At 42.9% G+C, this 63,688-nt stretch overlaps 1 protein-coding gene, 1 long non-coding RNA gene, 1 other non-coding gene and 2 pseudogenes across 3 annotated transcripts; 2 read left to right on the forward strand and 3 right to left on the reverse strand.

The window, feature by feature from the left end:
* Positions 1–3,036: 3,036 nt before the first annotated feature.
* Positions 3,037–5,047, forward strand: LOC121805254. Its single transcript, XR_006051403.1, has 2 exons — positions 3,037–4,727; positions 4,812–5,047. It is a non-coding gene; the product is annotated as an uncharacterized LOC121805254 (long non-coding RNA).
* Positions 5,048–13,329: 8,282 nt separating this feature from the next.
* LOC121804043 lies at positions 13,330–14,396 on the reverse strand. Its single transcript, XM_042203596.1, has 2 exons — positions 14,130–14,396; positions 13,330–13,926 (listed from the first exon to the last, which is right to left on the reverse strand). The coding sequence occupies exons 1-2, from the start codon at positions 14,394–14,396 to the stop codon at positions 13,330–13,332; spliced, it is 864 nt and encodes a 287-aa protein (XP_042059530.1).
* A 4,503-nt stretch (positions 14,397–18,899) lies between these two features.
* LOC121805250 lies at positions 18,900–21,405 on the forward strand (annotated as a pseudogene).
* A 2,457-nt stretch (positions 21,406–23,862) lies between these two features.
* Positions 23,863–25,580, reverse strand: LOC121805242 (annotated as a pseudogene).
* An 8,635-nt stretch (positions 25,581–34,215) lies between these two features.
* On the reverse strand, positions 34,216–34,433 carry LOC121806066. Its single transcript, XR_006051603.1, has one exon. It is a non-coding gene; the product is annotated as a small nucleolar RNA U3 (small nucleolar RNA).
* Positions 34,434–63,688: the final 29,255 nt, after the last annotated feature.

Here is a 63,688-nt window from a genome sequence, read left to right on the forward strand (position 1 = left end):
CAATATATGTTGTGTGTATATATATATGTTGGTGCAATGCATGTATTTTGTGTATAGCTATGTGTATATTTTTGCATGTATTTTTGTGTAGTGCGTATGTATTTTGTAGTTGTAGTTGTCTGTCTATATTTTTTGTAATGTGTAGTGCGTGCATTTTAAGATAAAGTGTATTTAGTTTATAGTGATTATGTTGTGCGTATTTTGTGTATAGTTTGATTAGTATGTTTGGTTTGGGAATAGTTGCTACGAAAATGTGTTTTACTTGTGTTTAGTTTGTTTGTTTTGTGTATAGTGTGTGAAGTGTTTGTGTTTTACGTATATTATGGATATATTGTATATATTGTGTGTATTTTGTGTTGGGTGTATACACGCGGTTCTTGTATTTTGTGTATAGCATGTGTCTAGCGCGTATATTTTATTTTTAGTGTGTGTTATTTATATTTTTCTTGTGCATGTACAATTTGTACATAGTGTGTATTTTGTGTAATACTTTGTTTATTATAATGTGTGTATTTTGCATTTAGTGTGTAGTATGTGAAGTGTCTATTTTGTGTATACTTTTTGTATTTTGTTTATACTTTATTTCATGTTTAGTGTGTTTATATGTTTGTTTTGTGTGAAGTGTTTGTATTTTGTTTATGTGGGTGTTTTTATGTAAATTGTGTGTATTTTGTGTTGTGTGTGTTGCAGTGCTTATATCTTGTGTGTAGTGTGTTTAGTTTGTTTGTCTTATGTATAGTGCGTGAAATGTTTATATTTTGTGTATATTGTTGTTATTTTATTTATGTTGTGTGTACTCTGTACAGAGGATGTGTTGCAGTGTTTGTATTTTGTGTATAGTGTGTGTCAAGTGCGTATATTTTATGTATAGTGTGTGGTTCTTGTGCGTATTGTGTGTATACTTTGTCTATAATGCTTGTATTTTTGTATCGGGTAAATATCAATTTTGGTCCTAAACATAAGATCAAAATACGAATTTGGTCCAAAACATTCACTTTTTGAAAAATAAGTCCATAACAAATGAAAATTGTCAACAAATCATTACTAAAATTGAAATATTTACGAATATGTATAAGTGAAACACCAAACTTGTAAGACAAAGATTTAAATCTTAGGAAAATACATTAAAAAGGGAAGAAAATAAGACCAACCTTACCGGGCGGGCTGAAGTCGGCATCCGGCAGTGGTGGTGGCGTCAGAACAAGGAGGGAGTGGGTTGGGAGGCTGCTCTGGCGGAATGGCGGCGGCGGCAGACCCGGAGGAGAGAAAGTTAGATCTGAAGATGAAGAGGTGGCGGGGCGCCGCGCTGGAGGCGGCGGACGGCAGAGGCAGGAATTTAGGGGTGAGGAGTCTCATTTCCAATTAGGGTTAGATATAAATGAGGTGGAAGATGAGTTTGATATGTAGGGTTAATATTTATTTGTTGTTGGCCTGCCGTGAATAAATGAAGAGTGGTCCAAAATTCAAAAAATATAGTTATTTATTTATGTGGGTTGAAGATGAAATATGGTCATGGCCAAGATTAGTTCTTTTGGGACGAAGGATTAATAATTACTTTTAGCCTAAATTTGAGTATATGTACAATTAATAAGTTTTAATTACTCCTTATTGTGTAATTAATTAAGCTTAAAATAATTTAATTTAAGCTTTGAATTAATTTTTGAAATCTTACATAAGCCAAATAAATATTTGTGAACTTAAGATTAATAGGAGAAACACATGGTTTTAGGCGCATCCATAAATTACTCCATCTTCTCGAAGCTAAGAATTGTTCGACTTTTATTTTCTTTTCCAAAAAGGGAAAAACTGGCAAGGAGAATAGCATCGAGAAACAAGGAATTTATCTCAAAACCTTGGACAACGTAAATTGTCACGACCACAACTCCCTAGTGTTAGTGAGCGTAGTTATTTCGCAACTAAATTAAACTCATCAATCATAAACTAATCATAAAAGGAATACCTGACTAAAAAAAATAGTCTTGAAGGCGAAAGGGTACAACCAAGTCAAAATTAAAGTATTTAGGCTAATTTCATTGTTTCACTAGGACAATACTTAAACAGGCAACGGAAGGTTCCAAGACAATCATTATTCATAAGTTCCTCCCAACACTTTCAGCACCTCGATCACCTTCAACCTACGCGTTAGAAAAATAAACATGCAGGGCTGAGTATTTGGTATACCCAGTGGACTTAGTGCCAAAAATAGTTCTTATTTAATTGTCAGCCATAGTTGAGTGAACACGAGATTTTTATTTGAACTAAGGCCCGAGTCACTAAATTCTTTTTTTCATTTCTTGAATTTGATTGCACAATCACATAAACATAATATGAACCAGGAATGTGACCACATTCCACGACGGTCACTGGACCGGCCAACTCGAAAGCTAGCACACGGTCCCCATATGTGTACACTAGTCCGAGTAGGGTTTGCGGCCCTACTGGGACCCGAATTCGATTTAACATGTTTGACATAGCCAAGCAGATAGGTAATTATAAAACAAAACGTGGCATGACAATATATTGAAAATATATTCACGTTTTCACATAAAATCATGTTCGAAAAGAAAGCCCATCTCAAAAGCTATATCTCTCTAGCCGAACAAACTCCTTGATTTGATTTTAGACGACGCACGAAGACACGTCCCTTTAGTAATATGAGAATAATACTTGATTAAACTTTAAGAAGCCAAATACTTTATCATGAGTGCATTCTAAATGCATGATCATTTTATTCATTCCCTTTCTTTAACTCATAAGAGGTCCTTGAGCATTAATTAAATCATGCGATTTAATTTATATGGAGGTCTATAAATTTTGTTTAACGGAGGAGTGTTACTTCCTATGTAAATCATTCAAGCATTAAAATAAAATCCGGGTGTTATATTTTATTATCATGAAATATAACTATCGTTCAACTCCTCATATGCATTATTATTATTATTATTACATCTATTCCCCCCCCCCCCCCTCTTTTTTTAGGCAGCCCACTCCCCAAATAATTTTTTTTCCTCAAACATAATTGGTGAGGCCCAAATTCCTTCCTTATTCTTCAAAATTTTTTGGTCAAACTGCCTTCCCACTTTAATCAAAATAATAGGCTCCCCCCTTTTCCTTCCCATTTTCAAAATCCCCAATTTAGATAGGAACCCTAGCTCTCTCCCTCCTACCTCGGCGACTCCCGCCGCTGTCCGGCCGCCACGCACCGCCGTCTCCGGCGCCATCTTCCTCCCTATCTTTCTTCGTCTCTCCCTCTTTCACTTCTCCCTTTCTTTTCTAATTTGGACAATTAGTAAATCCCCAAATTAAGGAAATCAAACCCTAGGTAGGCGGCTTTCCCGCTTTCGAGCGTCGTCGCCCCCTTCTTCTCCGGCGAAACCGCCGTCCCCCTTCTTCATCAGAATTCGACCTCCTCCCCTGGATCGCGAGAATCGAGAGGCAGCGCCTCCAAGTCCCTTTTCGGTACGCCGCTGGCCTCGCCGTCGCGCCTTCGCCGTCGTCGTCTCCCAGCACCGCACGGCGGAGGTCCCGACGCGGTGAAGCAGCTGCCGCCGTCCCGTCATCTGCCGCAACTCCCGGGTCCCGTCGGAGTTCGCTCGTCGTCGGATTTCGTCTCGGTGGCCGGCCTTAAGCTAAGTCTTCGAACCCTTATTATCTAGCTCATCTGATTAGGTGAATTTTGGTGTTGGAGGGCTTATATGTGACTGATGCTGGGTTTTTTGTGATTTTCATTAAGTGAGGATTGAGTAGAGGCTATGTGAAAGTCGTTAAACAGTTATCTGGAGATTTTTCTGGTTGTTCATTGTGGTGGGTTTAACCCTTCCAAACTCTACTTGTTATTGCCATTAGTCTAAGCGGCAATTTCTAACATATCTTGGCATTACTTGATGATCGTGGCTGCTGCTGCTGCTACTATCTCGTGTATCACATGATGTTTGATTAATTAAAGACATCTGTCCCAATATAATAAACACAATTTATAGTGTGTTTTTCCTATTAGAGAATGAAGCATATTTCAAGGACGGTGGATATTGATTCTCTAAAGCTGACTCTCATGCCTTTTTTTTACTATAAAACCACCAAATAATTCACCCTATCCATCAATGCATGAAAAACATTTTATACATATATTGTGGAGAAAGAGATGGATCACAAGTAGTACTCATAGATAGTCTACTGTCATGGGGTTCTAATTGATAATGTTGTTAAGTTCCAAAACTGAGTTCTTGAGCATTTATGGTTCTACGCCTCTATGTTATCTATGATGCTCCCTAAATGATGCAAAAGGGTGATGGCGTTACCTATTGTGGCCGTGGAGAAACGGGCTGCCCTAGTTGTTGCTCTCAAAAAATGCTCCACTTTCTAACTCTATATGCTGCCGAAATTTGAAGTGTGTGGTAGGGGAGAACTTGATGCATATGAAAGGGGGTTTTATAGACAAGAACGTGTACTTGTGAAGCATTAACTTGAGCTGCTGTATGCCTTGTTTTCTTTCTGCAGCAGATCCTCTTTTCTGGATTATTGCAGCCACTTTAACTGCATTCCTTGGTGGTGATTTTTGCAGGTGCACAACAAGGGTGTAGGGCTGTTAACTGTGCTTTGCAGGGCTGCTGCAGCTGAAAAGGCTGATCTTGCCTCTTGGCAGCCTTCGGTTAGGGCTGGGGAGAGTGCAGGAGCTTGCTGCCACTTATCCTTCCTATTTTGGCAATCCCTTGGTCTTCATCAAGAACGTAGTTTTGTCTCTTTTCCACACTTAACAGTCCCATTAATTCTCTTGTCTTTTAGCCATTAAGGAGGTTTGTTTTGGTTTGTAGGTGTTTGAGAAATTGCTGCCATTGCTGTTGCACCGCCGTTTGCTGGTGATCTGGGCCCGCTGGTTCTCGATCGTCGGAAGGGGATGACTTGAACTTGTGAAGAATAGATTCGAGGCATTTGCATTAGGCATTCATGTATTACTTGTGTTTTTTTTGTAAGTTAAGTCATAGCTTGAAATGTAACTATTGTAACTCATTCGACTAAGGAAATAAACGAGCACATGTTCATTCTTCAATCGTACTTCACTCTCTTCTTTATTTCTAGATCACTATTAGTCATTAATCAAGCAACCAGACATAAGGGTTCTATTTTTCTCGTACTTAGAGAAATTAGGAAAAGACATTCGCTTCGTAGTTTGATAATTATTTTAAAAGTTAAGATAATTAAATTGTGGCCATTACAGTACATAGTGAATTTTCTATCCTAAATACTAGTGTGGATAAAAATTAAATTTATTTTCAAGTGATATTTGAGAAAACTTGAACTTATGTTCGTTGTTTATATTCAAATGATGTTGTCTTGTTATAAATGTTTTGTGTATAACGCCTATATGTTTTGGCTAAGGCCAAGAGAGTTGTGAATCAAATTTGGGTCCAAGTGAGAAGGGTGGTGTCCCTATTCGAACTAGTGTACACGGGAGACCTATGGCCAAAGAGCGGGTCTAGTGACTGTGGAAGGTGGCCACCTTCCCGCACAAGAATATTATGGTGACCGTGAGAGAACACTATCTATATACGACACAAGATGATCAAATATACAAAAAAGAAATTGGACTGCAGTCAAATAAGGGTTTACAATAACCTTGGGCATTTTGTTTAAAAATAAAACCCTGAGTGTTAGTGTGATGCTTGACAATATTTTCAAATGTATATTTGTATTTTTTGGCAATGTGTTCACAAAGTACTTTTGTACTTCTTTTTTTTTTTTTTTAAAAGCTCCTATATTAAGAAGGAGGAAATTACAAATAAACTCATATAGAAGGGAGGAAATTACAATTGGTGTAAAGAGGGCTCGAACTCGACACCTCTTACAATAATGTCTAAACTCATTGCCGCTAGGACAAAGGCTCTGGACAAAGTACTTTTGTACTTCATCTATGCATATATTTCTAAATGTGCAGGTTGAGCCGCGACGGGGTGAATTGAGTGTTGTTAGTCCATCAAGAATAACTCTCGGAGGTTCATGTCATCATACTCGGAACTGAGTTCCTTTGCTTCTGATGTGCCTTTAGGAAGGCGACACTTATTTCATTTAAAGGCTCTGATAAATTTTATTTCGTTTAAGACTCTAATAATTTATATAAGTATAAACAACCACTCAAGTTTGCATGATCGAGTGTATATTGATTTAAGTACTGTTTCCTTTAATATATCTCGAGTATCTTATGGTTACTTGGCTTTCATTATTCTTTTCCCCTTACTTCTTTTCCCCTCTTCTTATACCTCCTCCCTAGTCACGGTATCCTGCGGCTTAGTTATCCCAAATCAGCCATAGTTGTGACACTGTGCTATCGAGTTTGAATAACATTATATTGTAACTACGGCTTTTACTAAACCTGTATTAACACTCGCGCTATGCAAGGGACATAAGAGTTTCAAAAAACGAATACAACTTTTAACGAATCTATAGAAAATAAAAACTTAAAGCAATGTGAATATTTACGAAAACAAAAATGTATTTATATTGTCCTATTCTAAATTAAGAATTTATTACTACCTAATGAATGAAACATTTCAGAACTATGCTAATAATTTATACAATTTTAATTTATGATCTAAGTTGAGTAAAAGAAATAATATAAATGATCAAAGAGTATGAGTTAATTTTTTCAAAAAGTGACTATGTTGGACCAAATTCGTATTTTAGTCATACGTTTATTACCAAAATTGACCTTTACTCTAAGATATACAAATAAAGAAAATATGTGTGAGTAAGTTCAAAGAGTAAAATTCAGATAATTGGAATAAATAAAGAGCTCAACAAATGTGATCAACAAAATATAAATATTCAAATATAGGAACCAAAACTTAAAAAATCAGCAACAACCCAGTACTATCAATATCATCTTTACAAACTAAAATCTTCATACCTCCACGACTCGTAACTCTAGATATAGCAACATACAATTGTCCTTGACCGAAGACTGATTTTCATAAAATAAATCCAACATGTGATAGCGATTGATCTTGACTTTTATTAATCATCATTGCATATAACATAGCCAAGGGGAAATTGTCGTGGTTGAAATTTGAATGGCAACTTTGGATCAAAGACATTCGAGGAATCAACACTTTATGACTAATATTATGACCACCCAAAAATTCTGCTTTCAAAATACAATAACCTAATCTTGTATTTATCAATCGAGTGTAATTGCTCAATCCATTACACTCACTCAAATTATACGAAATATTTTGCTCAACGACGTCTCCAACTATAACTATGGGATTCTCAATTCATCCATCCAAAATAGTTACACAATAAAATTAAATACTATTAGAATAGAAAAAAATCACAAATAATTACAAATAAAATAGGGACAAATTAAAATAGGGATAAATTAAAAAAATACAATGTCACGCCCGCCCACCCCCGGGGTGTTACAAACGAGGCGATCGTGACCAAGGGACAAACATTAAAAATAGCATTTAAGGATAACAGTTCATAAGAAAGGCTCAATTAGCTTAAAAGAATAATATATATCAGAGTGTATGATACACAGAGTGCAAACTCGACTTTAGCTCCAAACAAATGGGAAAAGCTCGAATAAAATCAAAGTGTCTTTTAAACAATCAACAACTCGAGATAAAATTATCTCAACAATACTTGGCGAAAGAAACCATATTCAACAGAAGCATATCGAGAGTAGAATAATGTCATGTATGAAGACACAACATATTCTGAAACTTTCATAGACATCTTCTTCACTTTTATGCTCAACATCGCCCGCCGTCATCACTGCTCAACCTGCACATTTTTAAAACAAATGCAGGGCTGAGTACTTGGTGTACTCAGTGGACACGTGCCGAAAATATATTTATAAAAACAGATTTTGTCAAGCCACTCTTTGAGTGAATTCGGAGTTTTAGGAAAAGTCCGAGAACACTAAACATTTTTCTTTTCCTTTTTCAAAAGCGATCTTTCGATCTATTTTCCTGGAACATATGTCGTATCTGACAAACCCGATTTCACTATCTCTTGTTCATTCATCAATCCGTTCGTCATTCATCATTCCTTTCATCATTCATCATATTTTAACATTCAAGTGCCGGGGAAGTTGTTACCTCCCACGGTCTCCCATCAATCCATTCCATTCATCGTTGCAGTCAGATAGGCATAGTTCCAAAACAAAATATGGCTTGACATAACCTTTTCAACTTTATTTTCCTCAAAACGTTTTTGAAACATAAATCATTTTTCTGCATAAGTCGAGCATCATCTCACATCACATCAACGAGTCGAGCAAATCACAATTCACTCGATAAATCAACACATAGCACAACGTAACATGCGCAACAACACTTTCACTTTGATTACATATAACATGATGCTCAAACCGATATATGAAAGTTCTTGGAAACACTTTAGTTCGAAAGCCCACGTAAAAACTTCTCGTAAAAACTGTACGGTAACTAGAAAGCCCACGAAAAACTTAGTTAGAAAGCCCTACCTCGTTCGTTTAAAGCCTTCACGCCGTGCTCCTCTCTTTCTCCTCTCGGTCGAAGGTAAGGCTGCACTTCCCTCGATCAAAATGCAGCGCCGCCACCGCTGCGCGTCCGCCGTCGTCGCGGATCCGCCTCAGCCACCGTCGCCGAGGATCTCCCCCAGCCGCCGACGCCGTTCCCGACAGGTGGGTGGTCGGAAATTCGTTCCTCCATCCCCTCTCTCCTCTCTCTCGGATTTCTCTCGATTGTGAAGTAAAGAAATGAAAAGGAGGGAGGTTGTATATATAGAAAATTTTTTCATAAAAGACAAAATTTCACGTCTTTTCGTTTTGATGCGACGAGTAATTAATGCGGCCGTCGTTGGAAAACATGCCTGATGTGACGTGGTTCTTATCCACTTTTCGTCTTGATGTGACGCGGTTCTTATCCAACTTTTCGTCTTGATTTGTTGTCGAAAGTGTATTTGATACGTGGTCTATTCTTTCGTGTAGGTATCATTTTGGGCTCGTAACAATTGGGTTTCAAATTGGGCTACGAAAGAAAAATTGTTTGGCCCCAAAAGTGAAATACTTCTCTCGATAAAAGAAACAAGGTCGAAAATTTTTTAAGTGCACAAACGACGGTCCTTTCAAGAACACAATAAAAAGGTAGAAAAAGTCGGGGTGTTACATACAAAGAAATTATATTAGACAAAATTACATTACAAAAAATATAATTTTTCAGATATAACAATAATGGGCCGAAAATAAATTAAAAATCATGCCCAAATGCATACAAATATTACTACAGACCTGACAGTGTTTTTGCTCAATTAAAATGGTTCAGTAGAATATAAATGTAAGCCAAAAACTAATAAATATAAAATTTACCAAACAAATTAATTTTCTAAAACTGTTATGATAATGGCCCAAGAAAATATAAAAGTAAGCCCAATACCTAACAAATTTGAGTTGGCTTCATAAAATGAGTTGAATTAATATGACTAACTATGATTAAACTATTTAACTTATATCTGGTAATTAAATCATTAGGAATAATTATCACCTGATGTAGACAATATAAATTGATTTTTACTCTCATTTCATCCGCCGCCACCAACACGAAACCTTAACTCTTCCTTCACCGATGAAATTAGGTCAACATTTCACACCATTGTAAGCTAGCCACTGACCTGAAACATTTGGGTTAAACTTTGGTATGAACAGCTCTTCAAATTTGCATACCTTTTACTTTTTCATTGTTAAAATGTAGAATATGAAAATCAAAATGTCTGCAATTAGAAAGTTTATATTGGAATGCCAATCCAGCATTGTCTTCACTTAAGTAGCAGTTAACCTAAAAAGTGTAACAAAACCCAAAAGGACCTTTCATATACCCTAATTTCAAAATTATGATCCAAACATATGGGCTTAATTGATCTTAAAATTGTTTGAAAACACATCTATGGTTAATTGTTGAGATATTGCCTACTGAATTAAAATCTGCTAATTTTGCTTTGAAATAAAACTAACAATGTTTTCTCACTGATATTATACCACAGATATACAAAAAACGGTTTATTCATAAACGCGAACACATCTAACCATGACGACAGAGTTAGACATCTCGGGGTGAAGATTATCAACCAAGGTGATAAAACGTGCCATCAATTCAGTTACTTCTGAATAATAAACCATCTCTATGCTAATTTGTATTTCAATTTAACATTCAATAATTAAGAACTGTTTTTTGCCGAGATTCAGGAACAAAAATTGCAAATCAAGTAGCAAGAAAGGAACTCAGATTCTTTTAAATTCAAAACAAAATGTCAAAAAAGGTCAGATCCGTAACTAAAAAACTTGTCATTAAAAAATATAAGTGGCAGATTTTTCCATCACTAAAGTTACTAATCCACCAAATGACGAAAACATAGACGATTGCTTCGCTTTAGATAGTGACAGGCGTTTTTTCAGTCATTTTTCCGTCACTAGTTGTTGAGCTAGCAGCCGCCTTTTTTTTTGTTCAAACACCTTCACGGTGGAGGGTTCGTGGGTCCCTCATCCCTATATAGCAAAATAGTTCTCGGTTACAATTGCCATAACTCAAAGCCTAAGATTACAAGTATCTATTACAACCAAAGCCAAGAACTATCAAAATAACTAAATCACCACGGGAGTAAGTAGGGGTCGTGTCACAATTGGCTCGACACCCGCCTACTCTACGGTGGCCTTCTAATCCTCATCCTCGGCGCGGACTCGGAAGTTGGGGATCCCCATTTGTTCCATCCGGATGATATCTTGAACGACTCTCGGCGTGTCTTGGACCTCCATAATTCGGCCATGGCTCAAGTCCACACCTATCTTCTCAAGTAGGTCAGCCGCCTTATTGCCTTCTCGGTGGATGAATGTTGTTCGAAGAGTGAGTAGGCGCTTATGTAAGGCCATGTGCGCCATGGCTTGGCGAATGTGAGCAGGTCCCCAATTTGTCCCTTTGAGTAAATTGAGTGCTTGTTGTGCTTCAACAGGGAGCGCAAAGGCTACGAGCAACTTGTCCGAATGGTCTCAAATAAGACCGCCTCCCCCGTCTTTTCCCGTCGCTTCAGAGAAAGACCCGTCCGTGTTGAGTTTTATCCAGGGCTGGTCCGGTGGCTCCCATTTAACCATCATTGCTAGACGCGGTGGCCGTTGGGGTTCGGCCAGGCTTGGGATACTGACTCCAAGCCTAACCCCTCTCCAGTGCTTCGGCTTGAGCCTACCATTGGCCATGCTGTTTCGGACGAACGTAAGGGTCTGCCAGATCACATTGCTCGACTTGAATTGGACTTCATGATGGCGGCTTCTATTTCTTTCTGCCCAAAGGAACCAAAAGATGAGGTAAGGCATGGCTCGGCTGAGGTGCTTCCTTCCCGACTGCTGCGATCTTCGCGCCCACACTTCAATTCTTGTTGGTATCGTGTCATTCAGCCCGAGAGTGGGGGTCGAGCCTTCAAACCACCCATCGAATTCCTTCCACACTCGTATCGCACCGGCGCCTTGTATGAAGAGGTGTTGGAGGGACTTGGTACTTGGCCGATGTGGGCAACATTGGCATTTGGAGGCAAGTTCGATCTTGCGCCATTGGAGCTTTGAGTCAACAGGGATGCGGTTAGAAAGGAGCCTCCAATTGAAAATGGCGATGGTGGTTGTTAGACCATCCTTCCAAATGTCCTCAAGCCCTTGGATGATGGGCCGAGGCATCCGAATCGTCTCCCAAGTCGAGGCTAGCGAGAAGTCTCCTCGCCGGGATAACGTCCATTGCGGGATGTCCGGCACCCCGGATAGGATCGGGGTGTTACAAATTTGATCAATGATCTGTTGAGGGAGGCTAGCCTGGTCATGAAGTAATTGTAGTTTAGGGACATCCCATGCGCCATCCGTGATGAATTCCGAGACGGTCGTCACGGGCTGCCCTGCTCATCGAAACAGAGCCCCGCGAGAGGATCTTTGCCGAGCCATATATCATCCCAAAAGTAGATCGTTCCATGCCCAACTAGCCACCGAATGTGCGGGTGAGCATGAACCCAAGCTTTGGCCAGCCTCTTCCACGTCGGGCTATTCCTGCCCGTGGTTCTCGAAGAAAGAGGCGAGGAGGCGGCGCAATACTTTTTCATCATGTAACGTGCCCATAAGGAACTTTGTTCTCGGAAGCTCCACCAGAGTTTACTGTTGAAGGCTAGTAGGACATCGGTGAACTTACGAATCCCGAGCCCTCCCTCATTGATGGGAAGACACATTTGGTCCCAACTGATCCAATGAGTCTGTTTTCTTTCAGTCGTCGAGCCCCAAAAGAAACATGCCAGTTGCTGGTCAAGAAGCTTAAGGGTACCAGCTGTTGGCTCTATGGCTTGGAATAGGTGGATAGGAACCCCCTCAAGGGTGCTCTTAATGAGAGTTAACCTCCCTCCAAAGGATAAGTGGCGATGCGCCCATCCGGATATCCTCCTAGCAATCATCTCACGAATGAACATGGACATTTCCGTGCGCTTGACTCCACAGTATATGGTGACCCCCAAGTAGAGGAAGGGGAAAGACCCACGAGCAAAACCACATTCACTTTGGATTGCATGCGCCCATTGCTCGTGTGCTTCGGCAATATAGAAGTTACTTTTAGCGAGGTTGATCTGTTTCCTGGAGACCCCCTCATACCCGTCAAGACACGCTCTAAGCCGGCGCAAAGGGTTTGAGGTTGCTTGGGTGAAAATAATAATATCATCGGCATAGGCTAAATGGCTGATTTCCATGCACCTCTTGGAGGCTTTAAAGGTCGTCTCCTTCTTGCCAAGAATAAGCTTGCCGAGGGCCCTAGAAAGATAATCTGCAGCAATCACGAAAAGTGCCGGGGAGATGGGGTCTCCTTGTCTGAGCCCTCGAGTAGATTTGAAGAACCCGACTGGGGCACCATTAATAAGGACTGAGAACCAGCATGATCCAATACATCGTTTAATAATGCCTATCCAAGTATCCGAAAAACCCATGCGCCGGAGTACCTTGATCAAAAAGCTCCATTGCACCCTATCATAAGCCTTGGCCATATCGATCTTAATAGCCACATTCGGTGCTGGGGAACACCTTGCTAACTCGTGGAACATCTCTTGGGCGAGAAGGACGTTTTCGTGTAGAAGCCAACCCTTCACGAACCCGCTCTGGTTAGGGGAGATTACCTGAGGCAAATAAGGAGCAAGACTCGCGGTTAGTACTTTTGTAATGATATTGTTAAAGACAATACATAAGCTTATGGGGCGATAGTCGGCCCATGTCTCGGGCGAGGCCTTCTTCGGGATAAGGACAATGTTGGTAGCCATGACACTTCGAGAATGGTATGCCCCAAGAAAAAACTACTTTATAGCTTCCACAACATCCGTTCCAATGATCCCCCAACAAGTTTGATAGAAGACGACCGAAAAGCCGTCCGGGCCTAGTGCACTGTCCCCGAAGATGTCAAACACCGCTTTCTTCACCTCCTTAGGGTCCGGTGGGTTGTGTAGCTCCTCTAGGTCCGTTGAGGGGGGAAGTTGTTGGATTAGATCAAGGTCCGGTTCCTCAAGTGTCGGGGTGTCCAGGGCAAGGAGGCTCCGAAAGAACTCAATCGCTGAGTGCCGTATCTCTGTTTCATTCGCAATCTCCCGGCCATCCACATTAATGGAGTGTATTCGTAGTCTAACTCTCTTCTGCTTCACCCAGCTTTGGTAGAAACTGGTGTTCTTATCACCATCCGCAAGCCATATTAGTGCGGCCTTTTGCCTCCAGAAGTCCTCCTCCATCCGAAGTGGGAGAATATACTCGGCAATGCTCTTGTTGATCTCAGTCCTATTCCGAGGCGTGTCAGCCTCAAAGTCGGCTTGAGCTTGCGCGATCCCTTCCTTCTTCGCTTTGAGGTTGGCATGTATATTGCCAAAGACTTCCTTGTTCCAAGCCTTAAGGGCTTTTTGCTCCTAGCAAGCTTAGTTTGGAGATTCAGGAGCCCACTCGCCCCCGTCGGTTGACCCCAAATATCTTGAACTAAGTTCAAGAAGCCATCATGCCGGACCCACATGTTTTGGAATCGGAAGGCACTACCCCCCGAAAGAGGCCTCGACATCTTGCACCTAGCGAGTATCGGACCATGGTCCGAGGAGACCCTTGGGAGATTAGTCACCCTTGTTGCCTCAAACGCGTTGGTCCATGCCTCACTAACAAACATCCTGTCCAGCCTTTCAAACAAACCATTCTTGGCCCATGTGAACTCCGCACCATCAAACCCTGGGTCAAGAAGCCTACAATCTTCAATGGCTTCGGCAAAATCAATCATCTCAGCTTGCCTATTGGTCTCACTCCCAACCTTGTCTTCATGGGCAAGGATCGTGTTAAAATCCCCTCCAATCAGCCACGGTGTTCCTTCCGTCCGAGTTGAAATCTCCCTCATTTTATCCCACAAAGGGTGTCACTCCAATCTATTACACTTAGCATAGACCGCCGAGATGGAAATATGGTTCGCCATGCGGTGCGAGGTGAGCCTTCCATGTAGGACTTGATCCAAATCTTCCTCAATGTCAAAAGTGGCTCCATCCTCGGCAAAAATCCAGATTTTGCCGGATGTGTTTGATCCTTTGAAAGTTAGGCCCAACACCTTAGAGTACCGGTCCGGGTTGGGATTAGTTAGTGGCTCCATTATTGCAAGAAACATGACATTATAACACTTGATTAGTCTTTTTAGGACGTTTTGGGTCGGCGCATTAGCGACTCCCCTAGCGTTCCAAAACATGAAATTGTAAGACATGATTAGCAAGGTAGGGTCGTACCCGGAAGGTTTGAAGGCCCTCCTTTAAATATGACAATCTGTTGGTCTTCCTCCCTTGTGTGGTCCCCGACGTCAATTTGCAAGGGGGTGTCCTTAGGATGTACACCAAGGGTTTGGATATCCATTTCCACCGCGTCCATCTCGCCACATCCATCAACGTCAAATTTCCCATTGGCGTCCAAATGAGTAGCGTCCCCCTTATCATGGTTCAAGGGCACTGAAAAGATAGAGCTTTTGCATTTGGGGCTCGTAATCGGGGAGCCATCTTCCTCCCCGAAATCGATCCTCTTCCTTAGTTGTTTGTCTTCGGGGAGTGGAAATGGGACGAATCTCTTCTGACCGTTCCCTTTGGTAGACGGGGCCGGGGTACTCCTTCGCGCCTTGAGTTTTGCTTTGGCACCCTTCAATGCCAATTTCTTGGAAGGTTGCTTCGGGGAAGTTGGTTCCTTCGAGCTAAATGTCATTTGATGGTCCGAGAGGGTTCGCTCTCCCTCGGGGGATGGTGTGTCACTCGGCGGGTCGTCCGGCATGGCCGGGAGTGCAGCAAGGTTGCTCGAGAAGAAGGCTTGGGTGAGATCGGGACGGTTGTTGTGGGGGTGGCTAGGAGGGAGCCGGGTGGTGAGGGAGAACACGCTTTGAATGAAAGGAAAGGTAGGGTTGTCACGGCCGGAGGGATTGAGACGCCGGGGAGACCGTGGGGAGAGTGTGGCCGGCGGAGGATGGTGTTGTCGACGAGGGTGGGAGTGGTGCGAGGTGACGGTCGGTCACGGCCGACGGGTGACGGGGTGGCGGAGGTTGAGTAGGCGTGGGACAATAGGTGTATGATTTTTAGAGAGAAGGAGGAGCTTCTCACACTAAGAATCAGCCTCACATGACAGTTCTATATATGAGATTACTTTGCCAACAAATAAACCTTTTGAATCGAAATTACCGATGAGCGTCACTATTTAGCGCTTTTTTGTTTGGTAGTGATAGAATCAGATAGTGTCATGAGATATTAGAGAGTACTAATAGATATCTATGTAATCTTGTATTGGATTCTAGTGGATTGGTTTTTCTAAATTATGAGTCCTATTAAGCCGATCATATATAGGAAACAAACATAGAAAACACTCCGCCTCTGCCTCGTTTACTATGTTATAAAATTTCTTATCAGAATATATTTCAACAGATAAACTTACTTATTACCATCTATTATCCAGGCACAAGATTTGAAAAATCAAGTACTCCATATTATAGTTGACTCATTTTCCATTTCGGGAAGTTTTCTCATAGTTGAGTCATTTCCATATATAATAATTTTTTTTATTTCTTACTTTACTCTTTCTTACTTTATTCCCTCTGTTTTTTCCCCCTCTTATTTTTTTATCTATTTATTTAACACACTCAATATCCCTTTTTTAAACTGCGTGCCAAAAAGTTTTGAGATAATAGAGGGATGGTGTGAATCAAATTGTAGTCCTATAATGCATTATCTTAACATACTTTTGAGTCCAACAAACCTTCCTTTCACGTAACCAACCTGATATGAGACCGTCTCACCAGTCAGTAGAGTATATGTCACCTTTTGAGTTTGTGTCTAGGTAGAACCTCAACCCAAGCGTGGTAGCTAACCAACCTTTACAGATTATCACCACAATCACATTTCGCACTCGTCCATCTCTGTAGGATTCGACCCTTGCTCCACTAGACTAGCCAGTAGAAGTGTGTTGAGGAAATTGTTGATACGGTCACTGTGCCATCGACATGACTAAGTTGGGAATCACCTCCTGATCAGTGAATACACGAGCCTGCACAAACCTGCTCTTTCAATATTATACACAAAATACACACACACTTACACAACCTATAAAAAAAATACAAGCACTGTACACGCAAAACACAGATAATGCGCTCAATGTTGTGAAAATCAGGCTCAGGCCGCGATTAGAGTGTGGGGCGTTCAGGGCACGCCTGTAGTCGCCCCAGCCCTGGCCGAACGATATTGATGGGGTGGGCTGGGGCGGCTGAAGTGCACGCGGGGCGACGGTGGGGCGTCGGCTGTTTTTAGGTGTCTTAAAGAAAACAATTAATGGCAGTGGTGCAGCTTTTTAGGTCTATTAAATAAATAAAATAAGTCTATCTCTTTGTTTCTCTCTCCTAAAGAAAGCATTTAGTAAAGACATCTCTCTCTTCTTATAGGTGCCTACTCGCCTACTGATACTATTATATAGTATTATGCTTCTAGTAAATTTCGTATAGGTATAGTCTTATAGTCTTATGCTTCTAGGCTAATGCAAGTAGACCAATGCAAGTACACCCCTCCATGTGACGCCTAGGCTAGAGGATGGGTTGGCATGTGACTCACAAAAGAAGGAAAAGACAAAGGTTACTTTGCTTGGGCAAGAGAATGATGGTCCATTTGAGGTAAATGCCATTTTGAATTCAAATTCAGCACCATGTGCTATCCACACCCAATTCGGCATTGATGGAGACAAGAGGGACCATGGCACCGACGGCCGGCCGCCGGAGTACCCGCCGGAAAACCTGGTCCCGCCGGCGAATGCATGGAAGGAGGCTAAAAACTTGTTCGCTCATGGGGGCACGGGGTGCATGGTGGAAGACTTTGAAGGTACACCTTATCTCTCCTTTACCGATGTTGAAACGGAATATCTCTCAGAGAAACTAGGACTAGCCATTGTTGGGAAGTTTTCCCACTCACTTCCTTCTTCTTTCCAAATTCAAAAAAGCTTAGGGGGTATGTGACTAGTTGGTTCTTTCACTTGGAAATACTTGAATGCCAAGCACATCCTACTTCAATTCCAAGATATGGCTGATTATGCTAAGGTCTTAAGTGGCCCTAATGGGAGTCCGGTTTGGTTTGTTGACATTCACCCAATGAGGGTGTTCAAATGGGCACCGGACTTTGATACGTTCTTTGAGTCGCCCATCGTTGCCGTATGGTGCAATATCATGGGACTACCGGCCCATCTTTTTGAGGAATCGACCCTCATGGCGATCGGCAAGCTACTAGGCAAGCCGTTACAAGCGGACCATGCCAAAATCAATCAAACCCGGCTCTCTTTTGCTAGGATATGTGTTGAGATTGATATCTCCAACCCCCCGACGGAGGAGATCATGCTAAACATCCTAGGCAAAAATTCAAGACACAAAGTAGCATGGGACCGTATCCCATTGTTTTGCGAGAATTGTAAGCATGTTGGGCATGTCATTGATGAGTGTCATGCGTTGGGAAGGAAGGGTCGTGTTGGAGGAAAGGATTACCGAACACCAACCAAGGCGTTCTACCCTAGCCACGATCACAAGATCATCCGTCGAGAATGGCGTCCAAAGGTGGCGATTAGGGTTGGCACCTCACTGAACATTGATCACACGAAAAAGGAAAAAGATAGTGGCAACCAAGAGAAGAACAAGGAGGGTACAATAAACATCGATCCGTTGGCTCCTCGAGCGCCCCTTGGGAGTCAACCAAGCATGGATGAGGATAGATTCCAATTGGTGTCGAGGAAGAGGAAAGGCAAGGCACATAAGGGAGACATGCACTCCAAAGCTCAACACATCGACAATTTGCATTTGAAAGACAATGTTGCCACGGTGTCATTCGATCGGGATGACTCTAGTGCGAACGAGCCGAGCACTTGCTCAATGAATGTCTCATGTGGGCTCCCCAACTGGAAGAAGGAAGGCTTCATTGAGGAACTTGATCCGGGAGGGATCGTCCATCGCGGGGGTATCCCTATTGTGGGCCTCAATTAAGTGACGAACCTTGGATTTTGTGATGTGAAGGTTGCACCATGTTAATTGTAATAGAATAGTGAAGAGTACATTGATGACCACTCTAGTTGGTAGGGAGGCCCTCGTTGTACTCTAATTGGTTTTAGCGAGCCGTCACTTTTGGGCGGCTCGGTGTTCCTGGTTGTTCGTTGCAATTGTCCTTAGTAATGCACAGGTGTGGGTCCGCCTGAACCCTCCACCCTAGTGGTGCTTTTGATTAAAAAAAAATAGTCTTATGCTTCTAGGAAATTTCGTACAGGTATTTCTCTCTTACTTTAGGCCTAAAGACACATACTGTTACACTTATACACTTAAAGCATATTTGGTAGAGAGAGGCTTATCCACATTGGTGGAATGGCTCTTCTATTCACTTCTCCCCTCTCCTCCGTGTGTCTCACTTCACCCTCAACTTCCAGAATTTCTGCTAACCCTTGCATCAGGTTGACCCACAATGCCATTGCTATGCATCAAAGATCCTTTGTGGGAGGCTGGAATCAAGCACCCTTTTTTCTCAACAACAGGGGTGCATTGATGGTTAAGGCCGCCTCTGATGTCGATGGAACAGAATCCACTGCCTCAGAGTCTCCTGTCTCTGCTTCAGGTGGGAAAGAGAAGCACTCCCGTTGAGAACCTCCCTTTGCAGTCAAAGGTTCAAGAAGTGGAGCATCAGAGGGAAAAAAGAAAACCGATATGTTTATGTTCCTCAGAGATAAAATCTCTGCCCGCATCCACACCTGGTCACACAAACACTTATCATTCGGTGGAAGACTTCTGCTAATCAAAAGCACTCTCGGATCTATCCCTCTACATGTATTCCAAGTCCTCGAACCCACAAAAGAGGCCTTGAAACAAATGGAGGGTCTACTCGCGAGGTTCTTCTGGGGGACATCTCACGAGAAAAGAGCGACACACTGGATTAGTTGGGAGCACATTTGCCTCCCCACAGAAGAAGGAGGCCTTGGCATTCGGAAGTTCGGGGAGATGGTTGAGGCCTTCGGAATGAAACTTTGGATACGATTTAGAGAGAAAGATTTGCTCTGGGCTGCATTTATGTTACAGAAATATTGCCGCAATGCAGCCCCCTCAAAAGTCCCTCATTTGACGAACCAAAGTATTGCATGGAAGCAAATGGTGAGGGCTGGAAACAAAATTCACAACCATGTCAGATGGTCGGTAGGAGAGGGTGAAATTAATTTCTGGGAGGACATCTGGTGGGGGGACATACCGATTAGCGAGATGTGCAACCCGGGGGTTAGGAAAATCAAGGAATTCTGGAGGAATGGGGAATGGAATCATCCTCTGGTACGGAGTATTCTTGAACCGCTAGGGGTGCCGATGGGAGTTGCAGCGGACATCGTCAAGGTTCCAATTGTCTCAAGTGGCAAGGATACACTACGGTGGACCCAATCTCCCCACGCAAAATTTCTCCACAAGCTCAGCATGGGAAATATGCAGAGGCCGGAGGCCCTCCCTACAAGTCCTCAAGTTAATTTGGAATGAATGCATTCTCCCGTCAATCTCCATCTTCAACCGGAGGCTCCTGGCTAACCGAATTCCGGTTGACGCGAAACTCCAATGGAGGAAAATCAGTATTGCTTCCAAATGCAGGTGTTGTTATGCACTGGAGGTAGAGACAAGAGAAATTCTTTTCTTACACGGAGAGGTGGCGAGGCAAGTATGGGGTATATGTGCTGGTTGGTTCCCAAGCCTGCCATCATGGAACAGAGCAACCAACGATCTGGAGAAGAGAATCAAATTCTGGAATAGATGGCTGAATAGATCAGACAAACCACATGCAAGCTCGGTGATCCCCTGTTTGGCCCTTTAGTTTATATGGTCGGAACGAAACAACAAGATCCACCGTGGGACTCTCTTCACAGCAGAAACGGTGATCAACCGAATACAACAATATCTGCAGCAGCTCATCACGGCCGGAAAACTCGGAAAAGCTCAATGGAATGGTTGCGCTCTTAGCGACAAACTTATACTACTGCTTGGAAGGAGAAACCAAGAAAGTAAATCAAACTGATCAGGTGGATTCCTCCTGACACGGGTTGGCTCAAACTAAACGTTGATGGAGTTTGGAGCAATGGGGAAGCAGGGGCAGGAGGCACACTCAGAGATGACGGTGGGAACCTTATCTGCGGATTCAAAGCAAAAGTTGTGGCAAGCTCTCGGATGGATGCAACTCTACAAGCGGTGTCCATTGGGTTAAACATGGCAATGGAAAGAGGGCAACAAATTTGGCTTGAAATTGGGGAACAAGGAATCGCTCAAATGTTAACTGCGAGGCGGTATGGTGCAGCCATGATGCGGCATCAACTCACAGAAATAAAAAACAAGCTAAAGGCTAGGAATACTAAAATCTCATACATTGCAATTGAAGGTAACAAAGTGGCAACTCACTTGGCACAACAGGGGTGCAACACGGCACAACTCGAGATCTTTGACCAACAATCAGCAACGCACCTAGTCATGGCTATGGTTCGGATGGAACACCTGGGGGTCCCGAACCTCCAGTTTCGTGGATAATTCATTTTTTGAGTATTGTAATTAGTTAGGGGTGTTGAGTGATGGACAAGAGTAGGACGTTATCCTTCTTGATGTGGAGGGACACCTTGATACTCTGTCTCTGTGATCCTGCAAGTCCGGTTTGGACTGTGCTTTTGGGTAATTATTTTGGCTGATGATATCGAGGGATGAGGGACCCACGAAATGGTGTTAAAAAAAGTGGAGCAGCAGAGGATCAAGATGAAGCTGGCCAAGAAAATCAGGCTGAGGAGGAAGCGCCTTGTGAGGAAGCTTGAGGAAGAAGGGACGATGGTCGCCTTCAAATATGAAGAAGAACAAGAATGTTTGAACGTCATTTCCCTTACTTTTTGTTATCAAAATTCACATTATGATTATTTCATCAACTGCCAGTTTAGTTTTGGATGGACTATGATATTTTGAATCCAAGTTTTTCCCTCTCCTTTTGCAGGGAAAATGTACCTAAAAAAAGCATATTTGGTAGGGTTGATAACTCATCTATACATGAAATTCTATGACAAAAATGACATTCTTGTTCATAGATTTCCATCTATAGATGAGTTATCAACCCTAGTGATATACTTGGATTTTGAATGGTTTTAGAAGGTAGTTTTATATGAATCCAATCACATTTAGTGTATTATTAGGCATGTTAATATCTACTTTTCTATTATGTTGGTATTTTGACCATTTTATGAAGAATGTGTAGAAAAAGGTACAAAATATGTGGATGTGCAACATCCTTGGCCGAAGAATCTTTTTATGGGGATTTTGAATCCCAATTTGTTTATAATGCATATCATTCTCTTCGTCTTTGAGAGAGCTTCGCGTGTGTATCTTGTACGTCTCAATCGGAGTTCTGTAGAAAACATTATGCCCATTTTACGAAGACTGCGTGCTGTCCAGAAACATGGAGCGGCCCTAAGTTTGAGAGCAGGGATTCAAGAGAGAGAAAGTTGAAGGAGCTTCCATCATGAAAAACAACTTTGAGAGCAAGGATTCAAGATTGAACTTCCCCAATCCATTCCTAGGTTGAAGAAGGAGCTTCCAATCAAGATTCCCCAACTCAAGGGTGTAGTTAGTTTCGTTTTCATGATGTTTCATTCCTTTTGTTATATTACTTTCGTGACGAACATGAATAGCTAAACACTTCGTAGAGTTCTACGAGGGAGATACAATGATTCGTAGAGTTCTTCCTATGCTTTGGCTCATGTAGTTATTTTGATTCCTTTTGTGCTTATACAGTTATTTGACTGATCACCTTATAAATGCATGTGGATTCTACTACAATAATGAGAGATGAGTAGTTTAATTTGAAAGAAAATAAATTGAAATCTTTGCCAATATAATCAGGAGATTTGAGCCTTTGAATGAAGCTAAGTATCTTATGAGCTATTAGGAGTTGTTGCCTTAGTTCTAGGAAGGACACTTTGGTTCTAGGTAGCAATCTACAAATTGTATGCTTCGAGAGAAGATATAGTTTTACCTTAATGATAGCTTAATAACCCTTGAGACCCTTTGTCGGCATAATTTGGACTTTAGTTGAGCATAGGATAGTTGTTATCAAACTCGTAGGATTCTACCTCTCCAACTCTTGATTTACATCCTTCATTTGTTCTTAATAACCCCCCTCCCCCCACCAACACATACCAAGATATGGAAGCCGAGTTTAAAAAATGTATCACCAGGACCAACAAACTTATGAAGGACACCAATTAGTTTAAATGTAGAATTAATTATATACTCTAATCCCTATGCATCCAAATACGAATAGCAGGTTAGTAAGGCGCATCTGTGCAGGGCACATGGAAATCTCATTCGATGTGACACCACAGGCCGCATACTAAGGCATTAGAATCATTAGCTTTCATGCTTAAGCATCACTTTGAAGTGGGGCCATGTAAAAGTAAAATTAACCAAAATCAAGAACATTAACTAAGGAAAAAATGTAAAATAAACAATAGGAATGGGTCACTCGCCCTGTAAACTCCTTCAAAAACATTAGCCAGTAGCACGGATCTATGCAAAAATAAATGCAGATGAAAAAGGAATTAACCTCTCCAACATAAAACCAAGGCCCATAGATTGACAAAAAGTGCAAAGACACTTCATGGCTGAGTATGAGTGTTTGTGACAACTACTCTTAGAGTGATAACTATCAAGTAACAACTAGCATATGTAAGAAATAACCAAAAACTTATTAATTTAATTTCAACGAACATCAGAGAAAAATATGAGCATTTGCATCTCAGAACTACATGTAAAAGTTAATACTGTGAGAAATGACTACTTAGCCAATCAAATAAATTCAAATAAATTTTCAAGGTAATGATTGTATCATACTATAAAAGTTTCTGACCTGAAAGGCAAAGCACAACACTCTCTTTAGGAAACTTCGATGCTATCGCAGCAATGTGGGTGACACTATCAATAACTTCTTGCAGGGCTTGTTCAACACACCCATGCTTGGGCTAAGTTCAGTAGTCCAAGTAGTCGATAACAACAAAGAAGTTGTGTAAACATTTGAAGTTTCTGGATGCAACACCTGAACATTTTTCTCATTTCAGACGTGAATAACACAAAGTAAATGGATCAACTTCTCAACAGATGGATCCAATTCTGTTTGTGATTTAACCTGCTCTTTAAAAGACACAATGGCTGAAACAAAAAAATTATTAATTAAAATTTGAAGTACAGATTTTTTTCTAAGTTTGTGATTACTGTATTGTAAAAGATAGCAATTTCTAAGATATTGAACTTTTGAAATTACCATTAATAAAAACTAAAATCAAAATGGTAGATCAATTTTGCTATATCCAGCGCCCTTCCTAGCAGTCTCTACTTCTTATCTTTGATCTGCTACCATTCCAGCAGCAACATAAGCACCAGCAAGGCTGAGTGAATCGGCCACGTGATTTTCACAGATCCCTTCGAGCTCTTCCTTCACGCGCTTGGCCAGCTTGACATTTCCGTACATTCTACACGCTCCAAGCAATGCGCGCCAAGCAGTGGCGTCCCTCTCGACCAGCAATCCTTTGATCAGCTCGTACGCTTCCTCCAGCAAGCCAGCACGGCCCAAGAGATCAATCATGCATCCATAGTGCTCGATTTCGGTTTTAACCGATAAACATTCACCATCTTCCCGAAACAGCTCAACCCTTCTCTCATCAAGCCTCCATGGCTACAAGCATTCATAACCGTCAGAAACGTCACCTCATTCGGCTCAACACCCTCCTCCTCCATCCTACGAAAAAGTTTGACTGCGTGATTTGCTTGCCCGTGCACTCCACAACCCGAGATCATAGCTGTCCAGCTCTTGACATCCTTAATCTCCAACTGGTTGAAAACATCGACCACCTTATCGAGAAGCCCACTTTTTGCATACATGTCTACTATTGCTGTGCCAAGAACCGCATCCATCGGCAACTGCTCCTCCTCAACATAACCACGCACATATTCACTTATCCCAAGAGCCCCCGAGGCAGAGCAAGCAGAGAGAAACCCCGCCACCATAGAAGAATTAGGCCGTACGCCGTGATCCTTCATCAATCTCAACAACTCCATTGCTTCTTCAAGAAGACTAGTTCTTGCATATCCATCAATTAAACAGTTCCACAACACAACATCTCTTTTAATATCATTTTCATCAAAAATTTGACGCGCAGCTTGCACGCGGCCGTGCTTCCCACACATGGAAATCAAAGCAGCAACCACGTTTAAATTCGACAAGAAACCAAGCTTGAAGCAAAACACATGTATAGTTTCTCCCAATGATTCATTCAACAAATGCCCCACAACTGAAACAACACTGAAAATAGTAGTGACACTCACACCAACACCAAACCTATCTCTGCACAATAGTTTAAATAACTCCAAAACCAAAGAATATTCCTTCACGCAAAGATACCCCCCCATTAAAGTATTCCAAGAAACCAGGTCTTTTCTTAGACGCAATTCATCAAACACTTGGCGCACATCTTCAATCATGCCACAAACACAATAAAAGTGCAGAAGAGCATTCATCACATTCAAAACCGAACCGAATCTAGATTTCAAGACGTCGGTATGAACTCCAATCCCAGCCTGAATCTCCAATAAATTGGTGCAAGATTTTAGAACTGAAATGAATGTAAATTGATCGAAATCGAAGCTGCGATTCTCAGCCCTCACGCGATTAAACAAAAGGAGGGAATTTTCGGGATCGGGGCTGATAGAATGGCCGCGGAGCATGGTGTTGAACATGTAAAGATTGGGGCTTTTTTATCTGTTTGAAGATGGAGTTTGCGTAATTAATATCCTGCGTAGAGACGTGAGCGAGAAGCTTGCTCAGTGGGAATGGGATTCGGTCGAGACCAGTCTTCACCATCAAACAATGAATTCGAGCGGTTTGAGGGATGTGATGGCATGATTGGAGAAGGACGATGAGATTTTGGTGGAGAAGTGGTGATGGATGGAGCAGTTGTTTAATCGGCGCCGACATTGCGACGTAATATCTCTTCTGATCATACAGCTCAGATTTTTACCAATCAGGGAAGAGAGTCAATTCATCGAGCATGTGGCGACATAAAACCTTTCTTCCCATAAAACATGGAGGTGAAGGATCGCCCGCAGGGGCGTAGCGCAGTTGGCAACGGAGGGGCAGATCTTGCTGCAATGAGCCTGGGTTCGAATCCCACTGCTGTCGTATAGTTGCTTCCATCTCTCAGGCACAAGTGTGAGGCCTTGGAGATGGGCTTCTGGCAGCAAGTGGGTTAAGGCCTTCCCCTTAACGGCATACTGCGTACCCTGATTGAACCCCTCACATGATGTCAGACCGGAGTGTGGGGCCGCCAAGGCGACGAAATCGCCTTTTTTGCTGCAATGGAGGTGAAGGATCTTCAAAAAATTAAGTGTACATGAAAAGCAAATTTTGAATGAAATATATTAAGAGACAAAACTACGGCTATGAAATTTTGGCAATCCATTTGAAGTACCCGATTTTATCATTAGCAAGATAACAATTTTGAATGGGTGGCCATATTTTTTAATGCATTTCATACAAAAGCATCTCAATAAGTTTAATATTCTATCATGGAAGAACCAAAGACAATATTAATACTATAGTAGTATTATCTAGCATTTTTAGAAAAGACCAATAAGCAAAGCAGTATATGAAGAGAATATCAATTAAAAAGAAAAAGACATATGAGGACTAATCTACACCTCATATACTATTTTGCTTCAAATATACATGATAAATTTTTCCAAGTTCAACAATGGCAAAAGAATTGATAAAGGTACTACATCTTAAGAGGAAAAGGAAAATTCAAAACAAGCAGATTATTGAATCCATAAACTTGTAAATATAGGAGAAAGAATTACTAACACAGAACAATACCATGCTAACGTTGCTAAATCTATAAAATATTTAGGTAGAGAAGGAAACCACACATAGAAAACTGACAATTTCTTCAACGAGAGCATATTAACTAACTAGAAAAATGATCCTAAAAAAACAGAAGAACGATAAAATTATAATGAAATGATCAAAAGACACCAAACTGACTTGCAAAACAGATGCACATGTGAAGAGTTATTTTTCTAAGCATACATTAGCATCATAGCCGGATAAAATTGTTTCCATTTGTAACAAATTTCTATGATGCAACCATTTTTTTATCAAACACCTTCACGGTGGAGGGTTCGTGGGTCCCTCATCCCTATATTGCAAAACCAAAGAAGTTACATTCGAGGGATTACAAGTAGGTCGATCCATCTATGTCTAGGGAAACCAACAACATTTACAAAAACCGCTAGAACAAGTACGCTATAAGAGTAAGAGGGGGACATGCCAGGGATAGCCCGACACCATCGTACTCTCTAGCATCCGGTGAGCTCTTGATTGCTCCTTCCTTTCTCGACGATTTTACTACTCATTGTCTTCATTCCGGACTCGAATGTTGGGGATCCCCATCTCGTCCATTCGAAGAATGGCCTTGAGCGTCCTCGGGGCATTGTGGGTGGTCAAACGATTGGGGGAATCCTGTTCAATGCCCATCTTGGCGAGCAGGTCGGCCGCCTTGTTGCCCTCTCGGTGAATGAAGGTGGCTCGGGTGGTATGCTCTCGCTTGAAGGCGCGGAGGCGGGCCATAGCTCGGCAAACATGTGCCGGGCCCCAAGTGTTGCCGTTAATGATAGCTTGTTCCGAGTCCAATTCAATCCAGATAGGTTGATTAAACTCCTTAGCTACCACCAACCCATGGTACAAGCCCAAGAGCTCGGCCTCCAGTGCAGAATGGGCGACGAGGGGGGTTGCAAAGGCCAGCAGCAACTTCCCAGAATCATCCCGAATAACACCCCCCTCCTCCATTGTCCGTTGCTGCCCTATACGCACCATCCGTATTTAGCTTGATCCACGGCCGATCCGGGGGTTGCCATTTGATCGGCATGACAAACGGTCTCGGGCCCCCTGTCTCAGGTTGGTTCAGGATGCTCATTCTAAGCTTCACTTCTCTTCACTGTTTTGGCTTGATATGTCCGTTGGCCATATTGTTGTGAAGGAACATTTGGACTTCCCAGACCACGTTGAATGGTTTAAACTGAACTTGTTCATGCCAGCTCCTATTTCTCTCTGCCCAGAGGAACCACAGAATGAGATAAGGAATGAGGAAGCAGAGGTGTTTCCTATCTTGTTGTTGGATCCGTAGTGACCACGCTGTAATCCTGTATGGGATGGTGTCGTTTAGCCGGAGGGGTGGGGCGACCCCTCAAACCACCCGTCGAACTCTCTCCAAACACTCGTTGCTCCCCAGCCTCGGATGAAAAGGTGTTGGAGAGACTCAGAACTAGGTCTCCGTGGGCAGCATTGGCATTTAGACGCCAGCTCGATATTCCTCCACTGGAGCTTGGAGTCCACCAGGATACGGTTCAACAAGAGGCACCAAATAAAGATTGCAATGGATTTAGTAAGTCCAGCCCCCCATATGTCATCGAGCCCCTGGATTCTCGGTCTCCGTGTGTGAATAGTTTCCCACATTGTTGCTAGTGAGAACTCCCCAAAGCGAGATAGGGTCCATCTTGGGACATCCGGCCCCTCCAAAAAGATTGGAGTGTCGAGGATTTGTGAGATAGCTTCCTGTGGCAGTCCGGCCTGGTCGTGGAGTAGATGTAGCTTGGCCACATCCCATGCCCCATCCCTAATAAACTCCGAGACCGTGGAGGATGGGGCACCCCTCTCATCGAGGCACAACTCCCTCAAGGCAGAAGAGCCAATCCAAATGTCGTCCCAAAAGCAGGCTCCTCCCTGTCCAATCACCCATCTAATATAAGGATTTGCTTGGCTTCTTACTTTCAAAAGTCTTTTCCATGTTGGGCTGTGAAGGGGGGATATTTTGCTACAATACTTGGCCTTCATGTACCTTGCCCAAAGCGAATTCTGCTCCCGGAAACGCCACCATAGCTTGATATTGAAGGCCCAGATAACTTCTTTGGAGTTCCGGATGTCGAGTCCCCCTTCGGATGTGGGAAGACAAATTTGATCCCACTTAATCCAATGTGTCTTTTTCCTATCATTTGAAGAACCCCAGAAGAAATGGGCCATTTGCTTGAGAGCCCCACGGGTTGGCTCGATAGCCTGGAAAATGTGAATCGGCACTGCCTCTAGTGTGCTTTGGATGAGTGTAAGCCTTCCTCCAAACGAGAAGTGCCGATGAGCCCAACTCGAGATTCTTGCGGCTATCTTTTCCCTATAGGAACATGAACATATCCGTACGCTTAACACCACGGTAAATAGGGACCCCTAAGTACAGAATGGGGAACGTACCTCGCGCAAAGCCTCCTTCAACTTGGACCATGTTGGCGCAACCCTCATGTCTTTCGGCGATGTAGAAATTGCTTTTTGCTAAGTTGATCTGCTGTCCTGAGACCCCCGCATAATCATCCAGACACATTCGGAGGCGCCGGAGGGGGCCCGCTGCCGCTTGAGTGAAAATCTCAATGTCATTGGCGTAGGCAAGGTGGCTTATCTCGAGGCAGTGGCGGGTGTCCTTAAAGATCATCTCCTTCTTTCCCAAAATAAGCTTATCTAGCTCCCTAGAAAGATAGTCAGCGACAATAATGAAAAGGGCCGGTGAAATTGGATCTCCCTGTCGAAGGCCGCGAGAGGATTTGAAAAAACCCGAAGGGATCCCGTTGATCAACACCGAGAACCAACACGAGCCCATGGATCTTTCAATCATAGAAATCCATGAGGCCGGAAATCCCATTCGGTGTAGCACTTCGACTTGTAAGGAATGGCCATTGGACCTGGTCGTAAGCCTTGGCCATATCAATCTTGACCGCGACGTTGGGGGCCGAAGCACTTCTCGAGAGCTCATGGAACATCTCTTGTGCAAGTAAGACGTTGTCATTGAGGAGTCGTCCCTTAACGAATCCACTCTGGTTTGGGGAGATAACCAAAGGGAGGAGGGGAGTTAGTCTCTTCGAAAGGATCTCCGTGATGATCTTGTTGATGACATTGCACAGGCTGATTGGGCGGTAATCTCCCCATGATTCTGGCGCTGGCTTCTTGGGAATAAGAACAATACTTGTAGCCGTAACGCTTCGGGGGAGGAAAGCCCTTCCAAAGAATTGTCTGATTGCTGCTACCACGTCCGCCCCGACCGTCTCCCAACAAGCTTGGTAGAATAAGGCTGTGAAGCCATCCGTTCCTGGTGCACTATCCTCGGAGATGTCGAAGGCGGCCCTCTTAACTTCCTCATCATTCGGGGGGTCGGGAAGTGCCATTACCTCCAGGGAGGGTAGGAGTTGTTGAAGTAAACTAAGGTCTGGCTCCAAGAGCTGAGGGGTCCCGGGGCGAGGAGGCTTTGGAAGAACTCGACCGCTGAATTTCTGATCTCTTCCTCGTCCAATATCTCTCAGCCTCCAGCATTAATCTTGTGAATACGCATTCGGATCCTTTTCTGCTTGACCCAGCTTTGGTAGAATTTGGTATTCTTATCGCCCTCCGCTAGCCCTCTTAGTGTAGCCTTTTGGCGCCAGAAGTCCTCTTCCATTTTAAGAAGATGGATGTACTCGGTGATAAGTCTGTTGATCTCTGCCCTATTTTCGGGGGAAGGCCTTTCTTCAAAGGCGGCTTGGGCCATCGCAATCTTCTCCTCCGAGTCCCTGAGATTGGAATGGATATTCCCGAAAGTCTCCTTGTTCCACTCCTTAAGAGTTTTCTTTAACCGAGCATGTTTGATTTGGAGGTTGAGTAGCCCCCCAGACTCCGTCGGCTGATTCCAATCTCCACGTACAAGCTCCTTAAAGCCTTCGTGCCTGATCCACATATTTTGGAACCTGAACGGCCGGCCCCCCACGTGGTTGCTCGTCGCTTTGCATCTAACCAACACCGGCCCATGATCGGATGAGACCCGTGGTAGGTTTGTTACCCGAGTAATTTCCAAACTCTGAGCCCAGGACTCGTTCACTAGGACTCTGTCCAACCTTTCAAACAGGCCGTTCTTGGCACACGTGAAATTTGACCCATCGAAGGCCGAGTCAAGAATCCACAATCTTCAATGGCTTCCGCAAAGTCCACCATTTTGGACTGTCGATTTGTGTCGCTCCCAACTTTGTCTTGCGGGCAGAGGATGGTATTAAAGTCCCCCCAATCATCCAAGGTGTCCCCTCCATGAGGGTCGAATACTCTCTCATCTTGTCCCATAAGGACAACCTTTCGGACCTGGTGCATTTCGCGTAGACCGCCGAGACGCAAACATGTCTTGCAAGGCGGGGTGACCCGTATCGGCCATGTAGGGCTTGATCCGAGTCTCTCTCGGCCACGAAGCTGGCCCCCTCTTCGACAAACACCTAAATCTTCCCATTTAAGTTCGAGCCTTGTACCAGCCCCAAGGCCTTGGAAAATTTCTCCGGATTGGGAGTTGTAAGCGGTTCCATTATTGCAAGAAAGTGAATATTATGAGATTTGATTAATCTTTTAAAGACGTTTTGGGTAGGCGCGTTCACGACCCCCCTAATGTTCCAAAACATGAAATTGACAGACATAATTAACAGGGGAGGATCGTACCCGGTGACCGTGAAGGGCCCCCCTGAAATTCCACCATTTGAAGATGTCCCTCGCTTGGAGTAACCTCCACATACATGATCATGGGATCCTCCCGGAGGTCGTCATTATCGTTCTGATGGCCTCTCTTAGCTTCTCCCCCTTCTTCATACCCACTATCATTCATTGCGAAGTCTTCATTCTCCATGAGAGAATAGCTTTGGTTGGAGCTTTGCACGTTCCTCGGCGCATGAGGCCCTCGACCCCTAGCCGAGGAGAATCTCATCGAGCCTTGTGCCCCTCCCCGCCAACTTGTGAAGGCTCCACGTCGGTTCAGTGTGAATCCCCTCGAAAGGCCATTTACTTCTCCCCCAAGAGGAGTGGAGCACGTTATCACGCCTACGGCTCGGTTATGGTTCTCTCTGCCGAAATAGCTCTCACCTTCAAGCGGCATGCACACTTTCGTGACCTCATCTTGTGTACCACTGAGGTCACCCATGATGTCCGGCCCTGGCCACTCCCTCGGGTCAGCTTCCTTAGTCCCGTGCCCCGCCTTTGGTTGGCCCTTCGGCCCTTTGTGCCGGCCTTGGTTTTTCCACTCGTTTGTAGTGGACGTTTGCTTCGGTTGTTCGTGTTTTCCTTTGTCACTTTGGCCTCCGTGGTGCGATTGGTTTTGTGCAAGGGTGTTATAATTCTTCTTCGGTGGCCTCTCCGTCCTTGCTATTGCATAGCACAAGTCGCTCATGTGGCCCACGTGTTTACACTCCCGGCAATATGATGGGATCTTGTCCCACTTAACTTGCTGCACCGTCTCACGCTCACATATGTCAAGAATGATCTCCTCGGGTGGTGGATTTGATATATCAATTTCCACACATATTCGGGCGAACGAAAGACGGGTCCTGTTGCTTGTGGCTCGATCGACTTGGATTGGAGTCCCTAGGAGTTTGCCAATAGCGCACAACTCCGAATGGTCATAAAAATGGATTGGGAGGCCGATTAGGTTACACCAGATTGACGCAATGAGGGACTCGCAATAAGCATCAAAATCCGTAGACCATTTGAACACTCTCATCGGGTGCCGGTCGATATACCAAACCGGAGTCCCTTTGGCGCCGCTAAGCAATCGTGCATAGTCCGCAATGCCCTCAAATTGAACAAGAATATGTTTCGCATTAATGTAGGTCCATGTAAATCCACGGCAAAACTTGATATTATCAAGTGCTTTTTGAATTTGAAAGGAAGCCGGGATGGAATGGGAAAACTTACCGACGATGGCATGACCAAGAGACGTCGCCAATTTTTGTGTCTCGGCCCCGGAGAAATAGATGGTCGGAATGCCATTGGAGGAGGTTGCCATTCCAATGCTTTGAATTCTCTCGGGGATGAAACCCTGCGGCCCATCGGAACTCGACTTCCCCCTAACCAAATCGGCTAGGGACTTCGGCTTCGCTCCCCCCAAATCCCCATGTTGGTGCATGGGGTTCGGCATCGAGTTCGCATCCCCCCTAGGGTGATATTGATGTTGGGCCCGCCGGTCATTTTGATTGGGGTCGGTCGTTTCAAGCCCGAGGCATCCGCCGAGTGGCTCTCGTGCCCTTGCGATTGGACTGTGACTTTGGGGTTCGGGTTCAACGACGAGGCGATCTCCTTGATGATATTACCTTTTGCGGGCCAGGCGGGACCTGGATCGGTTCCCCCGGACTTAGCCACTACCGAAGTTGTCTCAAAGGTCTCGCGAAGTCGTCGGGTCCTTCCCCTCTCAAGAGGGGGGAAGTCTTCGAGCGACGGGGCATGGTGAGACGTAGGAGTCGGCATGCTTGAATCACCCTTTCGTGGCCAAAGGGGATGGCGAACCTCCGCCACATTCCTTTCCTCCGGCGGATCGCCGGCCAGTAGGGGTTGCACGTCCATCACGTCGAGCCTTTCCGCCACATCTAGGGACACTAGCCGGATAAGATCGTCCTTTTTTGGCTGCACATGTGGCTTAACGGTCAAGGAATTACGTGACTCATGGATGGGGTAAGTGACCAAACGCCTTTCCAAAAGTGGATTTGTCTCCACTTTCCTTTCGGGCAAAACTACTTTTTCAACGCCCAAGACGCCATGTGCCACACAATCGGTACCCTCATTGGGTTGGGGACTGTAAAACATGATGTCTTTGATCGACTCAACCTTTCCGTCGCCGTTGACCTTGCCGGAAGTTGCATGCGGTCTTAGGGTAGGCTCGAACTTGACATTATACGGATCGGAGCTGGCCTCAACGGACTCCTCTTCAATGCTCACAAGGTTGGCCGGATTTTCATCGTTAGGGGCCATGGAGGGCTCGTCCACTTCAAGGGTTGTGGTCACCGGAAAACTTAGCTCCTTACATATCGGGTTCTCGAGGTGGGAGGAGCCCTCCGATCCAAAGGTGAGTTTCTCCCGAAGTTGCTTATCCTCCGGCAAGGGAGATGGGATAAACCTCTTCCGACCATCTCCTTTGGAAGGGGGCGCCGGGGTGCTTTTCCTTGCCTTAAGCCAGTTTTTCTTACATTTCAACGTCATGCCTTTGGCCGGAAGTCTCGTAGGTGTGTCTTCGGCCGAGCTGAAAACCATCTGATTGTCCAGGATGGTCCTCGCCTCCTCGGGGTCAGGCGGGGGGAGTGAGGGAGAAGGTGACGGAACCGGCATGACCGGACAAGTGTGAGCCGGACCGAATCAGGGCACAAAGGGTTCAGATGTAGTCGGCTCGTAGACCTCGACCAGCAATGAGGGGACGAGCGGAATGACGCGCTGTCGGGAATCGTTTGGGCGGGGGTGTTCGCGGTGGTGTGTTAGCGTTAGTGAAGTGCCGACGAGTGGTTCAAACGTCCGACAAAGATGAAAAACCGTGGGGATGGTGGGGATGACCGGCGGCGGAAAGCAAAACGTGGTTCAATAGGGTGGAGTGTTTAGAGAGAAGGAGGAGCTTCTCTCACTAGAATTCCCAATTGTACTGAGGGAGTTTCTATGATGCAAACATGCAATCATTGTTTCCAGTAAGCTGTAAATCATACGGTTGAGGAACATGTTTACACCCAAAAAGTGGGATACAATGAGCACACGATGCAAAACCATAACTTAAAGGGGATTTAGAGTCTGTCAGACAACTACCTAGCCATCCTGACTCCACCAAAGTCAAGTCAAGAAAGATCATCTACTGCATCACGAGTTGGAAACCCAACCCGAGGGGCTGTTAGTCACGCTCTAGCCAGGCAGCCATGGTTCATCCACCAGACATGGTTTCCTGTCTCCTTAGAAATCAAGGATACAGAGGTACGAGCCTATAGAACAGATCCTTTTTTTTAGCTCAAAGGCACCACGAGGGTGGAGGGTTAAGGCGGACCCACACCTGTGCATTACCAAATTCAATTGCAACGAACAACCAAAACATCGAATCGCCCAAAAGTGACGACTCGCAACAACCAATTAGAGTACAACAAGGGCCTCCCTATCGACTAGAGTGGTCATCAATGTACTCTTGGCAAACCTATTACAATTAAAATGATGGAACCTTCCCATCACAAAACATAACTCCATCCCTCAATTGAGACCCGCAATAGGGATACCCCCGCGATGGACAGTCCCTCCCGGATCAAGTTTCTCGATGAAACCTTCCTTCTCCCGGTCAGGGAGCCCGCATGAGACACTCATTGAGCAATTTCTCGACTCGTTTGCTCTAGGTTCATCTCTATCAAATGAAACTGTGGCCACATTATCTTTTGAGCGCCAATAATCAATGTGTTGAGCTTTGAAGTGCGTTCCTCCCATACGAGCCTTTCCTTACCGTTTCCGCGACACCAATTGGAACCCATCTTCATCCACACTTGGTTGACTCCCAAAGGACGCTCTTGAGCCCAATGGATCGGTATCCATTTTTCCCTTCTTGTTCTCCTCTTGGTTGTCTCTTTCATTCTCCTTTTATGTGTGATCAATGTTCGGAGAAGTGCCAACCCTAGTCGCCACATTTGGACACCACTCTCGGCAGATGGTCTTGGGGACATGGCTAGGATGATACACCTTTGTTAATGCTCGGTGGTCCTTGCCTCCAACTCGTCCCTTCCTTCCAAACGCATGACATTCATCAATGACGTGCCCAACATGCTTACAATTCTCGCAAAACAATGGGATACGATCCCATGCCACTTTGTGTCTTGATTCTTTGCCTAGGATTTTTAGGATGATCTCTTCCGTCGGGGGATTGGAGATATCAATCTCTATGCATATCCTAGCAAAGGATAGTCGGGTTTGATTGATTGTGGCATGATCCGCTTGTAGCGGCTTGCCTAGGAGCTTGCCGATCGCCATGAGGGCCGATTCCTCAAAAAGGTGGGCTGGGATTCCCATGATATTACACCACACGGCAACGATCGGCGACTCGAAGAATGTATCAAAATCCGGTGCCCACTTGAACACCCTCATCGGATGATTATTCATATACCAAATCGGACTACCATTAGGACCGTTTATCACCTTGGCATAATCAGGCACTTCTTGTAATTGGAGTAGTATGTGCTTAGCATTCAAGTATTTCCAAGTGTAAGTTCCAACTAGCCCCATGCACCCTAATCTTTTTTGAATTTGGAATGAAGATGGGAGTGAGTTGGAGAACTTCCCCACAATGGCTAGTCCTAGTTTCTTCGAGAGATATTTCGTTTCTAGATCGGTAAAGGAAAGATAAGGGGTACCTTTGGAGCTTCCGACCGACCCCATAGGTGTGGCCTTGCCGGCGTCAAGCGGGATTGGCTCGGCCTTATGGGTCTTGTGTGGATTTGGAGCTCCCACCATGGACCCCGTCCCCCCATGTGAGAAGAAATCTTAAGCCTCCTTCCAAGCATTCGCCGGCGGCGCCACCATTTCCGGCGGAGACTCCGGCGGCCGAGCACCGGGACCACGTTCATCTTTGCCTCCATCATTGTCGAGAGGGAGATGGATGGCACATGGTGCTACATTTGAATTCCAAACGTTATTATCCACAAATGGAGCAACATTTTCTTTCCCATGTAAAGTGTCCCTTATCTTTTCCTCCTTTGGTGAGTCACATGCAACCACACCATCACATGCCAACCCATCCTCACACCTAGGCTTCACGTGAGAGGATGTACTTGCAACATCCATCTTGTTGACCAACTCACACTCCAAACTTGGAGCATCAAGACTCCGGCCAGCAGCCGCCGGCGACATTCCGGTCGTTCCCATTTTCGTTGGAACGCTCCCTTCTTTGGCCATTTGAGCAAGAGAATTCAACATCTCCCCAATAGGGACCTGCTCGCTTACCGCCGACCTATTCCTTTCACCATGGATTTCGGCGAGTTCATCAACCATTTCAAAAACCATCTTCTTCTTAGCCCAACTAATCTCCGAACCAGATTCAAGACCGGCTCGTTTGAGGGCTCTTCGAGCTTTCTCCGGGTGGGGCGTGCCAACCCTTTTTGTTTTAGGCCGTGCAATCGAAGGAAACTTCCACTCCGGTGAGGAGAGGGGCTGCATCGTGTTATCCAAAGCCGCGGCCTCCCCCTCCGGCAGCTAACCTCCGGACTTCACCATTTGCCGGATGCAACAATCACATTTCACCTCCCTCAAAGGGGAGGCAGGGAGAGTGGAAGAATTCTAGAGAGAAGGGAGAGCTTCTCTCACCTCCCTCATAGGCCTATAGAAAAGATCATGTTCAAGTAAGGTCGTAAAACCATAACTTAAGGGGGAAAACACACATAAATAGACCTAACAATATAACTATCACAAATAAGGGCAAGCAATAATTTGAACCCTAACCTAAAGAAATTATATAAAAATTTTAAGTTTCTGGATGCAACACCTAAGCATTTTTCTCATTCCAACCGGGAATAATAAAAAGTAAATGGATCAACTTTTCAACAGATGGATCCAAATCTGTTTGTTATTCAACCTGCTCTTTAAAAGACACAATAGCTGAAACAAAAAATTCATAAATTAAAAATTGAAGTACAAATTTTTTATTATTTATTTTTAATCAAACACCTTCACTGTGGAGGGTTCGTGGGTCCCTCATCCCTAAATTGCCAAAAAGGATCAAAATGTTACAATGAGATCAATCATTCCCCTCACATGGGTTACAAGCTTTTACAAAATTAAGAAAATAAACACTACAGAGTAGGACGAGGACACGCTGTGGGTGCTCGACACCTACCTACTCTACGGTGTCCACTCTCGTGCACGGGTCGGTAAGTCACTTTGAGGGGGCTGTTGGGATGGCTCTTGATCTTCTTCTTGGATACGAAAGTTGGGGACCCCTATCTCATCCAGCCGGATCATGGCTTTAAGGTGTCTCGGTAGTGAGTGGTCACTCATGCGGTGGAAGTCGTCTCTGTTTAGGCCCATTTTTGCAAGAAGGCCGGTTTGTTCCCCTCCCTGTGGATGAAGGTAGCTCGGGTGGTAAGATGGCGCTTGTGATTGGCCAAAAGCGCCATAGCTCGGTAGATATGAGCCGGACCCCAGTTTGACACAATGAGGAGCCTGACGGCTTGGTCGACATCTGATTCAATCCAAATTGGGTGTGTGAATTCCGAGGCAATTTCTAACCCAAGATGGATAGCCAAGAGCTCCGCTTCTAGAGCCGAGTGGGCTACGAGTGGGGTGGCGAAGGCTGCAAGAACCTTGCCTGCATGGTCTCGCACAATTCCGCCCCCTTCGGCTTTTCCTGATTCTTCAACATAAGCCCCATCTGTGTTGTGTTTGATCCATGGCTCGTCCGGGGGGTTCCACATAATCGGCATCACAAGTGGCCTAGACCTCCTGATGTCCGCCTGGCTCGGGACGTTGATTCGGAGTTGCACCCCTTTCCAGTGTTTTGGTTTGATACTCTCATTGGCCATGCTGTTCCGGACAAACATCTGCACCTGCCAAACCACATTATAAGGCTTGAATTACATCGAATGGTGTCGACTTCTATTCTGCTCCACCCAAAGGAACCATAGAATGAGGTATGGCATGGCTCGGGAGAGGTGTCTCTTTCCATGCTGTTGAGATCTACGTGACCATATCTCAATTCTCTCCGTGATTGTTTCATGTATTCGGAAGGGCGGGGACGATCCCGCGAACCATGGGTCGAATTCCCTCCAAACGCTAGAGGCACCCCCACCTTGAATGAAATGGTGTTGAAGTGACTCGACGTCTCGCCTGTGGGGGCAGCATTGGCATTTGGATGCCAATTCCATTTTCCGCCATTGAAGTTTTGTATCCGCAAGGATTCGGCTGGAGAGGAGCCTCCAAATGAAAACAGAGATGGATGAGGTGAGGCTCGCCTTCCATACATCGTCTAGTCCCTGGATAATCGGTCCTTGAGTTCGGATTGTCTCCCACGTTGTCGTAAGTGAGAAGTCTCCTGGGCTGGACAGCTTCCATCTCGGTATGTCCGGTTGCCCGGGGATGATCGGCATGGCGAGGACTTTTGAAATAACCCATTGCGGTAGGCCGGCTTGTTCATGTAGGAGCTAAAGTTTCGGTTCATCCCAGGCTTCATCTTTGATAAAACTGCCATAAGTGTAAGGGGGTCGCCCCTCTCGTCAAGGCAAAATTCCCTGATGGCGGTGTCACCAAGCCAAATGTCGTCCTAGAAGTAGATCCTTCCGAACCCACCATCCAACGAATGTGCGGTTGTGCTTTGGCCCGGACCTTCAGGAGTCTTTTCCACGCAGTGCTATTCCTGCCCGTGGGTCTCGCGGTGAGTGGGGAAACCTTGTCACAGTATTTGGCCATCAAATACTTGGCCCAAAGAGAATTTTGCTCCTGAAATCGCCACCACAGTTTGAGGTTGAAAGCACGTAGCACCTCTTTAATCTTTCGGACACCAAGCCCTCCCTCGTTAGTGGGTCGGCAAATCTGGTCCCACCCGATCCAGTGTGTCTTTTTCTTCTCTACAGTGGATCCCCAAAAAAACCGAGCCATTTGTTGATCAAGTTGCTTAAGGGAGTCGGCCGTCGGCTCAATGGCCTGAAAAATATGAATCGGCACCGCCGAGTGTGCTCTTAATGAGCGTGAGTCGTCCCCCAAACTGATCTCTCACAATGTCTCCCCCCCTACTCTACCTGTATGCCCCTCAAAAGAGCCATCCATCTGTGTTGAGTTTTATCCAATGCCAATCAGGCGGCTTCCACAGGACTTTCTCCACCCTTTTCGTCTTGCGTTTTCTAGCATGCATTTCCATGAAGTCTACTCTCGGATCACATTCCACCCATTGATCCGAACCAAGGTGACTCGCCAAGACCAGGTTCTTTAAGTAAGTAACAATTCTCTTTCAAACATTCTCCACTTTGAACTCCTTCTCAAGGTGAACACACCCATTTCTTTCTTTCCAAAGGAACTAGAAAATCAGGCAAGGGATCATCAAGATACATATGTGGTGTTTATTCCTACTGCCCATATGCCTCTGCCACCACCTCAAACGACCCTCTAGGTTATTATGCCCTCCCCTGTCAAACTCCGGAGCTTGTGGAAACCATCTCAAGAAATGCTTCCACACACAAGTTGCTGCTTCACACCATTCACAAAAAGGTGCATCCTTGTCTCCATATCTGGTTTTGAGCAACAGCGGCATTTTGAGGCAAGGGACACTCCCCTCCATTGCACTTTTGCATCCACGGGAATCTGGTTTGCTAAGAGTCTCCAAAAGAAACACCGATATTGTAGGGCTAATGCCTTTTCCCCAAATGAACTCATACACCTCCATCTTTTCTCCTTTGTTTCTTATAAGTTCCCAGGCCGAGGACATGGTAAAATTGCCATGTGGAGTCAAGGCACAGCGGCCAATGTCCTTAGCCTCCATGTTAATCGGTAAGTTCATGATTCTCTCAGTCACCTCTCTCGGCACACCCCACTCATCCAGCAGATCAAGGACATCATCCTTCTTCCATCTAGTATCTGTCCAGAATTCATTCACTCTTACAAACGGTGGAATCCCTGCCTTTGAGCAAAAGGCACTAATCGGCTGATATTCTAACCAAGTATCATCCCAAAATCTAATCTTGCCTTCTCCTAACATCCATCTGATGAGGCCTTGGCATTTAACCCCAGCCTTGAACATCCTTCTCCAAATAGGGCTGAATCTGCTGGACCTATAAATATTTAAAGAAGATGAGATTGACCAATATTTCATGTACATATATTGTGCCCATAATGAGTTTTGCTCCTAGAATCTTCACCACAACTTGTAGCTATAGGATTCAACAGTGTCTGCCATGCCCCGTAAGCCAAGGCCTCCCTCTGAAGTGGGTCTGCAGACATCCCTCCACTTAATCCAGTGGGTTTTAGCCATTGTGTTGCAAGAAGCCCAAAAGTACCTGGCCAAGACTTGTTCCAGGATTCTGAGAGCTCCCTTTGTTGGCTCAAGGACTTGGAAAATGTGTACCGAAATAGCTTCAAGAATGCTTTTAACCAAGGTGAGCCTACCCCCAAAAGAAAGGTGTCTATGGCACCAACAAAGAATCTTATGTGAGATCTTATCCTGAATAAACATAAACAGATTAGTCTTCTTCCATCCACGGAAAATGGGAACTCCTAGATAAGTGCAAGAGAGGCTACCTTGCTGAAATCCTTCAATAGAAGCGACATCCGCCGCCCATCCCACATGCTTCTTATCAATGTAGAAACAACTCTTTGCCTCATTAATCTTTTGCCCTGACACTTCCATGTAATGCTTGAGGCAGTCCTTGAGATGTTTGAGAGAAGCCCGTCTAGCTTGAGTGAAGATAATAATATCATCCGCATAAGCAAGATGAGATACTTCCATTGAATATCTAGCCGTGCAGTACCTCATCTTCTTGTTCCCCAAAATAAGGCGGTCCAAAGTTCTAGAAAGGAATCTGCCCCCGTGATGATTTGAAAAATCCAGCTGGGGATCCGTTTATGAGTATTGAGAACCAGCACGGGTTTATACTTATACATCTCTCAATCATCCCCAGCCACATCTCCGAGAAACCCATTTTCCTTAACACCTTTAACAAGAACGACCATTGAACATGGTCATAAGCCTTAGCCAAATCTAGCTTAAGGGCCAGATTTGGTGAAGGGTTGCAATTCCAAAGTTCATGGAACAATTCCTGAGCCAACAGAGTATTATCACTCAAGAGACGGTCTTTAATAAATCCACTCTGGTTTGGGACAGTGAGAGCAGGGAGTAAGGGCACCATCCTCATAGCCAAGAGCTTTGAGATGATTTTGTTTGATACGTTGCACAAGCTTATCGGCCTAAACTCCTACCACATAGTGGGATTTTTCTTTTTAGGTATCAAAATGATCATGGTTTCCGCCAAGCCTCTTGGCATCTGGGTACCTTTAAAAAAATCAATGACTGCTTCAGTAACATCAGTACCAACAAGATACCAGCAGGTTTGGAAAAATAGGGAGGAGAAACGTCCGGCCCCGACGCACTATCTACATTTATTAAAAAAACTACCTTTTTGACTTCCTGTTCCGTAGGTAGACTCTCCAGCACAAGAAGGGCGCCATCCTCAATATAATGAAACATATCATCTATGAAATAGATGCACCGGTCAGGAGTTATTTTTCTAAGCATACATTAGCATCAAGCCAGATAAATTATTTCCATTTGAAATAAATTTCTGTGATGCAGGATATTGTGTCTAAAATCCCATTTAAGAGACCGAACATACAATCATTGTTTGCAGTAAGCTGCAAATCATACGGTTGATGGACATGTTTATACCTAAACAGTGGGATACAATGAACCCTAGATGCAAATGATGGAGACACACCCAAGTTGATCTACAAGGACAAGAAGATGGATTCATTGATCTTTCAAAGTGGGCCAATTACAAGATCTAGAGCTAAGAAGATAAAGGAGTCCATGTTGCTTTTAGTTGCTGAAATAAAAACCCAATTCCAAGACCATTCTACATTGGGCCAAGTGGTGAATATTATTCAAGTTAGTGGGCAACCCAAGGCATGAAGTTTGGAGGCACTACATATCATATTTTGGTGGCCCAAATTGATGATACATGATGCATTTTCGTCCAAGTTGGAGTAGTCAAAATGAAGGGTCTTTTTTAGTTACATTTTATGTTAAATAAGTGACTTTAGATGTCCTAGAGTTACACAAAAGGTTTAGGAGTTACTTTTCTTTTATTACGAGTCATTTTAAGTGTCTTAAGTTGTATTAATGATGTGAGACTTTCAAGAGTCCATTCTAGCCTATAAATAGGCTTGTAAGCATGTCATTTGAAGACACCAGTGATCAAATACGAAAATAGCCTTTATCTTCTGAGTTGAATTCTCTTTGTAGAGTTTTTCACTTGTTTGGAACTTATCAAGATACTATGAGCAAGTTCTTGTGGCGTTCAATTATACCGAGGTTCTTGGCTGATCATATAGCCAACGGGTCGAGGTTTTCCAAGCTCTGGAAGTGGATCAAACCAGATTATCAATCAAGGGAGTCTGCTGCCAAACCTTATACGTGGGGTTCTTGGATCAATATATCCAACGGGTCCTTCATCGTATCCCAATCTATATCATTTGGTATCAACAGCCAACTGGTATTGATCTATCCTTAGCTTTATCTTACATTGTTTATCTTTCATATCCTTGAAAAAAAAGAAAAAAAATGAAAAAATGAAAAAAAGAAAAAAAAAACCCCAAATACATATTTCACCTCATATTTTTTCTTGACCATTTCCTTTCATCCTTCATTCAAGGGCTGAAGTTTGGTTGGTCGTTATTAGTTCTTGTTTGTTCTTGATTTGTTTTTACTTGTGTTATCTTTGCAAAAAAGAAAGAGTGGTAAAAGGCTTGAGTGGTGAGATTAATTGAGGGGAGGTAAAAGCCAACGAGTGATATGCACGAGTGTTTTGTGAGGTTTATTTTTGTGTGATACACGAGTGAACTGTGAGGATGGACTCTACTGATGACAATCAAATTGATCCTACGTTGAAAGCCAAACAACAACATTTTAGAAGGCTTGGACGTGTTCTGGAAAGTGTTTCAGAGCACTTGGAGAGGCTGGAATTTCAAGCAAATGTAAACAATAACGAGGAAGAAGAGAGTGGAGGAGAGGATAATGCTTCATATAGGCATCGAAATGAGAGACATGGAAACGGTAGAAGAGGGCGTACAAATGAAGTTGATGGTGGTTTGAGAAGCATCAAACTGAAGATCCCAACATTCCAAGGAAGGAGTGTCCCCGAAGCTTATTTGGAGTGGGAGCGAAAGGTGGAACTCATCTTTGAATGTCACAACTATTCCGAGGAGAAAAAAGGTTAAACTTGCTGCTATTGAATTCACTGACTATGCTATAGTTTGGTGGGATCAATTGACAACTAGTACAAGGCGATAGGGAGGAAGACCAGTTGCGACTTGGGAAGAAATGAAAGGCATAATGCGTAAGAGATTTGTATCTTCTCATTATTTTCATGAATTGTATCAAAAATTACAATCTATGAAACAAGGTACTAAATATGTTGATGAGTACTACACAGAGATGGAGATTGCTATGATTAGGGCAAATGTTGAAGAAGATAGAGAAGCAACCATGGCTCGATTCTTATGTGGGCTGAATAGGGAGATTGCAAACATTGTGGAGCTTCAACACTATATGGAGTTGGAGGACATGGTTCATATGGCCATGAAGGTGGAGGGACAATTGAAGAAGAAGGGAACAATCCAAAAGAGTTTTTCAACAAGTTCTCATTCTTCAAGGACAAAAGAGTGGACTTCATCCAAATCCAATTTTGGGGCAGCTTCTAAACCCCAAAATGAAGCGTCGACATCCAAGTACAAAGAATTTGAGAAGTGTAAAGGTATTTCTACTTCTACTTCTACTCAAAATAGAGATATCAAATGTTTTCGTTGTCAAGGTGTTGGACACATTGCATCTCAATGTCCAAAGAAAAGGGTGGTGATTTTGAAGCCAAATGGAGAGATAGAATCTGAAAGTGAACGTGAAGATGATGATGATGAGGAGGATAAACAATTGGAGGAGATTGGACCAGAACATGGAGAACTTTTGGTGGTTCGCAGGGCTCTAAACATGCAAAACAGAAACGATGATCAACAAAGGTAGAATATCTTCCACACAAGGTGTTTGGTCCAAGGTAAACTTTGCATAATGATTATTGATGGTGGTAGTTGTGCAAATGTTCCAAGTTCTGAAATGGTGGAAAAGTTGAGCTATTCAAGCTTAATGGCTTAATGAATGTGGAGAAATTTGAGTGACTAAGCGAGTTCTAATTTCGTTTTCAATTGGAAATTATAAAGATGATGTTCTTTGTGATGTTGTGCCAATGCATGCAAGTCACATTCTTTTGGGGAGGCCATGGCAGTTTGATCGTATGGTGACTTATGATGGATTTCACAACCACTACACCTTCAAGCACAACAACAAGTCTATTATGCTTGTCTCATTGGAACCTCAACAAGTTCAAGAGGACCAACAGAAATTGTCACAATCAAGGAGAGCTCGTGAGGTTGAGAGAGAAAAAAGTAAGGGCATTGAAAAAGAGTCGAGTGAAAAAAGAGTCGAGAGAAAAGTAAGAATGAGAGAAAAAAAGGCGAGGGCATTGAAAAAGAGTCAAGTGAAAAGAGTCCGAATAAAAAAAAGAATTTATTTTGTCGGAGCAAAAGAAATAACGAGTGCAATAGTTGAAAAAGAGAGTGTTTTCATCTTAGTGTACAAACAGTCCTTGTTTACCACTAACGAATTAACCACTTCTTTGTCAAGTACTTTTGTGTCTCTTTTACAGGAATTCGAAGATGTTTTTCCCGTGGAAGAATCAAGTGGATTACCTCTATTAAGAGGTATTGAATACCAAATTGACCTTGTTCCCGGGGCAGTTCTACCAAACCGACCAGCCTATAGAGCCAATCCCGAAGAGACCAAGGAAATTCAAAGGCAAGTGCAATAGTTATTGGACAGGAAAAATCCGTGAGAGCATGAGTCCATGTGCTGTTCCGGTAATTGTTGTTTCTAAGAAAGATGGATCATGGAGATGTGCATCGACTGCTGAGCAATCAACAAAATCACAGTAAAGTATCGCTATCCTATTCCTAGGCTAGATGATATGCTTGATGAATTGCATGGATCTGTTGTGTTTAGTAAGATCGATTTGAAAAGTGGTTATCATCAAATTCGTATTAGAGAAAGAGACGAATGGAAAACAGCCTTTAAAACAAAGTTTGGTCTATTACAGTGTTTAGTAATGCCTTTTGGTTTAACTAATGCACCATGTACTTTAATGAGATTGATGCACCATGTTTTGAGAAAATTCATTGGAAAATTTGTGGTTGTTTATTTTGATGATATTCTTGTCTATAGCAAAAATGTGGATGAACATCTTAACCACGTGCGTGTAGTTTTGGATACCTTATGAAAAGAATCATTGTATGCAAATCTCAAAAAGTGTTCTTTTTGCATGGATAAAGTTGTTTTTCTGGGTTTTGTTATAAGTGCTAATGGGATTGAAATGAAAAAGGAGAAGGTGAAAGCTATTTTAGAATGGCCAATTCCTCAAAATGTAGCACAAGTTAGAAGTTTTCATGGTCTTGCAAGTTTTTATAGGAGCTTTGTCAAGGATTTTAGTACAATTGCTGCACATTTGAATGAAATTGTGAAAAAGGATGTTTATTTTTATTGGGGAGAAAAACAAGAGCATGCTTTTAATCTCCTTAAAGAAAAACTTACAACTGCACCAATTCTTTCTTTGCCTAACTTTGGTAACATGTTTGAGCTTGAATATGATGCATCTGGAGTAGGCATAGGAGCTGTTTTGTTGCAGGATGGAAAGCCAATCGCTTACTTTAGCAAAAATTGAAAGGAGCTCAATTGAACTATCCAACGTATGACAAGGAGTTATATGCTTTGGTTAGAGCTTTGGAAACATGGAAGCATTACTTGTGGCCTAGAGAGTTTGTAATTCATACGGATCATGAATCTCTCAAGTACTTGAAAGGTTAAGGTAAGCTTAGCAAGAGACATGTTAAGTGGGTGGAATTCATTGAATCATTTCCCTATGTAATCAAATACAAAAAGGGAAAAGAAAACATTGTGGCTGATGCATTGTCTCAGAGGTACATTTTAATCACTACTTTGAGTTCTAAGTTGCTTGGTTTTGAGTTGATCAAGGGAATATATGATAATGACCCGGACTTTTCTTCTATCTATTTAGCTTGTGAGCATGTTGCATTTGACAAGTTCTATAGGCATAATGGCTATTTGTTTAGAGAAAATAAATTGGCTTTCCTAAAGGTTCTTTGCGTGAATTGCTTGTGCGTGAAGCTCATGGTGGTGGTTTAATGGGGCATTTTGGAGTCCGTAAGACAATGAATGTTTTGCATGAACATTTCTTTTGGCCTAAAATGCGTGTGGATGTTGAAAGAATTTGTAAAACATGCATAACTTGCATGCAAGCCAAGTCTAAATCACACCAACATGGTTTGTACAAACCGTTACCAATTCCTAGTGCACCTTGGGAGGATATTTCAATGGACTTTGTCATTGGTTTGCCAAGAACAAAAAGAGGTAGAGATTCAGTTTTTGTGGTTGTTGATAGGTTTTCAAAATTGACACATTTTATTCCATGTCACAAAACTGATGATGCATCTCATATTGCTGATTTGTTCTTTAAAGAAATTGTTCGTTTGCATGGTGTTCCTAGATCAATTGTGAGTGATCGAGATGCTAAATTTGTGAGTCATTTTTGGCGCGTGTTGTGGAATATGTTGGGAACTAAACTCTTGTTTTCTACTACTTGTCATCCACAAACTGATGGACAAACTGAAGTAGTTAATATGACTTTGTCTCAATTACTACGAACTTTAGTTAAAAAGAACATGAAAAGTCGGGAGGAATGCTTAACTTTTGCTGAATTTGCTTATAATCGAAGTGTTCATTCTGCTACTAACTTTTCTCCATTTGAAGTTGTGCATGGTTTTAATCCATTGAGTCCACTAGATTTGATTCTAATACCTATTGAAGAACGTGCAAGTCTTGATGGAAAAGCTAAGGCTGAAATGGTGAAAAGATTACATGAAAGGGTAACACTCAACATTGAAAAGAGGACCGAACAATATGCAAAGCAAGCCAACAAGGGTCGAAAACAAGTCATCTTTGAGCGGGAGATTGGGTTTGGTTGCATATAAGAAAGAAGAGATTTCCTTCGAAAAGAAAGTCCAAGTTGCAGCCAAGAGGAGATGGACCATTCCAAGTGATTGCAAAAGTCAATGATAATGCTTACAAACTAGACTTACCTGGTGAGTTTAATGTGAGTGCTACTTTAAATGTTTCTGATTTATCTCCTTATGTTGGTGAATTAAATCCAAGGACGAATCCTCTTGAAGAAGAAGGGAATGATGGAGACACACCCAAGCTGATCTACAAGGACAAGAAGATGGATCCATTGATCATTCAAAGTGGGCCAATTACAAGAGCTAGAGCTAAGAAGATAAAGGAGTCCATGTTGCTTTTAGTTGCTGAAATAAAAACCAATTCCAAGACCATTCTACATTAGGCCAAGTGGTGAATATTATTCAAGTTAGTGGGCAGCCCAAGGCATGAAGTTTGGAGGCACTACATATCACATTTTGGAGGCCCAAATTGATGATACATGATACATTTTCGTCCAAGTTGGAGTAGTCAAAACTGAAGGGTCTTTTTTAGTTACATTTTATGTTAAATAAGTGACTTTAGATGTCCTAGAGTTACACCAAAGGTTTAGGAGTTACTTTTCTTTTATTATGAGTCATTTTAAGTGTCTTAAGTAGTACTAATGATGTGAGACTTGCAAGAGTCCATTCTAGCCTATAAATAGGCTTGTAAGCCTGTCATTTGAAGACACCAGTGATCAAATACGAAAATAGACTTTGTCTTGTGAGTTGAATTCTCTTTGTAGAGTTTTCACTTGTTTGGAACTTATCAAGATACTTTGAGCAAGTTCTTGTGGCGTTCAATCATACCGAGGTTCTTGGCTGATCATATAGCCAACGGGTCGTGGTTTTCCAAGCTCTGGAAGTGGATCAAACCAGATTATCAATCAAGGGAGTCAGCTACCAAACCTTATACGTGGGGTTCTTGGATCAATATATCCAACGGGTCCTTCGTCGTATCCCAATCTATATCGGCAAAACCATATCTTAAGAGGGAAAACACACATAAAAACACACATATATGTGACCTAAATATGTAACTATCATAAGAAAGGTCAAGCGGTAATTTGAACCCTAACCTTTAAGCCGCTCTTTCCACACAACAGATTTTAGTTGAGTAATATCTCTACTCGAATAAGGGATCCTAATCTGCTCTCAATTTCTTCCAAACTCATTTCTCTTAGCTATAAAGAAAAATGGGCCAATTAGTAAAAAATATCTATCCTAATGTCCCTAATAAACAGCAACTCAACAACTTCAAGCTCCACAGGCATAGTTTAGTAATAGTCTCTCATTTTTTTTCTTTTTTTCCTTTTTTTCCTTTTTTCTTTTTTTCCTTTTTTTCCACTGTTTCCTTTCTTCTTCTTTTTTCCTTTTTTGAGAAGTGTTCTTAGGCTCCTATACAGGGTGCCCAAAGCTTGAATAGCTTCTTTTTTTTTAATCAAACACCTTCACGGTGGTGGGTTCGTGGGTCCCTCATCCATATATTGCATAAAAACAAGATACATAATTAGGATTACAAGACAACCGATCACCCTATCTATGCCTAGAAGATCAAAAAATATGTACAAAACTCTAGAACAATTACACCATAAGAGTAGGTAAGGGACCTGGCGATGGTGGCTCGACACCTACATACTCTCCGGCGTTCGAAGACCGACGAGATCGATGGAATCCTTCCTTGGTATCCTTTCCTACTCACGCTCTCCATCCTGTTCCCAAACTCGAATATTGGGGATCCCCATTTGCTCCATTCGAATGATATCCTTGAGGCCTCTCGGCACGACTTGGGCATTCAAAACTTGTCCACTACTCAACTCCAATCCCATTTTTGCCAGAAATTCGGTTGCCTTATTTCCTTCGCGGTGAATGAAGGTAGTGCGTAGAGTTAGGCGACGCTTGTGTAGAGCGATATGCACCATGACCTGGCGAATGTGTGCATACCCCCAGCCTTTTCCTTCCACCAATTTGATTGCTTGCTCGGAGTCCGCTTCGAGCCAGATTGGTTTCGCAAGTTCCTTAGCCATTGTCAAGCCATGGTGCATGGCTAGTAACTCAGCCTCAAGAGCTGATTGTGCGGTGAGCGGTAGTGCAAATGCTACAAGCAACCTTCCCGAATGGTCCCGTATGAGGCCTCCTCCCCCGGCTTTTCCTATTGACTCGCAAAACGAACCATCCGTGTTGAGTTTCAGCCATGGTTGGTCCGGTGGGTTCCATTTGATCATCATGGCTAGTGGCTGGGGTCGTCTTGGTGCGGCATGACTCGGGATGTTGACTCCAAGCCTAACACCCTTCCAATGCTTCGGCTTGAGGCTGTCGTTGGACATGCTATTCCTAATGAAAGTGAGGGTCTGCCATACCATGTTGTTCGCCTTGAATTGGACTTCTTGGTGTCTGCTTCTATTCCTTTCTGCCCAGATAAACCAAAATATGAGGTATGGCATGAGTCAACTGAGGTGTTTCCTACCCGGTTGCTGCAGTCTTGTCGCCCATACTTCGAGCCTAGTTGGTATGGTAACGTTGATCCGAAGTGGGGGGGAGGAGCCTTCGAACCACCCGTCAAATTCCCTCCACACCTTAGAAGCACCTACTCCTTGGATGAAAAGGTGTTGTAGGGACTCGGTATGTGGCCTATAGGGGCAGCATTGACACTTGGACGCAAGCTCAATCTTCCGCCATTGGAGCTTTGAGTCAACTGGAATTCGATTAGATAGGAGCCTCCAGAACTAGATGGCAATGGTTGTGGTGAGGCCTGCCTTCAATATATCTTCAAGGACTTGGATGATGGGCCTTGGCCTCCGGAATGTTTCCCATGTCAAGGCTAGCTAGAACTCACCGAGCCGGGATAGAGTCCATCTCGGTAAGTCCAGCTCCCCGGAGAGACTCGGTGTATTGAGGATATCAGCGATGATCCGTTGTGGGAGGCCAGCCTGGTCATGTAGTAGCTGCAATTTAGATTCATCCCAGGCACCTTCCTTGATAAACTCTGAAACGGTCATTGCAGGACTACCCCTCTCATCGATGCAAAGCCCCCTAAGTGGTGAGTTGTCCAGCCAAATATCATCCCAAAAGTAGATCCTTCTTGAGCCGACTATCCATCGAATGTGCGGGTGCGCATGGGCCTAAGCTCTGGCCAGCCTCTTCCACGTTGGGCTACTTCTTCCCGAGGTTCTCGTGGTGAGAGGCGAGGATGTGGAACAATATTTACTCATCATGTAGCGTGCCCATAAAGAAGTATGTTCTCGAAATCGCCACCACAATTTAATGTTGAAGGCTCACAGCACTTCCTTGAACTTGGGAATTCCAAGCCCCCTTCATTGGTGGGGAGACACATTTGTTCCCAGCTAATCCAATGGGTTCTTTTCCTTTCATTGGTCGAACCCCAAAAGAACCGCGCCAACTGTTGATCAAGGAGTTTAAGGGAGCCAACTGTTGGCTCAATGGCTTGGAAAATGTGAATAGGGATCACCTCCAGGGTGCTCTTAATGAGAGTTAGCCTCCCTCCAAAAGATAAGTGTCTATGCGCCCATCCGGAAATCCTTCTAGCAACCTTTTCCCAAATAAACATGAACATATCCGTGCGCTTGACTCCTCAGAATATGGGGACTCCCAGGTAGAGGAAGGGAAAGGTCCCCCGAGCAAAGCCACCTTCAGATTGGATTACATGTGCCCATTGCTCATGAACTTCAGCAATGTAAAAGTTACTTTTGGCGAGGTTGATCTGTTGTCCGGAGACTCCCTCATACCCATTAAGACATGCTCTAAGTTGATGCAGGGGGGTCTCGGCCGCTTGTGTGAAGATAATGATATCATCGGCGTATGCTAAGTGGCTGATTTCCATGCACCGCCTCGAGGCTTTAAAAGTCATCTCCCTCCGGCTGAGAATGAGCTTGTGAAGGGCCCTCGACAAGTAATCCGCCGCCTTTATGAACAAGGCAGGTGAGAGGGGTCTTCTTGTCAGGTTGATTTGAAAAATCCAGCGGGGGCGCCATTAATTAGAACAGAAAACCAACAGGAACAAACGCACCTTTCAATAAGGCTAATCCAGGCCTCCGGGAAGCCCATGCATCGGAGCACTTTTGTAAGAAAGCCCTATTGAACCCTGTCATAGGCCTTGGCCATGTCAATTTTGATCACCACATTCGGGGCCGGGGAACACCTTGCGACCTCATGGAACATCTCTTGGGCGAGGAGGACATTGTCGTTTAGGAGCCGTCCCTTCACAAAACCAGATTGATTGGGAGATATGACCTGTGGCAAAAAAGGTGCGAGTCTAGCCGTTAGGACTTTGGTGATGATCTTATTAAAAACATTACAAAGGCTAATAGGGTGATAGTCAGCTCATGTCTTGGGCGAAGCCTTCTTTGGGATAAGAACGATGTTTGTGGCCGTGACGCTTCGGCGGAGGTAAGCCCCTTTAAAGAACTGTGAGATCACTTCCACGACATTCGTTCCAACAATCGGTCAACACGCTTGGTAGAACGTGGCCGAGAAACCATCCGGCCCGGGTGCACTATCCCCGGATATCTCAAAAACTGCTCTCTTCACCTCGTCCGGATCTGGGGCATTATGCAGGTCTGCAAGGTCGTCCGAAGGGGGTATTTGATGGATCAGGTCTAGGTTCGGCTCCTCGAGCGCTGGGTTGTCCGGTGCAAGGAGACTCTGGTAGAACTCCATCGCCGAATTTTGAATCTCATCCGTGATCTCCTGACCATTTGCACGGATGGAGTGGATTCGCAGCCTGACCCTCTTCTGGTTCACCCAACTTTGATAGAATCTGGAGTTCCTGTCTCCCTCCGCAAGCCACCTCAAGGCCGCCTTTTGTCGCCAGAAATCCTCCTCCATCTTGAGTAAGAGGATGTATTCGGCAATGTTCTTGTTTATCTCAGCCCTGTTCCGGGGCGTTGGATCGACTTCGAAGTTGGCTTGGGCCTTTGCGATCTCCCCTTCCATCCTCGTGAGGTTAGCATGTATGTTCCCAAAGACTTCTTTATTCCATGCCTTTAAGGTTTTTTTGCTTCTTACCAACTTGATTTGGAGATTTAGGAGCCCGGTCGCCCCAGTGGATTGCTCCCAACTGTCTTGGACTATCTTCTTAAAGCCTTCATGTCGGATCCACATATTTTGGAAACGGAAAGCACTATCCCCTGTGGTAGGTCTCGCCATCTTGCACCTTGCGAGGATCGGGCCCTGGTCCGAGGAGACTCTCGGTAGGTTGGTCACCCTCGTTGCCTCGAAAACCTTGGTCCATGCTTGACTCACAAACATTCTGTTCAGCCTTTCGAATAACCCATTTTTGGCCCACGTATACTCCGCTCCATCATAGCTCGGGTCAAGGAGTCGGCAATCTTCAATTGTTTCTACAAAATCAATCATCTCGCCCTGCCGATTGGTATCACTTCCTACCCTATCAACATGTGAGAGGATCGTGTTGAAATCCCCTCCAATTAACCATGGCATTCCTTCCAATTGACTAGCCATGCGGTGTGAAGTTAACCTCCCATGTAGAATCTGATCCCCATCTTCTTCGATATCAAAATGAGCTTCTTCTTCGGTGAATATCCAAACCTTGCCGGATGTATTAGTGCCTTTGAACTTTAGCCCAAGTGCCTTAGAGTATCGATCCGGGTTGGGGGATGTGAGTGGCTCCATTATTGCAAGAAACATAACATTGTATCTTTTGATTAGTTTTTTTAAAACGTTTTGGGTCGGTGCATTAGCGACTCCCCTAACATTCCAAAGCATTATATTGTAAGACATATTAACAAGTTAGGGTCGTACCCGGAAGGTATGAAGGCCCTCCTTGAAACAAGACATTTTGTCGGTCTTCCTCCCTTGTGTGTTCCCCAGCGTCAATTTGCAAGGGAGTGTCCTCGGCTTGGTCGGAATGTGATTGAATATCCATCGCCGCCACATCCTCCTCGCCACACCCATCAACATCGTAATCTGCATTGGCCATGAGAGAGTAGTATTTGTTTGTACTCATTACATTTCTAGGTAACTCGCCTCCGCTCCATCCGCTCTTACTCGGGAACGGCCAAAACCTCCCTCTCGCGCCCCCTTGTGCACTCCCTCGGGAGCTCGAGATCAACCGTCGGTTTGAGCCATCATGATACCATGTCCCGTCCCTATTCCCATTTTCATGCTTGGAGACTCGGGGCGAGCCACTTGTGTGTTTGCTTGCCACACCCTCCAATCGGCCATTTTTGAGATTTTGTGGGTCCCTTTCCGATTCGGAACCATCGTGAGTGTCACCCATAATGTCCGGACCCTCCCACACCGGTTTGAGCCTTTTCTCCCCATCCGGTCTAGCCCTCGGTGACGTCCCTTTCCCCTTGTTTTTCTTTTGCCATTTCCATTCAATGTTGTCCTTGGGTGTGGCACTTGTGTTTGCTTGCATTTCGGCCGAACCATTCACTCCTTGAGTTGCCTTTTGTGGGGTTGCCGTGTTGTAATTTCTCTTAATCGGCCTTTCGGTCTTGCCCACCGCATAGCACATGATATGGATTGGGATAGGACGAAGGACCCGTTGGATATATTGATCCAAGAACCCCACGTATAAGGTTTGGCAGCGGACTCCCTTGATTGATAATCTGGTTTGATCCACTTCCAGAGCTTGGAAAACCTTGACCCGTTGGCTATATGATCAGCCAAGAACCTCGGTATGGTTGAACGCCACAAGAACTTGCTCAAAGTATCTTGATAAGTTCCAAACAAGTGAAAAACTCTACAAAGAGAATTCAACTCACAAGACAAAGTCTATTTTCGTATTTGATCAATGGTGTCCTCAAATGACATGCTTACAAGCCTATTTATAGGCTAGAATGGACTCTTGAAAGTCTCATATCATTAGTACAACTTAAGACCTTTAGAATGACTCATAATAAGTGAAAAGTAACTCCTAAACTATTGGTGTGACTTTAGGACATCTAAAGTCACTTATTTAACTCAAAAAGTAACTTAAAAATGACTCTTCATTTTGGTTGCTCCAACTTGGACGAAAATGCATCATGTATCTTCAATTTGGGCCGCCAAAATGTGATATATATAGTGACTCAAAACTTCATGCATTGGGCTGCCCACTAACTTGAATAATATTCACCATTTGGTCCAATGTAGATTGGTCTTGGAATTGGGCTTTTATTTCATCAACTAAAAGCATCATGGACTCCTTTATCTTCTTAGCTCTAGCTCTTGTAATTGGTCCACTTTGAATGAACAATAGATCCATCTTCTTGTCCTTGTAGATCAGCTTGGGTGTAGCTCCATCATTCCCTTCTTCTTCAAGAGGATTCGTCCTCGAATCTAATTCACCAACATAAGGAGATAAATCAGATACATTGAAAGTAGCACTTACATTAAACTCACCAGGTAAGTCAAGTTTGTAAGCATTATCATTGACTTTTCCAATCACTTGGAATGGTCCATCTCCTCTTGGCTGCAACTTGGACTTTCTTTTCGAAGGAAATCTCTCCTTTCTCATATGCAACCAAACCCAATCTCCCGGCTCAAAGATGACTTGTTTCCGACCCTTGTTGGCTTGCTTTGCATATTGTTCTGTCCTCTTTTCAATGTTGAGTCTTACCCTTTCATGCAATCTTTTCACCATTTCGGCCTTAGCTTTTCCATCAAGAGTTGCACGATCTTCAATAGGTATTGGAATCATATCTAGTGGGCTCAATGGATTAAAACCATACACAACTTCAAATGGAGAAAAGTTAGTAGCAGAATGAACACTTCGATTATAAGCAAATTCAGCAAAAGGTAAGCATTCCTCCCAACTTTTCAAGTTCTTTTTAACTAAAGTTCGTAGTAATTGAGACAAAGTCCTATTAACTACTTCAGTTTGTCCATCAGTTTGTGGATGACAAGTAGTAGAAAACAAGAGTTTAGTTCCTAACTTATTCCACAACACTCGCCAAAAATGACTCACAAATTTAGCATCTCGATCACTCACAATTGATCTAGGAACACCATGCAAACGAACAATTTCTTTAAAGAACAAATCATCGATATGAGATGCATCATCAGTTTTGTGACATGGAATAAAATGTGCCATTTTTGAAAACCTATCAACAACCACAAAAACTGAATCTCTACCTCTTTTTGTTCTTGGCAAACCAACAACAAAGTCCATTGAAATATCCTCCCAAGGTGCACTAGGACTTGGTAACGGTTTGTACAAACCATGTGGGTGTGATTTAGACTTGGCTTGCATGCAAGTTATGCATCTTTTACAAATTCTTTCAACATCCACACGCATTTTAGGCCAAAAGAAATGTTCATGCAAAACATCCATTGTCTTATGGACTCCAAAATGCCCCATTAAACCACCACCATGTGCTTCACGCACAAGCAATTCACGCATAGAACCTTTAGGAATGCACAGTTTATTTTATCTAAACAAATAGCCATCATGCCTATAGAACTTGTCAAATGCAGCATGCTCACAAGCTAAATAGATAGAAGAAAAGTCCGGGTCATTATCATACATTTCCTTAATCAACTCAAAACAAGCAACTTAGAACTCAAATTAGTGATCAAAATGTACCTCCGAGACAATGCATCAGCCACAATGTTTTCTTTTCCCTTTTTGTATTTGATTACATAGGGAAATGATTCAATGAATTCCACCCACTTAACATGTCTCTTGCTAAGCTTACCTTGACCTTTCAAGTACTTGAGAGATTCATGATCCGTATGAATTACAAACTCTCTAGGCCGGAAGTAATGCTGCCATGTTTCCAAAGCTCTAACCAACGCATATAACTCCTTGTCATACGTTGGATAGTTCAATTGAGCTCCTTTCAACTTTTCGCTAAAGTAAGCGATTGGCTTTCCATCCTGCAACAAAACAGCTCCGATGCCTACTCCAGATGCATCACATTCAAGCTCAAACATGTTATCAAAGTTAGGCAAAGAAAGAATTGGTGCAGTTGGAAGTTTTTCTTTAAGGAGATTAAAAGCATGCTCTTGTTTTTCTCCCCAATAAAAACAAACATCCTTTTTCACAATTTCATTCAAAGGTGCAGCAATTGTACTAAAATCCTTGACAAACCTCCTATAAAAACTTGCAAGACCATGAAAACTTCTAACTTGTGCTACATTTTGAGGAATTGGCCATTCTAAAATAGCTTTCACCTTCTCCTTTTCCATTTCAATCCCATTAGCACTTATAACAAAACCAAGAAAAACAACTTTATCCATGCAAAATGAACACTTCTTGAGATTAGCATACAATGATTCTTTTCTTAAGGTGTCCAAAATAGCATGCACATGGTTAAGATGTTCATCCACATTTTTGCTATAGACAAGAATATCATCAAAATAAACAACCACAAATTTTCCAATGAATTTTCTCAAAACATGGTGCATCAATCTCATGAAAGTGCTTGGTGCATTAGTTAAACCAAAAGGCATGACTAACCACTCATATAGACCAAATTTTGTTTTAAAGGCTGTTTTCCATTCATCTCCTTCTCTAATGCGAATTTGATGATAACCACTTTTCAAATCGATCTTACTAAACACAACAGATCCATGCAATTCATCAAGCATATCATCTAGCCTAGGAATAGGATAGCGATACTTTACAGTGATTTTGTTGATTGCTCGACAGTCGGTGCACATCCTCCATGATCCATCTTTCTTAGAAACAACAATTACCGGCACAGCACATGGACTCATGCTCTCACGGATTTCTCCTTTCTCCAACAACTCTTGCACTTGCCTTTGAGTTTCCTTAGTCTCTTCGGGATTGGCCCTATAGGCTGGTCGGTTTGGTAGAACTGCACCGGAAACAAAGTCAATTTAATGTTCAATACCTCTTAATGGAGGTAATCCACTTGGTTCATCCTCGGGAAAGACATCCTCGAATTCATGTAAAAGAGACACAAAAGTACTTGACAAAGAAGTGGTTAATTCGTTAGTAGTAAACAAAGACTCTTTATACACTAAGATGAAAACACTCTTTTCTTTAACTATTGCACTCTTTATTTCTTTTGCTCTCACATAGAAATTCTTTTTTTCTTTTCCCTCATTCTTACTTTTCTCTAGACTCTTTTCACTCGACTCTTTTTCAATGCCCTCGCTTTTTTTTTCTCTCAACCTCACGAGCTCTCCTTGCTTGAGATAATTTCTGTTGATCTTCTTGAACTTGTTGAGGTGTCAAAGAGACAAGCATGATAGACTTGTTGTTGTGCTTGAAGGTGTAGTGGTTGTGAAATCCATCATAAGTCACTTTACGATCAAACTGCCATGGCCTCCTCAAAAGAATGTGACTAGCATGCATTGACACAACATCACAAAGAACATCATCTTTATAATTGCCAATTGAAAACGAAATTAGAACTCGCTTAGTCACTCGAATTTCTCCACATTCATTAAGCCATTGTAGCTTGTACGGATTAGGATGTTTTTCCGTTGTTAAGCTCAACTTTTCCACCATTTCAGAACTTGCAACATTTGCACAACTACCACCATAAATAATCAATATGCAAAGTTTACCTTGGACCAAACACCTTGTGTGGAAGATGTTCTCCCTTTGTTGATCATCATTTCTGTTTTGCATGTTTAGAGCCCTTAGAACGACCAAAAGTTCTCCATGTTCTGGTCCAATCTCCTCCAATTGTTTATCCTCCTCCTCATCATCATCATCTTCACGTTCACTTTCAGATTCTATCTCTCCATTTGGCTTCAAAATCATCACCCTTTTGTTTGGACATTGAGATGCAATGTGTCCAACACCTTGACAACGAAAACATTTGATATCTCTATTTCGAGTAGAAGTAGAAGTAGAAATACCTTTACCCTTCTCAAATTCTTTGGACTTGGATGTCGACGCTTCATTTTGGGGTTTAGAACCTGCCCCAAAATTGGATTTGGATGAAGTCCACTCTTTTGTCCTTGAAGAATGAGAACTTGTTGAAAAATTCTTTTGGATTATAGAGGCGAATACCCCAGCCGAGTTTTTGGACTACTTATCGGAGTCGGGAATTGAATCCCAACTGACTGCGCCGGGCACGCCCCAGCAGAACGGCGTGGCTGAAAGAAGGAACAGGACCTTGTTAAACATGGTCCGATCGATGATGAGTTATGCACGGCTACCTACTTCGTTTTGGGGACATGCCTTGCGTTCTGCAAGCCATATATTAGACAATTTACTGTCAAAATCTGTACCTACTACTCCTTATAAGTTGTGGACTGGGAGCAAGCCCAATCTAGCACATATCAGGATTTGGGATTGCCCGGCTCATGTATTGGAAAAAGATCCAACTAAGCTAGGATCAAGGACGGAGGTATGTTTGATTAGAGGGACGAAAGCTTACGAATTCTATAGTCTCCGAGATAAGAAAGTTATTGTGAGCACTCACACGACATGCTTAGAGGAAGACTATGTAATGAATCATAAACCCAGCAGTGAAGTGGCTCTTGATGAGCTAACTTCTGTCACAAGTTCCATTAACCAAGAACAAGTACCAACTGTACAAAGAGTTCCCGGAACTTCAACTTCTACTCCAAGTATTGTAGTGCCGCGCCGCAGTGGGAGGGTCTCGCATGAGCCCGAAAGATACATTGGTTTGGGGGAATCCATGGATCACTCCTCAGACAGCAATGTATTATATCCCTGGAACTTTGCAGAGGCGCTGGCAGATGTCGATCATTGTGAATGGGTGAAAGTAATCGATTCAGAACTACAATCTATGATAGACAAAGACGTCTATGATTTGTTCGTCCTACCCGGCGGTTGTACTGCTATTGGGAGCAAGTAGATATATAAACGTAAATATGGACCTGATGGACGAGTTAAAGTCTTCAAGGCAAGACTAGTGGCCAAGCGGTATACCCAAAAGGAAGGTGTCGATTACGACGAGACTTTCTCCCCGGTGGCCATGCTCAAACCAATCCAGATACTATTGTCTATATCAGCTTATATGGATTTGGATGTATGGCAGATGGACGTTAAGATTGCGTTTCTAAACGACGGTCTTGAAGAGACCATCTACATGGAACAACCCGATGGACATGCCGAAAAGAGCAAGGAACACATGGTTTGGAAGTTTAAGAAGGCTATTTAAGGCCTTAAGCAAGCATCTAGATCATGGAACCAGTGTTTCGATCAAACTGTTCGGAAGTTTGGATTCGAAAAGTGTCCAAATGAAAGTTGCGTGTACAAGAAGGTTGAAAAAGGGAATATAGTGTTCTTAGTTTTATATATAGATGACATTCTTCTAATTGGAAACAATAAAAAGATATTGTCATCAGTAAGAATTTGGTTGTCAAACCAGTTCGAGATAAAGGATATGGGAGACGCGGGACACATCCTCGGGATCAAGGTTCTTCAGAATCGAGAAAAGAAGATGTTGTGCTTATCTCAAGAACCTTACATCAACACAGTACTTAGCCGTTTTAGCATGCAGGACGCCAAGAAATGCTTCTTACCTTTTAGACACGGCATCCATTTATCTCAAGAGATGTGCCCCAAAATGCCGTCTGAGATACAAGAAATGAGAAGGATTCCATATGCTTCGGCAGTTGGAAGTCTCATGTATGCTATGCTTTGTACGAGACCTGATATTTGCTTTGTTGTTGGCATGGTGGCAAGATATCAGTCGAATCCGGGCCAAGGACATTGGACTGCCGTAAAGAACATACTCAAGTACCTTAAACGGACTAAGGACTATGCTCTAGTTTACAAAGCAGCCGAGCTCTGCCCTTTGGGATATACTGAATCAGACTTTCAAGCTGATCAGGACTCGAGAAAATCTACTTTAGGATATGTGTTCACCTTAGGAGGTGGAGCCGTAATTTGGAAGAGTGTGAAACAGAAATGCATCGCGGACTCGACCATGGAAGCCGAGTATGTGGCCGCTTCAGAGGCTGCAAAAGAGGCAGTATGGTTCAAGAACTTCCTTATGGATTTAAGTGTGGTCACGAATCTGCCCAAGAGCATCACCATTTATTGTGACAATTCTGGTGCTGTGGCAAACTCGAAAGAACCAAGAGCTCACAAAGCGAGCAAACACATAGAGCGGAAGTATCATATCATCACAGATATAGTGTAGAGAGGAGACATACAAGTGGTCAAGATTGTGTCAGAGAACAACCTGACAGATCCTTTTACAAAGGCATTGGCGGTGAAACCGTTTGAGGCCACGTTGAAGGGATGAGAGTTCGACTCATTCAAGACCTCAACTCGCTTTCAGTATAAGTGGGAGAAATTTAGACGTGCGCACTATTGTTTTGTATACTCGAAAGCTGTTTTGAGTATAAGTGGCAGATTGTTAGGGTTTGTATACTAGAAATCACCTATCGAGTGATTGAATACTGTAAAACTCTAATTATTATTTTCCAAGTAAATGCAACAGATTATTTTTGTCATAATGTTGTTATGTTTTACATTTAATGGATGTTTATTGCATATTTAAATGTATAAGCAAACGTAACAAAGTCTAAGTCTTTGTTTTAGTAGACCGGTTGTGGACCGCGTCCAATTTAAGGTAACACGGTCAGTTCTGAATAAAGAAAAAATAAGAATTTCACAACCTAGATAGGCCTAGACTACCTATCGTGAAAGGTTGCAATGTGAGTCAGATTATTTCTAAGGCTTATTGAAATAAGATGACGTTGGTGTGGTATAGCACTGAATTGGATCTAAACGGCAAGACGAGTCTTTATGCTATCTACTAAAAGACGAGGTCTTGATAATAATTTCTTAATCAATGTACGTTAGCATTGAGCATACGATATTGAGTATCTACTACTTTGACTTCCCAAAGGTGTGGATTTTTCGTCACCCAACGATCCAGGTATATTGGGTAGTGGTGATCATTATCTAGCGGTGCTAGGATTGCTATTATGTTGAATCGTGTGCGAGGAGAGTCTCGTTTGATAACATTCACAATAGGAGCTTGAAATAGGGTTTTATTATTCGGAACCTAGCTAGTTGGAGTTTGATTACTCTATGAATAATAAATAAGAGTTTCTTGCTAAGTCCACTCTTGGAGATTAAAATATGTTAATTAATTAAGTCCATAGCAGACATTGATTAATTAATGGATGTTTCTATCTTAAGCGCGGGAAATGAATGTAACACTTTAAAAGGAAACCCGGAATACTTGTAATTTCGGATTTGGAAACGCAATGCAATATTACTTCTGTAGTGGCTACTTGTAATATTCCAATATAAGCTTGTATTAAATTGTGGGTTCAATTTAATTAGTGAAAAGCTAATTGGGTGAGGCCATATCCAAATTCTTCCTTAGATCCCTGACTGGGCCCAATATGTGACTTAATATATATAGGAGAATAAAGAAGATAAAATTAACACTTTTTCCACATCATAATTTTCGTCCCCCTCATCTTTGAGAAAGGATCGAAAATTGTTCTCCTTCCGTGAGTAGATTTTTGTCTTCATTATTTAAGTCCTAGTACACTGGTGAGATTTGCCCACACAAATACCAGTCTACAGTCCGGGATACCAGTCAGAAGATCCGAGGTCGATTTCTCAAGATCTTCACGTGGAGAAGAAGCAAGCCATCTTCGATTCTTAAGTGAATCAACGAGGTAAATTGGCTAACTCCGTAGTACGCATGTTTTAGGGATTATTTGTACTAAAACGTGTTTTGAATTCAAGTTATTAGCATGATACATGTGATAATTGCGCTAATAGAATTTATCTAAATAATCTAAATAGATCAGAATTATGTGATCCGTTAGAACGCACGCTTCCGCTGCCAACCCCTTCAGTGACTCTGATATAATTATGTGTTATTTGATATAGATGGTGGAATATGGTATGAATATGTGATTGGTGCAATGAATATGATGTTGTAAATGAATTATATGATAGAAATATGTAATTGATGCAATGGATATGTTTGCACATGGTTATGGAATTATTTGAATCATTGGATTAAATAGGATCTGTGACCGTCTTGCCCTAGGTCTAATATCAATGGCAATGGACCTACGGGTCGTATATACAATGGCAATGGATCTACGGGTCGTATATACAATGGCAATGGATCTACGGGTCATATATATATGTATACAATGGCAATGGGACCTACAGGTCATATATACAATGGCAATGGACGTTCGGGTCATATACAATGGAATCCCGGGCAGATACTAGGCTTGATTTGTCACAGAATAATAAACTGAACAAAGTAGCATGTGCATATGTATATGAATTTATTTTTAATATTTGTTGGTTATTGCTATATATTTTGGTTTAAGAATATGTTTGATTGTTGGGATGTGGAATTAAAGGTAAGGTTTATATACCCTGAGTTGTGGCTCATATAAACCACTATAATTTTTCACGAATAAGATATCAGTGGAGTTTTTAGTTGACGTGGGTCGTAGAAACTGCACGTGTAATCAGGTTCTGCGGCTGACGCATTTTGGCAACCTTCTCCTCCTCATCATCATTTTTTCATGTAAATAAATGTATAGTATATTGAGTGGTGAGAGAATCCCACTACTGTTTAGAAGGTTTTGAAATATGTACTTTATAAATGTTGGTTTTGAAGTTATACAATATGTGTATTTTATTTACTTGACGTGTGGTTTATTTATTTTAATATTTGAATTTATTTACTATAAGTAGTTACGTCATATATGGTTGGGTGTGACACACTGCACATTGCAAACAAAGTATATACGCCACGTACAGTACACACAAAATGTATATAGTGGTGAATACACAAAAAAATTAGACACTTGTGCAATATACAAATATGATAAAAACACACAATTCAAAATGTATATAGTGGTGAATATACAAAAAATAGACACGGTGCAATATACAAATATGATAAAAATACACAATTTATACATACATGGTACATACTATCCAAATATGATAAAAACACTACACTAAGTATACATACGTGGCACGTGTACTGTACAAATATTAAACACAATATAAATAAAATACACAAACACGATATAAATAAAATACAAAACACTAAATGGATTGCACATACTACACACATTATACACGAAATACGAATTTAGTACAAAATATTAACACAAAATACACAATTTATATACACACTACACTCATTATACATACGCGGTACATACTACAAATATTAAACACACTATAAATAAAATACACAACACATGTACAACAAACATACATAAGTACAGTACACACTAATATTAACACAAAATACACAATTTATATACCATACAACCAATATACTCATAAAATACACAATTTATACATACATGGCACATACTACAAACATGAAACACAATATAAATAAAATACACTACTCATTAAATGGATTGCACATACTACACATATAATATTCAAAATACACACTAGTACATAATTCACAAAATAAGCATACTACCACTACACAACAGTAACACACATTACACACACAATATAGACAAAGTACACACACTTTAAACACATACATATTAAACA

This window comes from Salvia splendens, chromosome 5 (genome assembly GCF_004379255.2).
Source record: "Salvia splendens isolate huo1 chromosome 5, SspV2, whole genome shotgun sequence".
Lineage (NCBI taxonomy): Eukaryota > Viridiplantae > Streptophyta > Magnoliopsida > Lamiales > Lamiaceae > Salvia > Salvia splendens.

Bases quoted from the DNA above. Each gene is read 5' to 3' on its own strand.
- LOC121804043 (XM_042203596.1), bottom strand. From the start codon at position 14,396: ATGAGGGAGATTTCAACTCGGACGGAAGGAACACCGTGGCTGATTGGA. The intron at 13,927-14,129 runs GTGACTAATCTC...TAAGCTTGCTAG, and splicing joins ACGCGTTTGAGGCAACAAGG to GAGCAAAAAGCCCTTAAGGC.